The 72,089-nt window shown below is 35.2% G+C and overlaps 1 protein-coding gene and 3 pseudogenes across 2 annotated transcripts; 1 reads left to right on the top strand and 3 right to left on the bottom strand.

The window, feature by feature from the left end:
* Positions 1 to 15,844: 15,844 nt before the first annotated feature.
* LOC149171499 (uncharacterized) lies at positions 15,845 to 17,102 on the bottom strand. Its single transcript, XM_089426006.1, has 4 exons — positions 16,861 to 17,102; positions 16,578 to 16,746; positions 16,045 to 16,315; positions 15,845 to 15,915 (listed from the first exon to the last, which is right to left on the bottom strand). Exons 1-4 carry the CDS (start codon positions 17,100 to 17,102, stop codon positions 15,845 to 15,847), a joined length of 753 nt encoding a protein of 250 aa, XP_089282132.1.
* Positions 17,103 to 31,097: 13,995 nt separating this feature from the next.
* LOC149171500 (alpha terpineol synthase, chloroplastic-like) lies at positions 31,098 to 41,584 on the top strand (annotated as a pseudogene).
* Positions 41,585 to 48,948: 7,364 nt separating this feature from the next.
* On the bottom strand, positions 48,949 to 50,485 carry LOC149171501 (uncharacterized; annotated as a pseudogene). The gene is made up of 5 exons (XR_016259558.1): positions 50,232 to 50,485; positions 49,837 to 50,102; positions 49,514 to 49,729; positions 49,206 to 49,314; positions 48,949 to 49,031 (listed from the first exon to the last, which is right to left on the bottom strand). The product of XR_016259558.1 is annotated as an uncharacterized LOC149171501 (transcript).
* Positions 50,486 to 59,694: 9,209 nt separating this feature from the next.
* LOC149171502 (uncharacterized) overlaps positions 59,695 to 72,089 on the bottom strand; it is a 15,059-nt pseudogene continuing 2,664 nt past the window's right edge.

Raw genomic sequence — 72,089 nt, forward strand, 5'->3', positions numbered from 1 at the left:
TATTGCATTCTAACAATGGATGTTCCAAATTCAAAATGGATGTGACCTGATCAAACCAAAACAAATCTCGTTCATTGTGTTCACAATGAATAGTGACCAAATCAATACTTAACTGAGACCAAATCGATGTGCATTAAGGTGATCCACTCCTTCAACTATATCAACTCGTTCATGGTTTTTTGAACCAAATTGACCACATCAAATCTTCATTAAGTTATTAATGCATTCACACTCCAACATACACATTGAGAACCTTCTTTAACAAAACCATATGCAATTCCATAGTTTAATCTCATTGATTTCCTTTTGAATCCTATAGCATAGTGTCACTAGCACTAAATTTCCACCATGCATCAAACTCTATGGTCAAAACACTATCATCCTAATGCACGTAATCAATGCCACACTCTGAAGCTTACAATGCCACATCACTCTAGTAAACCATAGAAAATTCAAATCCCTTTGACACATAATTACTTATAGCTTCACAACATATTCCTCAAGCACCTCTAGGACATGTATAACCTTTACAAACATCAACATTAGTCATCACATCATGCAACTACTCCATCAGTGGATGACGTCAATGTTAACATTACTGACTGATTCCATGGGTGACATCAATGCCAATGTCATGCTACCAACAATTACATGCGGTGAAAAATCAATTCGATTTCCCATGGTATTTGGAGAACAAAATCTATAAAAGCGATAGAATTGTGGAGAAAAGGTTGGTTTTTCTCTTGAAGATTAGAGGGTAAGATAGAGCACTACCAAAATGAGAAAATAAAAATAAATATAGGTCTCTAGGAGATTAAAGGTGAGGATATGAAAAAAAATATATGCAATTCCAATGGAAAGTTGATTTTATGAAATGGTTGAGACTGATAATACCATACTAAGGAAATATAAAAACTAAAGCTAAGGAAGTTTGAAGACGGGGAGCCAGTGCTGTTAATTCACATTATCTCGTTGGAGAAACGAAGAGACCAATGACTTTTAAACGATGTTAACTTGAAAAGATTTTATTTCTAATGAATGTGAAGGAAAAAAGGCATAGTTGATTGAGATAGAAATTATGTAGAAGAAGAAAACGATATAAGCTTAAGTTCCTCATTTGAGGAGAAAAAAATAAAAAAATGTGGGAATAGATCTGAGTGTTGATATCAAATCTGGAATTGTAGAGGAGTGTTGTTGAAGTAGATTTTAAAAGTTGTGATTAGATCTAAGTGTGAGGAAAACTACAAGCGAAAAGAGATTTTCATTATGTTGGTTGTATAGTGAGATATCTAGCTGAGTAAGAGTTTACACAATGAAAATAACAAGTACAATTTTGAGGTTTAATGTAACAAATAACTTGTGGATATGAGTTTGAAAATGGATGAAACAATGATCTGCAATGTTTTGCAGGTTGTTGCTTACACATAAGGGATTTGGTGCTTATTTTAGGTGGGGGTCTAAACAATAACTTTAGTGTTGGTGCCTCTTGCAAATAGGTGCTTAAAAATCAGGGAGTTGGTGTTTCCTTCAATTGGGGGTTGGTGCCTCTTGAAACTGGGTGCTTGCAAATTAGGAAGTGGTTTCTTTCTTTTTCTTATTGTTATTAAATACAATGTAACAACAAGTTGGAGCTTGCATTTGCATAAAGAACTAAAAAGAAGATTGATGATTTTATCCCTTTATGGGTTTCCACGTACATACAATGTCTTTATATGTTTTATATGTGTATGTTGATTATAGTGTTGTGTGATTCATGAGTTAGTTTACGATGTTTCATATAGGTTGGTATCTATATAAATTATAATTATAATTAGCAATAATTATTAAAATTGATGATAATATGGATTTTCCCTCCTTACTATTATTATAGTTTCCAACATAATTCCCTTAATATTCAACGTGTATTAAGATTCCTAGACTAAAAATAAATCTAAATATAACCCAAGTGAATGGGGCGCTCTTCCTCACAATCTTGCTTTTTTCCTTGGAGGACAAGTTTGGTGGAAACTGTGAAGACACCAAGTAATTTTCTATGTTAGCAAACGATGGAGAGAGAACTGAAATGAGGAATAAGTGTTCATCTGATAATTGATCATCAACCATTCCTTCCTCCCCTACAAGAAAATTTAATCTGGATAAAAAATCTGCAACAACATTCTCCTTTCTAGGATTATCAATAATGGTTAGGTCAAACCATTGCAATAAAAGCAACCATCTAATAATTTTGGCATTTACATCAGGGTTATTCATAAAGTATTTAATTGCAGCATGGTCCATATGTACAAATGTTTGGTAACCTGTAATGTAATGCCTAAATTTTTTCAATGAATGCACACCAGCTAGGAGCTCCTTTTCAGTCACTGTGTAGTTCAATTCGGCTTTTGACAAATTCTTACTAATGAATTAAAAGGCATAAGGTAACTTGTGATGAATTAAAAGGCATGAGGTAACTTGTCATCTATTTTGCGTAGAGTTGCTCTTATGGCTTTGTGAGAGGCATCAACATGTATATGGAAAGGAAGGGCCCAATTTGGTCCTCGGAGAAGAGGTGCAGTGGTCAACTTGTCCTTTAGGGTGTCCAAGGCCTCTTGACAGCTTTCTCACCATACAAATTCAAAGTCTTTGGCCAATAACCCAAATAAAGTAGAAGCTAACTTGCTGAAGTCTTTTATAAATCTCCTATAGTATCCAGCTAAACCTAAAAAATTTCTAACATCCCTCTTCTTTTGCGAAGGTGGGACCCTTTGGATGATGGCTATCTTATTTGGGTCCACCTGCAGTCCTTTCTGGGATATTGAATGACCTAGAGCAGTTTTTGCAGTTATCAAGAACTCACATTTTTCGGGACTAAGAGACAAGTTCATTTCAATGCATTTGTTCAACACCTTACCCAAGTTGGACATAGCCTCTTGGAAATCACACCCATAGGGTGTAAAATCATCCATATAAATGTCTACTACATCATGGACTAGCTCAGCAAAGATACTTAGGACTGCCCTTTGGAAAGTGGCAGGGGCATTACATAGGCTAAAAGGAAGGACCCTATAAGCAAAAGCACCCCAAGGACAAGTGAAGGTGGTTTTATCTTGGTCTTCTGGGCTAATCTAGATTTGATTGTACCCGTTGAACCCATGTAGTAAATAAAAAAATGTTTTTCATGCCAGGCCATCTAGCACTTGGTCAATGAAAGGTAGAGGAAAATGGTCCTTCTTTGTTGCTTGTTTAACTCTTAGTAATCGACACAAATCCTCCACTTCACATTTTTCTTTGGAACCAACACCAAAGGAGAAACCCACCCACTGACTGAGATAGGGTAAATAAATCATGCATCCAATAGCTTTTGTAGTTCTTCTTTGACTATATCCTTGAGAGCTAGATTCATTCTCCTTTAGGGTTGTCAGATTGGTTTGCAATATTCTTTGGTATAAATGTGGTGCGTAGACACCGAGGGGTGGACTCCCTTCATTTTCTTGTAACTTCAAGCAAAGGCATCCAGATGTTCCCTTAGCATGTTGCACAACTTTTCCTCTTGGTGTACAGAAAGAAAGGGGTTGATTTTCAAAGTTATTTCAGGGTCGAATTCTATTATTTTGGCACCGGTAGGGTTTGAATCAGCTAAGCATAGATCAATCTGATGGTTGTTATGGGTTTCCTTTACTACTTCCTTTGAGGACAAGGTGTTGGGAGTTGGACTTTGGAGTATGTGTTGAATCGAATCATCTTCATCCGACTATCCTCCTCCCATGGCAGTTTCTAAGGTATAGATTTGGGCTGAGTATATTTCATCTTCTTCCTCCTCTTCTAGCCATAAAGGTAAGTCATGTTCTAGAGATGGTTGAGCAGGAAGGTAGAAGACCAACTGCTTGGATAGATGCCCATTTTTTATAGTCATATTTCCAGCCCTGCAACTGATGTAGGCATCAGCAATGGCTAACCAAGGCCTCCCATGTATGAGAGGATAACCAGTAAGATTTGCCTTAGGCTGGAGAACTAGGAGTCTGTAGGGTACTCCCAAGAGTCAATGGAGACCATCACATCCTCAAAAATCCCCTCAGGGGTTACTGTAGAATGGTCTGCAAGTTGCAAGACTGTTGTGGTCTTTCTTAATGAGCCCTGGAGATTGATTTTGAGCATGGTGTCCTTAGTCATTACATTAATGGCAACCCCAAGATCAATCAAAGTGTGTGGGACAATGGTGCCATTGATGTGCACATCTACTACAAGGCTTCCAGGGTCCAAATAATTTGGGAAAATTACCTGCCCCAACATTAAGTCGGACAGTTTTCTAATGACATTAATGGTAGGGGTGTCTCTTTTTTGCCTCCCTATATGTTTGAAACAATTCTCTTTAATCAATTTGTTGTAAATAGACACATCCTTGATGGCTTGGAGAAGTGGAATTTTGACACATAGATTTTTCAATTCACCCAGAAGTTCATTCTCTTTTCGAGTAGGCTAGACTGGATGAGTTAATATTTTAAGAAAGGGTAGTGGATTCACTATAGGCATGCTTTCCTCTCTTTCCTCCTTGATCTCCCTAGGTGGAGGTGGACGTTGGTTGTCCGAAAGTACTCTCCCAAGTCTTAGGTTGATTTCATGAATCTACATAGCATAAGCAAGATATGATGTCTCTCCACTATACACTTGTTGTGCCTGTTTGTTGTTCAAGTTCGGATTTGGCTGGGTAGGAATCTGAGGTTGTCTAGGTGGAGTAGGGTGTAAAATTTGTGGTTGAGTAGGAGGTGAAGGCAATAATGCTGGAGCATTGTTTTATGGGGGCTTCCACCCATGGGATGGTGCATTCCACTGAGGTTGTGGTGGAGTATATGGCTGAAATGACTGGTTGGTTTGCTGGGAATGGTACTGAGGTGAAAAAGATCAAGGAGGAGGTGTAGACTAGGAGGGATGAGCAGGGGGGCCCCAAAACAGAATGGATGTGTTCTGGTTAGGGTTGTAATATGCATGGGATGACCCTTGCATGCCCTACTGGTATGGTCGAGGTCCATGAGGTCTCCTTTGATTTATGTAACAGAGTTGTTCAGTCACCCCTTCAGTTCCCTGATACATAGCTTTTAGTCCAGGTAGAGAAGGGCACTTGTCTGTGGAGTGGTTTTCTTCACAGACCGAGCAGATTTCAATCAGGTTTAATGGACATTCATTCCTAGGGTACCTCCTTGTGCATCTAGGGCAGAAGATGGCTAATGCTCTTTCTGCTTCCTCTTGCTTCCTCTTGATGTGCATAGTGTCCATTTGTAGGGCAAGGGTTTGCAGCATTTCACTCTTGAAATCTTCTAGCATATTTCCAATTTCACCTTTTATGGATGTGTTGGAAGAGGATGAGCTGGCCATTGGTTGACTACCCCTACCCATTTTCCCAGCTTCCCTAGAATGATTCCTAAAGACAATCTTGATATCTTCATAGGGTAGCTGGTAGATGTCCCCTCTTGTTAGGAGGTTTAGGTTATCCAGAAGATCTTACCTTACTCCTTAGAATAGGACTAGCTTCAGTGACTCATGATTAAGTGTGCACCTGGCCCTTTTGTAGCTAAGCTAGAATCTTTCTTCATAATCCTCTAGGGATTCATCATGCCCCAAGGTCATCCTAAAAATTTCCTCTTTAGTGTCTTTGGAACTGCAGTAGTCTTGGTACTTGTTGTTGAAGGCTTGTTTCATCTAAGTCCAGGTTGTGATGCTCCCCCAGGTAAACCCATGAAGCAGCGCATAACTGCATCTTTGAGAGTAGATAGGAATAATTTCAACTTCTGCTCATCAGTTGTGTAATCATAAGTTCTGCATATGACAAAAAACTCAAACAAGAAAGTATCTGGATCTTGTGAGCTCAGGCCATGGAAATGAAGGAGAGCAGAGGGGCTTATGGTTTTCATCTTGGTATCCCCATTAGTTTCTCTTATGGGAAAAGCACCCTCAATTTTTTCTCTATCTCCTCTGTCATTTCTATTTTTAGCCATTAGGTTAGCTGGAATGGGTTCTCCTTCTTCTTCTCCCCCTGTAGGCTCTTCAAAAATCTATGGTTGTTTGCCTCAGGGGTCCTCCAATTCCTATGAGGCATGAAAGAATTGTTTTTTTTTTGTTTTGTGGTTTTTTTCAAGCTTTGAGACTAATTGCGTAATTGAAATAACAAACTAAATGGAAACTAACTGTTGAATGAAATCTTACTTACAGAATGGAAAAGAAAGCAAACCAACTTACAATTACTTTTGCAGAAATGAAGCTAATAGTAGAATGTTAGAGATAAGAAATAGAAGAAAGAAATCAGAAATCAAATCTTACTCAGACACCTCCCCGACAACAGCGCCAAAAAGTAATGAGCACAAGTATTGCAACAAGAATGCTGCAACTCTTGGGGCTACCAAATTTACTTTATCAACCCGAGGTTCGTACAAACTTGGAGGTGACAGTGTTTTATACACAAGCAAATGCGATGGGTCCACTCTTTGTCACTACTAAGCTAGTGATAGACCACTATGGTTTCTCAAACAGCCTTCTATTGATTCAGAAGAAGCTTGATTACCAATGAGGAAAGGGGAAATTTGCAGTAACTGAAATCTTGTCTACTGTAGTAAGGAAAGACTGAAGTCAAATGCTCAAACATACCATTCATCTAACTAACTACTAAGATGTTTTGCTTCAAAATAATGTTAAGCTAACATGTGTGTAATCCTATTGTACTAGGCATGCAATCTGAAATAACCAAACATTTTACTGTTGTGCATGTAAATGAACACAATAACTCTTTTTCCTCTTTGTCTTTTTTTGTGTGAAAATGTGAATGCTATATTCTCTTGGTGATGTGGCAGGTGGGTTAGAGATGGTGGTGGAAGCTCAGATGGATTAGGAGGCAAGTAGGAGTCTTCTCCTATCTTCCTAGATGTTTTTTCCACAATTCGGCCTCAAAACAGGCTATTACAGGTCATCCTACAAGATGTCCTAATGCTCCTATAGGAGCCCCTGTATTCCTACAAGATCCGACCGAGAGAAATAGGAGTGATTTGGAAGGTGGTGTAGGGCTTAGGGAAGGTGAATGGTGGGAGAAATAAGGCAAGAGAGTGACTAGGACTTCTTTAGAGCTCAAAACAGAGTTTGTAAGATGGTTGGATTTGCTCAACAACCCTAGAAAGTTGTTCTTATGGAATGATGAATTGGGTGAGGTACTTAGTGGCTTTTGATGATCATGGATGGATGAAGTTAGGATGGGGTTTTTGGTCATGAGATATCCCTGCACTATTGAAACTCCTGCTCTACTTCAATCAATGGCATTTATCCATGAATCATGTCAAATGAGAAAGGCTTTCAATCATCTAAGAAAACAAAATTTCATTATCTAATTGCCTATTTCATGCATGGAAAAACTTGCTAAATAATGTGAAACCCTTATGATATCTAATGCAAAAATGAAGATATCAGAAATGATAATTATATCATATTCTTGAAAACTAAAAAAATACTAGCCTAAGTAGCAGAAAACCCTACAGGGATGGGTACAGCATCGCCACCAATTAAATGAAGAATTTGGTCATGATAAACGTGCTCAAGCCCATCCCTTTGTAACCACACTTCATATCTACATTCATGGCCGTACGTGGTTTCTTGCCCAACTCTATTCTCGATACAAGCCTGAAGGTTGCTTCTGGGTTGATAGGTTGATAAGTTGTACATTTGAAACATTTATCTTTGCAAATTTAATTTCTCCAATCTGTCCATAAAAAATTCCTCATATACAAAGCTTATATTTGTGTATATCGAATTTTTTTGAATAGCATGACAAAGACCCTAGAGTTTTTAAAAGTGTTAAATACCGTTACACACATTTAAACCTCTTCAGAACACATGATGTCAAAAGAAATGAATACAATTCTCTTTCATATATATATATGTTGGTTTACTTAAAAAAAAAAATTAGTAATATTTCCAAAAATTATAAAAGGACAAGTAAAGGATTTTTAAATTAGATTTTTACTCAAAATTATGTATAGATTTTTGACAATAATAAATCATGTCAAAGTTTAGATATTCAACTCCATAAATTTCTAAATGGAATAACTTTATAAGCTTGGCACAACTTGCAAGTGTATAATCCTATATAATCTATCTCACTGTCTAACTGAACCTAGTTAACACTTAGCCAATTTTTTAGTCCTCAAAACTCCTATTTTCTTTCGGTATTCCTTGAGGAAATTAGCCCCTATTATCTAGGAAATTCCCTCAATAAAATTGTGCAATTCCTCTAGGATCTTTCTTTGACTGCATACACCACCTGTACACATTGCAATAGTCTACAACTGATAATACACTGCCTTGGAATCTCGATCTCAACACCATAACTCGAATTCTCTCCAAGCAACAATTATTATGGGTTTATTGTTTGGTTAACTTCTCTCCATGCAACAATTATTATGGGTTTATTGATCGGTTAACTAGATGATCACTGGGTGTGACTAAAGTCACATTGCACAACTTGACCCCCCATTAGTTCCTCCAATAATTAGAACTAGTTTAACTAATAATAAATCAATTTAACTGAAATAGATTGCTACAAATTAGCAATCAATCATACTGAATTGAACTCAAGCTTCCCAAATTGAATTAATTGAGTTCACTGAGTGACAAGTGTCATGTCACCTCAGTTAACTACCTCTAAGATTTCTATTGAAATGGAAATTTGAATTTTCTCTAGTTTGACCAAGGCAAGGTCAAACTGAGATTTTCTTGCTGCATTTTTAACACTCCCTCTGAATAAGGAAGGGATTATCAGCCACCCCTATTTTGAACCTATGGAACTTGAACTTCCCTCTTGACAAGACCTTTGGCAAAATGTCAGCATCTCGTTCCTCTATCAGAATATACTGCAACAACATTATCCACCTCTGCACACAATCCCATAAATGGTGATAGCAAATATCTATATGGATGGATCGATCATGAAAAAAAATATTTTCAGAGAGCTTGATGCAACTATGATTATCACAGTAGACCACAGTTGGATCCATCGTCTGACCAAACAATCCACCACGTATCTTTCTCATCAAGATCGCCTCACAAGCTACTTGACTTGCAGCCATGTATTTTTCTTCTTCCGAGATCAGTGCCATAGATATTTGCTTCCTACTATACCAATAAACTGTTGCGGACCCAACACTAAAAATTCCACCTGATGTACTCTTTTATTTTGATGGAATTCCCTCCCAATCTACATCTGTGAAGTCACACAATTTCACACCCTCCGTCCATCTGTACCAAATTCCAAAATAGGTAATGCCTCTGAGGCACCGCAAAACATGCTTTGCTTCCCTCCAAAATAATTTGGTTGGCCTAGTTGGTTGACTGCATAATACATATATGGTTGTGTGTTCACAAGATACATTAGTGAACCCACCAACTTTTAGTAACTAGTTGCATCCACTTCCTCACCTGAAGTGTCATCCTCTTTCCTCTGGTTTGTCGCTAGAGGTGTCTGCATGGGTTTGCAACTATCCATGTGGAACCTCTGAGGTATCTCGTTGACACACTTGCCCTGAGAGACAAACAATTCCCCATTGTCTTTCCATACTTCAAATTCGAGGAAGTAATGCATGAGACCCATGTCCCAAACACTGTTCTTTACAATGTATTTATACTCCTCCACCATTGCATCAACCCTCATAGGTTTCTCTATTGCTTCCTCAAAAGAGGATTCCTTAGTCTCTACAAGCTCATTCATTATAGCCATGTAGCCAGTGTACCGATATGGTGATCTTCTCAGACTACGCTGATTTGATGGAGCACCCACATTCTCCCTCGCATCCTACACAAGTCTCTTAGGTTTTGTGGTCCTTTTTCTTCCTTCTCTGGATGGCTCTAATTGAGTGGTTGTCTCCACTCACTACTCCTCAAAATTTTCAAGCTCCACAACTTCCTTAGGTTCCTCCTTTGGAGTTAAAATATCCTCTTGTAGTGGGATCTGAAACTCCCTCTCAAGAGAGCACCGCATGGCTTTATCTTTGTCAAATTTTACATTCCTTTGCACAACTGTCATTCTGATGGATGACAAGTACACACAGTAGGTGTGGGAAGTTTATGTGTAATCAAAAAATACCCCCAATTCCATTGTCATTTCTACATTATTCCTTGATTATTTAGGACATGACAGTAAATAGAGGCTCCAAAAATCCTGAATTTCGACACATCTAGCTTCCTCCTTGAGAAAGAATCCTCCGGTGTAATCATGCCTAAAATCTGATGAGGACTCATGTTATGTAAATAGATTGATGTGTTGCATGCCTCAATTCAAAAGGGCATAGGTAGGCCTTGGTCATGCAACATTGCCCTCGTTTCTCCCATAATGCTACAACTCTTTCTCTCAGCCACCCCATTCTGTTGTCGGTTGTGAGGTGCTGTCAATTCTCATCAAATGCCTTCTTTTGCACAAAAAAAATTAAATTCATTCGACACAAACTCACTTCCATTATCATTCCTGAGATCCTTCACTTTTTTACCCATTTATTTCTCAACCAGTGCCTTGAATTCTACGAACTTGGAGAATGTCTCATCTTTCTTTAGCATGAAAAAGATCCAACACTTCCATGAGAATTCATCAATAAAAATGACAAAATATTTGTTCTTGGAAGTGGAGGTTGTTGAGAAAGGTCCACAGACATTAGAATGGATCTTTTCAAAGACTGCATGTGCTTTGTTGTCCTGATCATGGAAAGTGGATTTTGTGTACTTGCCCAAAGTACATATTTTGCATACATCATGTTGTTCAAGTGCTCCTTTGGGAATTATTGTGGTTATCTACTGCATAATCTTTAAAGTGCAATGATGCAAATGGCTAAGTTTTTATGCCAAATTTTACCGACATCACAAATTTGCACCTTCTCTGCCTTTGTGCTCAATGCAACACAATCCTCCACATCTAGCTTGTACAGGTTCTTCACACAAACCTTAATCTGCTTCACGTGTCCCATGGTTATGTGTCTCAGGAATGCCTTTCCTCCAAGTCATTGAAAAAGTCTTTATTGTTAGAATTTAAGCTTCTGTGGTTGTTTTTTGGTGTAGTATGATCCGGAGTATCCACAGTATTATATTCATCATGTCGACGTTTCGAACCCCAAAGGGGGTCAATCATCAAGACCAAAACATGGTAGATTATGAATGATTGTTCTTTGAGAGAAGAATCCTCCGACCAGTGTATATATAAACCTGATTAATCCTAAACAGTGAAAGCCGACTTAACCTACATATATTAATTTAATTTTTATTATTATTTTATTTATTTCAGTTTTAATTTATTTTTGGTTTAATTATTTATTTTAATTTAATTATTCTAATTATAATTATTTTAAATTAATTAATTATTAATTCATAATAGATACTAATGAGATAAGTAAACTATTCAATTGATTTAGCTAATTAATTTAATTAATTAAATCAATTAATTTCATTAATTAGGTTTATATATATTAATTTAATTAATTAATTAATTAGGTTTATATATATTAAATTAATTAATTAAGTTTATATATATTAATTTAGTTTTTATTATTATTTTATTTATTTCAGTTTTAATTTATTTTTGTTTTAATTATTTATTTTAATTTAATTATTCTAATTCTAATTATTTTTATATAAATTAATTTATAAAACTAATGTTACTATAATCTATAGTCATTAGAATAAACTTTATTTTGTTATATTGGTTATTATTACTTAATTTATTTTATATTATTTTGGGGAGAAACCTAGTGATACTAAGCTACAAAAGATTTGGAGGGATTTATTTGTTTAATCAGGGGAAGCTAATTTCCACTAATCTCGCTCCCATTGTCCCTGTTGAGGTTCTGAGGAAATTTCATGATTTCGATGGCCTCTCTGATTTTCCTCTTTTGATAATGATCCTCTCTTGCAATGATTTTGGTGTCTTCTAAACATACATGATGTTTGGTTTTGGATGAGTGTTCCACAAGGGCTGATGTATGGGATCTCCCATTCTTAATATCAGCTCCGTGCTCTTTAAGTCTTGTTTTCAGAGATCGTCCTGTTTCCCCGATATAACTCTTGCCACATGAGCAATCAATCTTGTACACACCCTTGAGTTGTTGATGATCTATGTTATCCTTGACTGATCTCATCATTTGCCTAATTGTTCTACATGTTGTAAATTGAGTGTTTATGTCCTTCTTTTTTAGAATTTTTGCAATCTTATCCGTAATCCCCTGAATGAATGGGAGGTAAACTTTCCCACAATTTTCTTTTCTGTTTTCCCCAGGATCCCTAGAGAGGACCTTATCCTGAGCTCTTTTTATAGCTTTCTTAATACTAAACTCCTTGTATCCTATGTTTTTGAAAACAGAGGTTAAGTGTTTAATTTCTTCATTTAGGTGATCAGGGTCAGAAATTCTAAGAGCCCTAACAGCCAGAGTGTTTAAGACACCAAATTTTTGTGATGGATGATGGTATGAGTCAGCATGTAGATAGCTATCTGTATGTGTTTTCTTCCTATAGACCTGGTGTCCCAAAGTACCATCCTCTTTTCTACTGATCAAGACATCTAGAAAGGGGATTTTTCCATTTTCTTCAAGCTCCATAGTAAACTTGATTTCAGAAGAAATAGAGTTAAGATGATTGAAAAACTTCTCCAGCTCAGCCTTGCCATGAGTCCATTTTAAGTTGGTGTCATCAACAAATCTTTTCCACCAAGTTGGTTTCAAAGGGTATGAGTCAAGGGCTTTTCTTTTAAAGTACTCCATGTATAAGTTGGCAACAATAGGTGAGAATGGGGATCCCATGGCGACTCCTAATATTTGTTCATATTAGTGGTCTTGAAAACTGAAAAAGGTGGATTGTAAACAAATTTCTGCAAGTTTCGTTGTTTCAGGATCTGTGGCTATCTTTATAACATGAACAACTTCATCTAGAGGGATATTTGTAAACAAGGAAACCACGTCAAAACTAACCAGAATATCATCCTTATCCACCCTTTCATTCTGAATGAGTTTTACAAAATCATTTGAGTCTTTTATAAAAGAGTCTGTGTTACCAACTAGAGGTTTCAGAAACTTAGCCACATACTTAGCTAATTCATAGGTAGGAGAACCAATGGTGTTGACTATTGGTCTAAGAGGGACCCCCTCCTTATGGATTTTTGATAATCCATAGATTCGAGGTATAACCTCACAAGATGGAATCATCTTCTTTTTCATTTTATAAAAGACCTTGTGTTACCAACTAGAGGTTTCAGAATCTTAGCCACATACTTAGCTAATTCATAGGTAGGAGAACCAATGGTGTTGACTATTGGTCTAAGACGAACCCCCTCCTTATGGATTTTTGGTAATCCATAGATTTAAGGTATAACCTCACAGGATGGAATCAACTTCCTTTTAATTTTATAAAAGAGTCTATGTTACCAACTAGAGGTTTCAGAATCTTAGCCACATACTTAACTAATTCATAGGTAGGAGAACCAATGGTGTTGACTATTGGTCTAAGAGGGACCCCCTCCTTATGGATTTTTGGTCATCCATAGATTCGAGGTATAACCTCAGAGGATGGAATCAGCTTCTTTTTCATTTTATAAAAGAGTCTGTGTTACCAACTAGAGGTTTCAGAATCTTAGCCACATACTTAGCTAATTCATAGGAAGGAGAACAAATGGTGTTAACTATTGGTCTAAGAGGGACCCCCTCCTTATGGATTTTTGGTAATCCATAGATTCGAGGTATAACCTCACAGGATGAAATTAGCTTCTTTTTCATTTTATAAAAGAGTTTGTGTTACCAACTAGAGGTTTCAGAATCTTTGCCACATACTTAGCTAATTCATAGGTAGGAGAACCAATGGTGTTGACTATTGGTCTAAGAGGGACCCCCTCCTTATGTATTTTTGGTAATCCATAGATTCGAGGTATAACCTCACAGGATGGAATCAGATTCTTTTTCATTTTATAAAAGAGTCTGTGTTACCAACTAGAGGTTTCAGAATCTTAGCCACATACTTAGCTAATTCATAGGTAAGAGAACCAATGGTGTTGACTATTTTCCACTAGACTGATGAAACTTCCAAGTTCAAAGTTCCAAGAAAGTGTCTCATTTATGTCATTAAGCATGGAACATGGAATTCATCCACACAATATTGATAATTTTCATGAAAGTCAAGCCTAAAACACCAACCAACATTTGCTATTCCAATATTGCTAGCGTTTATGAGTCCCCAATATTTAAAAGTGCAAGAAATAAGAAAATCCAAGTACTAAAAATAAACAAGTAATTCAAATGTGCAATACACTAACAGAACTTTTCACACACATAGTGGACTGTGGTGAGTTAATTAATAAATCGTTGGAGTTACAAACACAGCTCTTGGCTCTACACCAAGCTGCTGAGCAAAAAGGAGCATGTAGATAATTTACCTTACCTAGATAACAATTGGTTGAAATAAAGCCTAGTTAGTATACCACTAGTCCTCTAACCAGCTAAGGTTCAGGACTATTGAAAAATAAAATTCCACAAAAGAGTTACACCTTATAATAATTGTCTACTGAGGGATCTTAATCAGTTAGACAAAAAACATTAATATCTCCAACTGAAGTTCTACAATGAATAAGTTCTTTACCTTCTCCAATAGATGAATAAAATTGCCTATTATTTTATGTGACAAAATGATTTAATAGAAACAGTTCATGGGCCAGCCCAAGAATACAATTTTTGCAAGGGAATTGTCGATGACTCTTTTCACAACCCATGCAAATATTTCAAGTTACCTTCTCCAAAACTTCTTCATTTCAGAGATTGAGGGGCTCTGCCTCTGTATCCCGCTCCTTGGTTACACCCCAAGTATCTAGAGATTCTGCAAATAAGAAGGGAACTGTATGAACACGTTGATAAAAAACCTAGAAAGAAGCTCAAAATCATAGAAAAATAAAAAGCCAACACTTTCCACAGACCTAACATCAGTTACATGACAAAGAAATGTGTGCATATTACTTGACTTGTGACTCAGCTTAAAATCAATTACTTGACAGAAGTTTGTAAGACTTACTTGTCTTGTGACTCTCTGCAACAACCATGAGCTGCCTTTGGAGAACTGATGGCATGAAGAGGAAGATGGCGCACATACCAAACATGACTGATTGGGAAGGCATTGACCTTTCATAAAGAAGAAAAGAAATAAAAGTTTGAGTGATTTCAAAACTTTTAAATGGTTTCCAAAAAATTCCATAAAACATTCCAAAATAAAAAATTCCTTAGTAAATAAGACTTGTTAATCCTTGTTTATATACAATACAATGCTCCTGCTCATGACATCCATATTATAAAATGAGATTAGAAGGTCTTGTGGCCTTCCATTGTAAAGCACAACACAGACAAATATGTTCAAAGGTATCCGAAAGAAGTTCATAATTGTGCTCCTAGACTCCTCAGGAATGTATTGTGATCACATTTTCATAATCGAGGGCCAGAAAATTCCCACACAGGCCTCAAACACATAGAAACCAAGAAGCTGGAGATGCCCTCCTGGTGTAATGCTTCCACCTTTTTCTGTGTTGGGCTCTAAAAGGAATTTCTCATAGCAAGCACACAAAATGTCCTCAGATCCACAGTATGTTGATGTTTCATATAAATAAATTCTATTAGAAGACACAAAGGAATAGTAAAGCTAAGACATACAGTAGTTATGAGAGGAAGGAGGAAGGATCCTGCAGCAACAAGGAATACAATCTGCATGTAGCTCTCCGCCTTGACTGCTTGGTGGGCCAGGAGTCTAGAGGCAAGGGAACTTCCCAGCATTGAAGACAACATAAATGTTGCAAATATGAACCCATGAGGAATATCCTGTTCATTTGGGCTCAGAGCAGGTGTCCAAACATTGAACCTTCAAATAAGGACTGTATAGCTCCTAGCAATGCAATCTTCTCATCTACTCGCCAAAATGAGAAACATAGTTGTCAAGACTAAACATAAGGAAAAGCTCTACTATCATCTATCTATCTGATGTATAGTTCAAAGAAGGCAAGATATTTGGAGATGACAGAGTTTAAACACTTACCTGAAGCAATAGTTGTGGCAGCACCCTTGAATTGAGTAAGTAGATCCTTATTCTCTGAAGGATCTCCATAGTTCTCTGTCCAGGTGGAGAAGATAATGGCCATCCCTATAGCTAAGAAGCATGTTGCAGCATCAAACGAAGAAACTGGACCAAAGCCTAGAGTGTCAGCAAGGGTATTGGCAAACAACCCAGAGAGAATGGCTACAAGACCATTGCCAAGGAATATTGCCTTTGAAAAGGTGAATGATAACCATTGTGGATCAAAAATCCTCTGCAAGAAACAAAAAAAACCTCAAGTGACCAGAATATCTTAGCATATGCCTTGCTAATTTTTCTTATATTTCTTTCTACAAAAGGTAAAAATTGTCTTCAGATTTCAGGCCAACTCCAACAACACATTAATGAGAGAGAGAAACTACATGCTATGAAAAATAATTCTAAATACACCAGGTCTTTCAGTATTGCTGCATGCACATGATGTAAACATGTAGAAACTACCCCAACTTTCTGTGCAAGATGGATATATTCATTACCTTGAAATGTTCAGCAACAAGCCATGATTCAAAAGCTGAAAATAGAAGAGATGTGGCAATGCCTCCAAGAATACGGCCAATCATCAATATTTTGTACTCAGGAGAATGCTTTGTAATACAACTCAATATATACGTTATGCAGTATGTTATACAAGCCCTCTTCCGACCCCTGCAGATAGAACAACATATTAGAATAGATCTATTTTATTAGTTATTTTTGTTCTCAGTAATTGCCACAATACAAGTGCACAACTACAAACCATACAGAGTGTTAATATCTTACTGTTTATCAACTAAAGATCCCACAATCGTGCCAAATAACATAGATGACCTGAAGCCTGCAATGAAGAGTCTTCCAATATCTCCTTTGCCGAAACCATACGTGCTGTAAAGATAGTAAATGTAGAGTCCTTGTAACCAATCTCCAGCTACGTTACAATGAAAAGAGAAACCATTAGGCGGAGGAAAGTGCTGGGTTAGTATTATCATAATGAGTACGCCAATAACGTCACAAACCCAAAACATCTAGAATTACGAAGTTAAATAACTAATGATTCAATTTGTACAATATCAATCCTATAGGCGTATTGATCTATAAACAGGTCAAATTGCAACAATAACCCCTACTAATAAAAAACACATGGATAGTCAACAATATTTCCTTTCAACCTAGAGTTGGTTCACGAGTAAGGTTGAAAATATGTTAAGCCAAAGAAAGACTACCTTTTGTGGTGTCAGGGTATGCTTTTCTTAATACTTTGAGTGAAAATGAAAAAAAGTGAACTTTCCTGGCTGAATATTGATAGGAATTTGACAGATATTGGAGCCACGACTTCAAAACTTGGTTGAAATTGGAAAAGAGAGTGGAAACAGAACAACCACTGAACTCTGATCACTAAACAAACAACTTCTGAACAGAACAACCGAGCTGTAAATAGGGTATAGCAAAATAGAACAGGTATAGCAGAATAGTGAATGAGTACTGAACAACCGAGAGCTAAATTTATTGTTATAGCAACAAGGCAGGCTGTGCATAGCAGAAACCGCTGCCATTGTTATGGCAGTAGGTTGTGGAAGAGCAAAAAGTGGAAAGCAAGTCGTTGTGGAAGAGCAGAAATTGGAAAGCGGTTTTGGTGAAGGAGAAATAGTCTAAGATATTTAGCTAGATGTCAGAGAAAAGATGTCAATCAGACCAAGACCATATTCCAGACCAAGACCAGATGCCAGATGTCAATCAGACCATATGCCAGATTGATGCGAGATGTCAATCAAAGAATCAAAGTGTAGACTACTAAACTGATTCAAAAAAAGGCCTATCGGCCTAATTATATTAATAAATGTGTTTTATAAATGTAAATAAGTTTATATGAATCACATTCATAACTATAATTTAAAATGTGGTTAATATACTCTTATATTTGTTATTAGATATAGATTTAATAATATCAATATCTATATTAATAATATTAATATTAATCGATATAAAAATAATATAATAATAATAATTTTATTTAAAATAATATTATCATTGTAACTCAAGGGATTATAACTCCAAGGGAATAATAAAAAACTTAAAGAAATAATACGAAACCCTATGAATATAAATCCTCTGATTAATAAATCTAATGCACTAATAACATTATGAATATGAACCCTCCAAATAATAAATCAAATGCACGAATATTATAAATCCAATGAAATAATAACTGCATGGGAATACTATTAAACCCCTTGAATATGAACCCTTAGATTAATAAACTCAAGGGATAGATATTATAAACCCAAGGCAAAAATTCCATAATCCCAAGGGACTATGAACCCGAAGGAACAATATTAAATGGAAGGGATCAACATTATATAAAAAAGGTATATAAAACCCAAGATAGATATTATAAACCGTAAAACAAACAAGTTTGATATTATAAGCTGAAGGGAATAATAAAAACAAGGGATTTATACTATAAAATGAAGGGATTATTAACCCAAAGGAATAATATGAAACATAAGGGAATAATATTAAACCCTAGGAATATGAACCCTCACACTATTAAACCCATGGAATTGATATTATAAACTCAACAAACCAATTTTAAACCTTAGGAATATGGGTCCTTATGCTAATAAACATAAGGAATTGATATTATAAACCCAAGGGAACAAAAACAAATTGATATTACAAACCTAAGGGAATAATAAACCCAAGGGATCAATACTAAACCTGAAGGGATCATCAACCCAAAGGAACAATATTAAACCCAATGGATTAATATTATGAATCCAACATATATAAGCCCAAAGAAAAATATTTCTAACCCTAAAATAAACATTGTTGATGACCCTTGACCATGGTTGTCTTCTGTAAAGAGACAATCATTATCACAATGCGACATTGGATAATTGTTGCCTCTACTTGACCATATTTGTCATAATGCAACATTGAACGAGGGTTGAGCATGATTAACTTTGATATTGAAGAAATATTTATCACAATGCGACATTCAACTATTGTCAGACACGTTTGAATGTCACATTGTGAAAAATATTGTCTCAATATGAAAGTGAATCATTGTGAGGCATGGTCAAGCATGTGTATTGAATAGTTTATAATATTTTTCTTTGGGTTTAAATACCCTACAATGCATCTTGGTTGCCCATGCTCAATCATCGTCAAAGATGGGCTACCATTGACAACCATGGTCACCCATATTATGTGAAACTAATGATGGTCAACCATGGTCAATATTGGTTGAACCCTTTGAATAATAAACCCAAGGGATTGATACTACTAAGGCAACAAAATAGTAAACTGAAGGGATTAATACAATAACCCCAAAGGATAATGTACCCAAGGCAATAATATTAAACCCAAGGGATGGATATTATAAACCCAATTTGTAAATACCTAAAGATAAATATTATTAATCTTAAAATAAACATGGTTGACCATGCATGCAGATGATTTATTTACATATTGATACAACCATTAACAATTTGACATATGACAATCGTTGATGATGTTTGAGCATGATTTATTACCATATCGACACAATTTTTTTCACAATATGATGTTGGGTTGTCGTTGACCAAAGTTGATTTATGATATCATTGCCACCATGCGACGTTAGAGCATGGTTGACCATGATTGATTTTACATAGCACGAGTAGCCATGGTTGACCAAGTGATCCAAATTGGATCCTTAAAAACTCTTAAAGTTTATTGAACTCTGTAAAACTCATACCGAAGTTTCAAAGTATTATGGATGTCAAAGCTTATAAAAAATTACCTCTAACCAATGGAAATTTGTGGTCAGCATGGAACAACGAGGACCCTCAGTCGAAGCGCGCAGACCGTTGGCCCATGGTGACCGTGCACTGGCACGAATTGACAAACGGGAGGTCAAAACCAAAAATAGAGGCAGTTTCTAATATGTGATTAGTGCTAATCGCGTATTGCATGGTGTCCCCCTCAATGAAGGAAAGCCCCGAGCGCTCAGTCATGAGGAAAATCATAAAACCGTATGGAAATCGCCGATTCCATCAGAAGGCAGGTCCCACGCTAAAACCGGCAGGATATCGAAAGGGCTTCAAGCGGTAAGTGGGTTCAACTGAGTCCCGTATGATGCCATACACTGGGTGACATGCATCTAGTGGATGAGAGAGAAAACCTCTCACATCGCGCAGGTAAAGGTCATGCTACTTACCCGCGCAATATGGATGGAGACCATAGGATCTGGAGGCTCCATATCATAGCGGAGAAATGATACGATGGATGACTGGATTTGACGCAGAAATAGGATGAGTCATATAAATATTTGAGGTGCGACATGATCAATGAGTTGGCAGGGGAATCAGTTTCGCGGGCAATCTTGGAGCAACGGAATTAACAACCATTCAAAGAGAACTGACACTCAGTTCATGAGAAAACAAGTGGCCACCTCTCTGTGAAGTGTTACATAGTGATGATGACGCGGAGCAAGGGAATTCAAGTGGACAGAGGCAGGAGATCCAGAAAGTCAAGAAGTGGAAACGAACAGTCAGGGAGCAGATTGGCTTTAAGCCATGAACAGACAGAGAGAAAGAAAAAAAGAAGCAGAGAAAGAAAAGCAGAAAGCCAAAAGGAAAGAAAGAAGTAAACTGTAGAGAACAGAGAAGCCGAGTTAACCTACATAGCAAAGGCAACATCGAGCAGACAGAGACAGAGAGAGTCCGAGAGTCTGTGAACTCTAGAGAAGGCTTGAGAGGTTCAAGCAACTCTTCTGTGTATACCTGTCAGGTATTGAGTACCAAATTGGACTCATACCACTGAAACCAATTGAGGTCGAGATTTAGTAAGGGGAGTTTGTGTACTCTGGAGACTTGGGGAATCCAAGTACAATCCTACTGATCATCATCTGTTAAGTGAGATTCAAATTGAGCTCCTTATTGTAAAAATTTTTCTTTAAGACACAATAGAAAGGCCACCACTGAACGCTGGACCGGGAGACATAGCCCAGGAGGATTCGGTGAAATCCTTATTAAATTTGTTGTGTTTATGTGTTTTCTTACTGTGTTCTCTTACTGTTTCAGTGTCTGTATATTTCGCAATCTTATCGATCCATTGCATAAAATAACATAGGCACACCCCAACACTTGAGTCTGTAATACCTTCATTATTTCTCTGAGGTCATTTACGGGTGATTTCAGATCAAGTGGTATCAGAGCATGGTTCTTAAGGTTAGACAAGCTTGTGCTAGATTTGGTTGTTGAAAGTTAACTAGATCAAAGGTTAAATTAGGAGAAGGAGAGTTGGTTGAAACTAACCCAAAAATTGGAAGAGTCTATCCTCAGAAGAAAATGTGAGAAGAAAGTCCCTTGGGACCAGACCCCTAATTTATAGATAGTTTCGTGGCCATGAGGGCCATGGTAGAGGAAATTTATAGGGACTTTAGGAAACATAAGGATGAAGATTCATTAGGCTCCAAACAAGACAAAGGAGAAGAAGAATCTCTCCTCCATGACCACTCGAAAGGCAAAGGGAAAGAAGAAAACTTTCTCACACCTCCTAATACCCTTGAACATAAAAAGAAGACATCTTTGATTAAATTAGATGTTAAATTTGATTTACCAATATATGATGGAGAGTTGAACGCAGAGACACTCGATAATTGGATCAGATAGATTGATTTTTATTGTAGAGTACAGAGTATCGACTCAGACAAGAGTAAGATTTAGCTGGCCAGCCTACGCCTCGGAGGCACTGCCTTGGTATGGTGGGAAGGAAGGACACGAGCTGACATGAAGAAACATGGCAAGATTCTTTCCATCTAGAGTTGTTTCTGCAATCAAAAAGCAGTTCTATCCACTAGCTTACATGTAGCAAGCCATGATGAGCTGGAAAACTCTTCGCCAATTGAAAGGGCAAAGTGTACAAGGTTACACCCAAGAATTTAGGAAAAGAGCTTTGATTCTAGGAATTTCATTAGACTCACCTGAGACTCTGTTGAAGTACATAGGTGGTCTACATAGCTACATGAGGCACACTATCCTCATGTTTAATCCCACTAGTATAGATGAGGTATCTGTTCAAGCTACACATCTAGAAGCTAGAGGAAAGAATGGGAACCCAGAAGTTGGGGGATCATCCAAGCCCATTGCAAGCAAGAATAAGGAGAAAAGAAAACAGAAATGGAAAGAGAGGAAGGCCAACACTGCACAGAAAAACAAGTCTTCATGCACTCACTGTAAGAAGGATGGGCATGATGATGAGCACTATTGGATTCTGCATCCGGAGCTGAGACCTAAGAAGTTCAAGGGCAAGAAGAAGAAGATTGTTGTAGTTATTCAGAAAGATTTGGGGTCAGACTCAGGAGATGAAACAACAATAGCAGCCACAGGTATAAAATGTTGTTCGCTTTAGAGAATGTAGAAATCAAGAAGCAGGTGCAGGAGTTTCTCGAGAAGGGGTTCATCAGACCTAGCAGATCACCATGTGGGTCTCCAATTGTCTTGGTGAGAAAGAAAGATGGCTCGTGGAGAATGTGCATTGATTATTGAGCACTGATTAAGATAACAATAAAAAATCGTTATCCCCTTCATCGCATAGATGATCTATTAGATCAGTTAAAGGAAGCTATTTATTTTTCCAAGTTAGACTTGCATAGTGGATATCATCAGGTCAGAGTTGTAGAACAAGATGCATGGAAGACTGCTTTCAAAACAAAGCATGGATTGTATGAGTGGTTGGTTATGCCTTTTCGCTTAACTAATGCTCCTGCTACTTTCATGAGAATAATGAATGATGTACTCAGACCTTTTCTTGATGATTTTGTTATTGTATATCTGGATGACATTCTTATATTTAGCAAAACATGGGAAGAACATTTAAAGCATGTTAAGCAGACACTAGATGTTTTGAAAAGAGAAAAACTTTATGTTAAACTCTCAAAATGTGAATTTGACAAAACATCTTTGAATTATTTGGGACATATAGTAGGGGGTGGTGAATTGAAGATAGATCCCTCTAAGGTGGCAGTCATTGTAAACTGGCCTAAACCCAAATTTGCTACAGAAGTTAGAAGCTTCTTAGCAACAGCACAATATTGGAAAAAGTTCATTTATAACTTTTCCTTAATTGCAGCTCCCTTACATGCTTTAACAGGATTGAACAAGGTGTTTTAGTGGGGAGGCAAGCAGCAGAAAGCCTTCAACACCTTGAAAGAAATAATTAGTACAACACCAGTACTAGCACTGCTCGATCTTCAAAGATCATTTGAGATCCAAATGGATGCCAGTGACTATGCCATGGGAGCAGTATTGATACAGCATGGTAAACCCATATGTTATCATTCTGAGACATTTAATTCTACAGTAGTTAACTATCCCACATATGAAAAAGAATTGTATGCATTAGTACGGAGTGTGAAAAAGTGAAAACATTACTTAATGGGCAAAGAGATAGTTATACATATGGATCATCAACCACTTCAATATCTACACTCCCAAACTAAGTTGCATCAATCAAGACACTATAGATGGATGGGTTTTCTACAACAGTTTCATTTAGTCATCAGATATAAAAAGGGAATACACAATAAAGTTACAGATATGTTATCTAGACCAATTATAAATGCATCTACTATACTTAAGCATAATTCGATATTGCATGAGAGCTACATTGAACAATATGCTCAAGATATAGATTTTAAAGATGTATATTCAACTTTAAGTCAAGGCAAATGAGTAGAAGAATTGGATTATTATATTAAGGACCAACTTTTGTATCATTGTGGGAAGGTATGCATTCCACAAACTGAAAGAGTAAAGATAATTCAAGAAGCACACACTTCTCTAATATTAGGTCACTTTGGTGTAAGTAAAATGGTTGCACAGCTGCAAAGATTTTGTTATTGGCCAAAAATGAATGAGACAGTTTCTAGATATGTAAGAGGGTGTACCATGTGTGCTAAAAGCAAGCCCAACAATAGAAAACTAGGCTTGTACACTCCACTACCAGTTCCTTCTCATCCTTGGGAAAGTATTTCCATGGACTTTGTTGGAGGACTGCCTAAATCTAGGAAAGGTCATGACTATTTATATGTTGTTGTGGATAGGTTCAGCAAAATGTGTATTTTGATACCTTGTAATAAAAATATTACAACTGAACAAACTGCAAAATTGTTCTTTTAGCATGTATGGGTTCATTTTGGATTACCCACTTCCATTATATCTGATCGAGACACCCGATTTGTTGGGAAGTTTTGGTCGAGTCTGTGGGAACTGATGGACACCAAACTGAAGAAAAGCACAGCCTTTCATCCATAGATAGATGGCTAGACAGAAGTGGTCAATAGGACAGTGATCTAGTTGCTCAGAGGCTATTGCAGCAAGCATCCCAAACTTTGGGATGAACATTTATGTTATGTGCAACATGCTTACAACCAAGCAAAAAATTCTTATACACAAAGATCTCCTTTTGAGACCTGTTTTGGTTTCACACCAAGGTCTCCCTTGGATTTTGTCTTTGGTAAAGACATAGCAGTTGAGGGGCATAGTGATGTGGACAAGGCAACCAAGTTCATTGAACAAATCCAAGAGATTCACCAGGCAATATAGGAACAACTGGAAAAGAGCCAAGCCAAATATAAGGCAAGGCATGACAAGCATCGGATGGAGCATAGTTTCCAAGTTGGTGATCAAGTCTGGCTGTATATCAACAAAGACATAATGCAAGGTGAAGGTAAAAGGCTAAAGCCAATAAGATATGGACCTTTGAAGATACTTGAGAAAATTGGTGACAATGCTTTTCGCATTGATTTACCACCTTAATGCACATCTACTTAGTCATTAATGCAGACAGCTTGAGACTATTTGAACCTTCATTAATTGAAGATCCTGAAGAGAAGAATCAATTTCCTTCTGTTGATGATCTGTTACTTGAATATTTCAATGAATTGCAGGAAGATATAGTTCTGGACAGAAAGGTAAGGACGCCGCACAGGGGAGATGTTGAGTACCCCAGGATTGGACTCCAGGGTTCAAAGCCAAGCAGTGTAAAGTGGATAGAGATGGGACAAGTGAGACAACTATACCCTCACTTAGTCGATGCTTGAAAACCAACTTTTGGTGGTCCAAAAGCTTTTTCAGTGGGAAGGCCATGATCCGAATTGGATCCTTAAACACTCTTAAAGTTCCCTGAACTCTGTAAAACTCATACCGAAGTTTCAAAGTATTATGGATGTCAAAGCTTATCAGAAATTACCTCTGAACAATGGCAATTTGTGGTCAGCATGGAACAACGAGGACCCTCGGTCGAAGCACGCAGATCGTTGGCCCATGGTGACCGCACACTGGCACAAATTGACAAATGGGAGGTCAAAACCAAAAATAGAGGCAATTTTTGATACGTGATTAGGCACTAATCACGTATCGCAGGGCATCCCCCTTAGTGAAGGAAAGCCCCGAGCGCTCGGTCATGAGGAAAAGCATAAAACCATACAGAAATCGCCGATTTCGTCAGAATGTGGGTCCCGCGCTAAAACCAGTAGGATATTGGAAGGGCTTCAAGCAGTAAGCGAGTTCGACTGAGTCCTGCCCGATGCCATAAATTGGGTGACACATGTCCAGCAGATGAGAGAGAAAACCACTCACATCGCGCAGGTAAAGGTCATGCTACTTACTCGCACGATATGGACAGAGACCGTAGGATCTAGAGGCTATAGATCAATGGCGGAGAAATGATCTGATGGATGACTAGATTCGTTGGGGAAATAGGCTGAGTCATATAAAGATTTGAGGTCTGACATGACCGATGAGTTAGCAGGGGAATCAGTTTAACGAGTAACCTTGGAGCAATGGAATTAATGACCGTTCAAAGAGAACTAACACTCAGTTCATGAGAAAACAAGTGGCCACCTCTCTATGGAGCGTTACACAGTGATGATGACGTGGAGCAGGGGAATTCAAGCGGACAACGGTAGGAGATATAGAGAGCCGGGAAGCGGAACGAACAATCAGGGAGCAGGAAAAAAAAGAGGCAGAGAAAGAGAAGCAGAAAGTCGAAAGGCAAGAAAGAAGTAAACTACAGAGAACAGAGAAGCCGAGCTAACCTGCGGAGCAAAGGCAGCATCGAGCAGAAAGAGACAGAGAGAGTCTGAGAGTCTGTGAACTCTAGAGAAGGCTTGAGAGGTTCAAGCAACTCTTCTGTGTATACCTGTCATGTATTGAGTACCAAATTGGACTCATACCACTGAGACCAGTTGAGGTCGAGATTCAGTAAGGGGAGTCTGTGTACTCTAGGGACTTAGGGAATCTAAGTACAATCCTACTGATCATCATTTGTTAATTGAGACTCAAATTGAGCTCCTTATTGTAAAAACTCTACTTTAAGACACAATAGAAAGGCCACCACTGAAGGCTGGACCAGGAGACGTAACCCAAGAGGATTAGGTGAACTCCTTATTAAATTTGTTGTGTTTATGTGTTTGCTTACCATGTTCTCTTACTATTTCAGTTTCTGTGTATTTTGCAATCTTATTGATCCATTACATAAAATAACATAGGCACACCCCATCACTTGAGTCTGTAATAACTTCATTATTTCTCTGAGGTCATTTACGGGTGATTTCAGATCACCAAGGTAAACCAATATTGATTCTGGCTGACGAAGATTGACCTTCGTTGACAATGATCGACCATGACTGAGCGTGATTGATATTTTAAAGGAAAACGAATAATTAACCATGTCCCAATAATATTAAAAACAAACAAATTATAAACCATAAAGAACAACATTAAACCAAATACAACAGTGTAAACCCAAGGTATACAAACCATAACATAAATATTATAAACCCTTAAATAAACATAGTTGGCTATGATTGACTATCATCAATTTTTATAATAAAACGATCTTCAATTAAACTATCCAGAAAATACTTAACCATAAAAAACTCTCTCCATTAAAATACTTAAAAAAAAAACAAATAAAAAACACATACATATATTGGATTCCCATGGTCGGAAAAATAAGTTCTCCATTAAAATACTTAGAAAAGAACAAATAAAAAACACACACGGATTTTGGATTCCCATGGTCGGAAATACTTCCCAGCCATAAAGATTGGAACCGATAAAACAACGACCCTTTGAGTGCGCTAAATATGGAACCCAACTTTTCCTGATCGAGAGCAACATTTGGTGGGGTATTGTAGAGAGTAATTGTTTAACGTCTTTTCTGTTGGTCAGATATTTTGGAAAGTTGCAATTAGATAAATTTGAAAGAAATTCAGTACACAGCTACAACTGATAACTAATTGTAAAACGACACATGAATTAACTGAACATGAAGCAGCTACGATTGCGTACAAATTCAGATTGTGCGTCCTAACTCTGAATCACCACAACAAACTACTACTGCTACAAGAAATGCAGCTACAACTGCATTACAACTCAAACTGTGAGTTCAGACACTCTGCATACCTCTTGTATCACAGATCAATTGAATTTATACATAAATTAAGTCGGTTAATTGTCCCTTCAATTCGAAAGCGTTATGGTAGTGATGATTCTTGGAACGTTGAACAGATCATGGTGGCACCTCTTCAGTGCAAGACAAGCCATGGCAGTGAGGCGGTGTTCGGTGCAGTGGTGGTAGTGTGTTGTAAGGAGTAATTATTTCCAACACTCCCCCTTAATTACAACTAACAACTTAACCATGACTTAATAAAACTTAAACATGCTTGCTAGTCTAAGTCTTAGCTAGGCTTACAGTGATTCAAAAACTTTGACATCGACACTTTTGCTAGATTTTATTTTCCTTTTCTTCCAGATTCTGTATCCTCTGAACTACTTCATGTTTGTCTTTTTGGCGTAGGTTCCAAATTTCAATTTCTCCATTTGTTGTTGCAACTCTACCAAAACATAGAAAATCATTTCAGGGTGTCCATGGATGTCTTTTACCTCTTCAAATATATGTTCGTATGTGGACCGCTGCCACATGTCATATTCTATAGTTTGTTCTTCATCATCAATCTTCTAATTATCATTTTGCTGCAACATAAGTTCATAATAAAATTTAATGTTTTTTGGGCAACAATACATGAAAATTTCATTTTCATTTTCAATATCATCCATACTATCTTCAATATTCATAGCTGCAATTTCTACGCAGGCATCATCAATACATGGTTTTTCAAGCCATGCTTCAAGAAACTTTAATTCTTCTTCATGTTTTGTTGCTTCATCTCGGTTGCTTCTAGCATCTGCACACACAAAATCATTTTTCAGTTTATATAAAAAAACATTTTGAGAACCATATTAGTTCAGTTCATTTTGGTCTCAACTAAGAACTTTCTCCCCTTCTTCCTTCTTTAACTTTGTGGATGCCTCATAATCTTGAGTCTCCACCTTTGCTTCTGCAAATAGGTTTTCTTCCACTTGATTTTCAGACACAAGTGGGTTTCTCTCACCAAATAACAATCTATCAATAAGATGTTTATGTTGCATCATCTGCAACCACTCGTCATGAGTTAATTGTTCTTCATCAAATATAACATCAGCAATTTCAATTGTTGGATCCATTAAACCAAATGCTTCTCCATTGACAACATTATGTATGCCAAAATCAACATTTGCTAATAACATACCATCAACATTGTGATCCACTTTCAAGTGAGATTCACCAAACCCTTCATCTCTCTGTAGATTCGCTGCTACAGATCCATCTTCTTTCTCATCTTCAAGCACTGCTACAATAGGCTGAACGACAATAGTGTCTTCAACTTGATTACTCCCCCTTGCATCAAATTCTGCTTGGAGGATCTTCCATGCTTCATTGGAAGTTGTAGACCTTGCACAAAAAATTCTCATACCATCCTTGTTTTATAAATTCTAAATCATCACATACTTCATCATATGGGTTATAAGACCAACGTTCAATTAAGTCTTTAGCTCGAAGAAAAGTAAGCATTCTAATAACCCATAAATCAAAATATTTACGAGTAAACATAGGTGGTGGTAGCAGATCAAAGCTACACCAATGACCTTCGATTTCTTCTTTTTCTTCGGCTAGACTTCTTAGTTCCTTGGCTTTAGCTTGAACTTCTTTAAACATGGCAATGATCTTTTCCTTTTCTTTTCGATTCATTTTCTTAATCTACTTCAATCGTGCTTTGCGACCCATGATGGTTACCTTTCCTCTATCTTATCGCTGCTTTTGTGATTGCATGAATATATCTTCCATATCTCCCCGGGAAAAAATATGATGTTTAATATAAACCCATAAAGCACAATCTTCAAAAAGAGTGACAAACTTGACAAAACACCAAAATATTTTGAAAACTAACACATTTTTACACAGCCCAGAATGTTCTTCAAATACACTATTTAATAAACCTTTTCTTTTTCCAAAACTTGTAATCCAAAACACCAATGATAATGGACTTAACCGCTAAGCAACCTTTCAAATAAATATTTGAAAATCTTTTGAAGCTTTCCCCATGCTTCAACTTCATACAAGTGCCTTACTTTTAAAAGGAATCAACTTTGAAAACCTTTTACAAGACCAAATATGTCTACCAATAAGTATATCTGTGCCGTGGGCTTTAACCTCACATAAAAAGCTTTTGTTTAAATCCTTTTTCAATTTATGACTTATGGTTTAACGTACGTATCCATACATAAAGCATAATTAAAAACACTTGCCATCCAATTAAAATCTTTGAACTCTATAACTTTGTCCGCCAATAAACTTACACACAATTTTTTACTTTGCGTTGATATTTGCTGCGTTGGATTTCTAGTGCTCCTTCGGAAAAACTTTATAACCTCTTCCTCATTTTGAAATGAGGCTTTGACTCTCCTTCGAAAGGAGACACTTCTCAAACTAGTGGAGCATTGTTCACACGCTGATTGGGACTGGTACTGCATAGAATTTGAAACTTTCTCTGCACTCTTCCACGAACACGCTGCAACTCGCCACGCTACGATGGCTACTCTACTTCACGCTCTCAGATGTTTTTCACATGCTTCATGGCCGGTTCTCGGCTTTACATGACACTTCTGCACTCTCGATTGGCCAACAACACCATCCAGGCTGCGGCTCACAACAAACCGACTCCAAACAATAAAGTTGCTTCCGTCACCATAGACTAAGAGCGAACTCAGCAACTGAACAGATTCACACTCAACCTTCACGATTCTCCACGTTCAATTCCAGAACTGGATCTTGCTAGTCTGGTTCATTATCTGGCTCTGGATCTATTCGACCAGCAGCTCTGTAACTCGATTCGACCACGCATAGCGATGGAGTCTCACCCAATAAGTTCTCTTTGGCTTACCTATTCGACCAGCAGCTCTTAACTCGATTCGACCACGCATAGCGATGGAGTCTCACGCATAGCAATGGAGTCTCACCCAATAAGTTCTCTTGGCTTACTAACTGGCTCTGATACCAATTGAAAGAAACAGAGCACCGGGCAGCGCTCTGATACCAATTGAAAGAAATTCAGTAAACTACACATGAATTAACAGAACATGAAGCAGCTACGGCTGCTTACAATTCGGTCTGTGCATCCTAATTCTGCATCACCACAACAAACTACTACTGCTACAAGAAATACAGCTACAGCTGCGTTACAACTCTGACTGTGAGTCCGGACACTCTGCATACCTCTTCTATCACACAGATCAATTGAATTTATACATAAATTAAGTCGGTTAATTGTCCCTTCAATTCAAAAGGGTTATGGCGGTGATGATTCTTGGAACGTTGAACAGATCATGGCAGTGGCGCCTCTTCAATGCAGAACAAGCCATGGCGGTGAGGCGGTGTTCGGTGAAATGGTGGCGGTGTGTTGTCAGGAGTAATTATGTCCAACAAAATTTAGGGAATTAGATGAACTGTTTCATTTGATAACAATTGTGATTATATTTTTATTTTTTAATTTTAAATAAATACACGATTAGTACGGTGGAGTTGTACCCTATAAATTTTAGTTTGTTCATTCCAATTGCTCCATATACCAAACCTATTCGTTCATTCCAATGGCTCTACTTTCTGTCGCGCCCTTGTCTTCCAAATCGCGCATTCAGAAATCGTTGATCAGTTTTACTCATCACCTGAACTCTCACCCTACAACAATCCCAACTCTTAGTGTACGCACGCGACGGAAAAATGTGACACCTTCCATCACCATGTGTTCGACAAACCCTCTATCGGATGATGGTCTTAAGAGACGCGTAGTGAATCATCATTCCAACCTCTGGGACGATGAGCTCATACACTCCCTCTCCACGCCTTATCAGGTATTTTTCATCTTTCAACTTATTCTTAAATGTATATTTTTTTTAAACCAATGATAGGGATAATGATGGTGCATGGAGTATTTTTATTTTAATGGTGGAGTTTCAAGGATGCGGTTTAATGATAGGCGGGGAGTTTTGGTCTGGACAGTCTTTGTAATTCATTTCTAAATAAGACTATATATGCATGAGAACTTGCTCGAAGCATTATTTCTTGATTTAAAAGAAATCATAATGCAAATTTTGAATTTATTTGGATAAAAAGATAATGTTAAAAATAACCTTATGAGAATTACAGATTTTGAAAATATCTCAAACATTTTGATTAATTGCTTGATATTGCTGCTCCATGGATACTTTTTCCCTTAAATACTCGCTGTGTTGAATATTGTATATAGGTCAGGCGCCTTCATACCATGAACGTGCAGAGAGACTTATTAAGGAAGTGAAAAAGATGTTCACTCAAATCGAAGATGCACTATCAATCACTCCCCTCAATGATCTGCTTTCACGCCTTTTCATTGTCGATAGCATCGAATGTTTGGGAATCGATAGGCATTTCAAAATGGAGATAAAATCAGCGCTGGATTATGTTCACAGGTCGGTCATCGCAGGCTTATCATCATTATTTATTTCTGCTTTATATATTATGGGATTACTAATAGGAGAAATTAATTAATTAATTTGACGTACAGTTACTGGAGCGAGAAAGGCATCGGATGTGGCAACTAAACTCAACTCAACTGCATTGGGGCTTCGAACCCTTCGACTACACGGGTACCCGGTGTCTTCAAGTAGAATGTTAAGCTCCATTGATTTTTCCATTAATTGCTGCCTTGATTTATGGAATTGCAGCTTTTCTTAACTTATGGAAACAAACTACAGTGGTTTCCTTAAGTTAAGAAAATCAACTGCAATTACTAAATTTATAATTGGGAGCTACTAAAGTGGTCCATCACTTTGATCTGATCTCTACCTTGATTTGTGGTTTTTTTTAACACAGCTTTTAGAAGCTTGATGGAAGCTTAGCTATATATTCATCTGTTTGGTCCCCAAGCTCATATCTCAATCCCCTTCAGTTCTACACCATCTAGCTGAGATAGCAGAGCTTGGAAGTGCCTTCAGATTAGTTGTCTTCTTTCCTTTTTGCTTGTGCAGCTGGAGCGTGGTGTTTCAGAAGGAAATTGCATCAACAGTTTCACCAATGGCTGGAGGTAATTCGTATCCCTGGGCATTAAATTTCAGTGATTCTTTTCAGTTCTTTCCGCATGCAGAATGGCTGTTTAAGTTTATTAGTTTTCTAACAGTTGGTATCGGAGCCATTTTATCTCTGCCTTGGATTCGAATACTTTGAAATAGGTTGTTCTTCAGCTCGCAGCTTAGAATCGTATAAAAATTTTCCCAACACGGGAACTTCAAATTTTTTTAATTAATGGTGCAAATCAGGATTCCGTCTTTATTCATGCATGCATGCATTTATCATTGAAAACAGTAGGACCGTTAAGTCATGTCGCCGAATTTTCAAAGGATAAACATGCGTGCATGCGGATGTGTTTGTGCGTCTGCTGTTAAAGTCAGTAGTAGGCTGAAGAATAATGCTGAAGAATAATAATAATAACAACAACGATATATTAATAAATTAGATGGATGCTCAGAAATCAAATCAAAGGGTGTGTTTCAAGGTCAGCCAGTCAAATTGGCATTTAAATTTTTTCATCATCATGATGATCATCAAGAGCCGAACCGAAAGCACAATGTCTCTTATGTTTATACCACCGGACCGGACAGGTTTAGTGTGTACATGATTTTCAAATAAAGCGTAATATAAATATTTGAAAATCTGGGTTGCCGTTATTAAAGGTTTTGAGTTGAAATCTCTGCATAGTGGGTGATATGTATTTGATTCTTTTTACTGCCTTAAACCTTGTTCTGTCTCGTAAAATGCTGGAGGTTGGATCCGTAATTTTGACTCTGCCGTACACATTATCTCAAATGGGCTACGGCTTAGGGATCGGATTTCAGATTCTGTATGGCGCTGTTTAATTGGGACTGCCTTTGGTGGTATTGACATTCGGAGCATTATTAAACTGAATCTGCGGAATTTTGGAGCCTTACCCATTTTGGTTATCAGGGTTTTGGAAGGCTTTTCCGTATTGGGTGATTCTATTTGGGTGCTAGCGTTCATTAATATTTTGAATTTGTTCACCAAATTGTTTGCCAAATACGTGTTCAATTTGATAATCCCTCCAATTCGGGAAATAACCCCTCAATTTTAATTCCTCTACTAGTATCTCCATATTTAACTTAGTTTAGCACAATAGAAGGCATGACTGTCGTGATCAATTTTCTGGAAGTCCGGAAATCGTCTTCCTTTTCTGTTTTGTGGTTCGGAGGCAGGCCATCTCACTCTATTTCAGTTTTTTTTTTTAATCACAATAATGTTAATATATTGTGTTTGTGAAGATTGTGTTTTGTTAACATGGTAATAAATATTTTAAGATGTTAGTTTGACCATAATATTAGTTATGGAAAATAGTAATTGAATTACTAAGATGTAATTTTCTATCGATGTATGCTTAATTAAATATCGAGGGTATAAGAAAATGGTATATGCAGAGACTAGAATTTAATAATACATGAATTACAACATACATATGGTATGAGTATGAATTCAAATCGAATGTGTCTGGTATGTGGAGACACTATATATTTGGAGATAAAAGAAGTGGGTTGTAATTCGAAAGGAGTAATTGAAGCAGAGGGTTTACGGTTGAAGACTGCCTGTAGAGTATGTTTATATAAAACATTGTGGTAACGAAAGTTTTACCTCACATCTCTACAAAATATTTTGCATGCAAAGTAGACGGGAATTAAAATAACTTCTACTTCTTTTCCCTTATCCTGAGGGAAAAGGGCTGCCAAATCACTGCGGTTGACTAATCACTTTCAACAACCGAAAATCTGTCTACAACATGTGGTGGGGTCGTCATGAGCATATAATTGACATATTTTTAATATATCAGACACATGATGGTATAGTCTAGTACTTCTTTTACTGGTTTTGAAACATGTTATATGCGTGTTTGCAAATTAAAATAAATAGTTATACACTCTTATATATTTGAATATTTCACTATTTGAATATTTGAAATAATTTAGTTTTTGAATATTTCAAATTTGTAGTTTTATTTCCAAATTGTTTAGAGCCCATTTTGTAATTAATTTAAGAATTAGTCTTAAATAAATTATGGGACAATTAGACTAAGGAATGTAAATTTGATTTTGTTGGAAAAATATTACAGTTATATGGAGTTTATTAAAATGTCATTTTGACTTACTCCTTTCAGTAAACATTATTTTTTTTTTCTCTGGTTAAGTTTTGGTTATACAGCAAAATAATGTCTAGTGATCCATATAATTTTAATTAATTAGAGAATAGCCACATCATCTTTAATTAAATAAAATTATATATTTTGTTTGATAAGATCACATAAAGTTTATTTAGACATTAAATTGTAATTAATTACAATGAATATAATAAATTTTATCCCACAGGAATCTTTATTATATTTATGTAATTAATTAGGATAAAATTTCATAACCTACCCACAGGAGTTACGAATTAATAAGTTTTATCATAAAGTTTTATTGAATCTATTTGAAATGAAAATTTAGCCCACAGGCAATTTTTATGACATTAGATTCAATTTTTGAGCATGATTTATATTGGTAAAGCATGAAAGTTTATTAAGCCTCAATTTTGACATAAGCATGTGATTTTTAATGCAGTAGTACAACCTGCAAATTTCTCTGAAATTCGTTGTGACATTCCTGAACTTAAGGGAGATAACTACAAGATTTGGAAGGAGAGGATTCTCCTTCATTTAGGGTGGATGGACATAGATTATGCTATCAGGAAAGATGAACCATCGGCACTCACTAATACTAGCACTGCAGCGGACATCGCGCTTTATGAACGATGGGAGCGATCCAATCGTCTAAGCATGATGTTCATTAAGACTAAAATTTCAGCTGGTATTCAAGGTTCCGTTGATCAGCATGAAAAGGTCCGAGACTTGTTGAAGGCCATTGATGAACAATTCGTCTCTTCAGACAAGGCACTGGCAAGCACCCTAATCATGAAATTCTCATCCCTAAGGCTCACCAGTATGAAAGGTGTGCGCGAGCACATCATGCAGATGAGGGACACTGTGGCTCAATTGAAGAAACTCGAGGTTGAAATATCGGAGTCCTTCCTAGTGCATTACATCCTGAACACCCTTCCGCACCAATATGGACCTTTCAAAATCTCATACAACACACATAAGGATAAATGGTCAATTAATGAACTCATGACTATGTGTGTTCAAGAGGAAGAGAGACTGGTGATGGAACTGGGAGAGAGTGCAATGCTGGCAACGTGTGGAAAGGGCAAATCTCAAGCCAATCGGAAAGGGAAAGGTAAAAAACCTCCCCAAGCTGATATCAAGAAGGTTTCCAAGTGTTTTTTCTGTAAGAAGAAGGGACACATGAAGAAGGAATGCACCAAATATCAGAAATGGCTTGTAGACAAAGGGTTTGCAGAACCTAAGGAAGCCAGTGGGAAGTGAGCAAAGCATCTTATTAAGAAACAAGATGGGCTCGCATGTGGAAGCTATAGGAACATGTTATTTAGCTTTAAGTAGTGGTTTTGTTTTGGAGTTAGAAAAGACCTTTTATGTTCCAAGTTTTTCTAGAAACTTGATCTCAGTTTCAAGGCTTGTACCTTTTGGATATTCCTTAAACTTTTCAGAAAATAATCTTTCAGTCTATTCTATAAATCTGATTATGTTGGGAATGGTATTTTGTCTAATGGTCTTTACTGCATTAATTTACAAAACAATGTCACATATGATTCAATGCATGTTCACACTGGCACTAAAAGACGATGGTTATTAACACTTCTTCATTAATAACACTTCGTCATTAATGATTGACAACACTTCTTCATTAATAACACATCTTCATTGATTCCCCTCTAGTCATGGTGAGCAATTGGTTTGCAAGCTCAAGAAGTCATTATATGGTTTAAAACAAGCATCCTGCCAATGGTATTTGAAATTCCATAATGTAATTTCTTCTTTTGGTTTTGTAGAAAACATTATGGATCAATGTATATACCTGAAGGTTAGTGGGAGTAAAATTTGTTTTCTTGTTTTATATGTGGATGACCTTTTTGCTAGCAACCAATGATAAGGGTTTGCTACATGAGGTGAGACAATTCCTCTCTAAAAGTTTTGATATGAAGGATATGGGTGAGGCATCTTATGTCATTGGCATTAAGATCCATAGAGACAGATTTCGAGGCATCTTGGGTCTGTCACAGGAAACCTATATTAATAAAATTTTAGAGAGATTGCGGATGAAGGATTGTTCACCAAGTGTAGCTCCCATTGGGAATGTTGGGACGATGTCAGAGTGATCCAGGTTTAGACCACTGGAGAGCTGCAAAGAAAGTAATGAGGTACCTTCAAGGGACCAAAGACTACATGCTTATGTATAGACGGACAAACAACTTGGAAGTAATTGGCTACTCAGATTCTGACTTTGCTGGATGTGTTGATTCACGTAAGTCAACATCAGGTTACATTTTTATGATGGCCGGTGGAGCTGTATCATGGAGAAGCGCCAAGCAGACATTGATTACCACTTCCACTATGGAAGCCGAGTTCGTCTCTTGTTTTGAGGCTACTTTACATGGTGTATGGCTTAGGAATTTCATTTCTGGGCTTAGAATTATGGATTCTATCTCTAAGCCATTAAGAATATATTGTGATAATTCAGCTGCTGTTTTTATAGCTAAAAAAGTGGGAGTCGAAATAAACACATCAACATTAAGTATTTAGCTATAAGGGAACGTGTTAAAGAAAAGAAAGTGGTCATTGAGCACGTTAGCACTGAGTTAATGATCGCCGATCCTTTGACTAAGGGCATGCCACCGTTTAAATTCAAGGATCATGTATTGAATATGGGACTTGGTTCCATTATGTAGTTTTTCATTGTATGGACAATGTTATTTATTGAAATTCTTAATTATTGTGATGTTTTTTCTCATATTTATGTGCACCTTAAGTTGATTTGAGAAAATTCATTTAAGAAGGACCAAGAATAAACATAAGGTTTATTCATTAAGATATTGTTGCCACATAAATTAGAATAAGAATAAATGCATAGTAATACATGGAAGATAATACTCGTCATTAGAGAACTTATCGCCATGATTCATGTATCTATTACTTAATACAGATTATCAATGGTTTGCAAGTTGAGACAATAAGTTTGGAAGTATGGACCAAGTGGGAGAATGTTAAGCTCCATTGATTTTTCCATTAATTGCTGCCTTGATTTATGGAATTGCAGCTTTTCTTAACTTATGGAAACCAACTGCAGTAGTTTCCTTAAGTTGAGAAAATCAACTGCAATTACTAAATTTATAATTGGGAGCTACTAAAGTGGTCCATCACTTTGATTTGATCTCTACCTTGATTTGTGGTTTTTTTTAACGCATAGCTTTTAGAAGCTTGATGGAAGTTTAGCTATATATTCATCTGTTTGGTCCCCAAGCTCATATCTCAATCCCCTTCAGTTCTACACCATCTCGCTGAGATAGCAGAGCTTGAAAGTGCCTTCAGATTAGTTGTCTTCTTTCCTTTTTGCTTGTGCAGCTGGAGCGTGGTGTTTCAGAAGGAAATTGCATCAACAGTTTCACTAATGGCTGGAGGTAATTCGTATCCCTGAGCATTAAATTTCAGTGATTCTTTTCAGTTCTTTCCGCATGCAGAATCGTTGTTTAAGTTTATTAGTTTTCTAACAGGTAGATCCACATTTTATTAGGAAATCCTTCGTTTTTCTTTTATGGTTCCATCAACATCATGCATAGATTTGATAATACATCGTGCATTAATATCAGGTGTGTTGGAACAATTTAAAGATGAGAAGGGGCAGCTTGCCGCTTCTTGCATTCAGACAGAAGGGGAGATGAGAAGTATTCTCAATTTATTTCGGGCCTCGCTGGTCGCCTTTCCCAATGAGAAAGTTATGGAAGACGCAGAAGCCTTCTGTAGAAGATATTTAAAAGAATCTCTGCAAAAGATTCCGATATCAAGTCTTTCACGAGAGGTGAGGCACGGAGTTTGACAAGGAGCACTTCGAAACGGATAAACAAAATTTCACAGCAAATTTCTCGTAGATCCAAATTTGAAATTTTTTTATACGGAGTTTCCAAAAATAGTCAAATAATAGTTTCTGCTAGTCATTACATCAGCGTCTTGAAGGTTTTTATAATGATTTGAATTTTGTTTGTGGTTGCAGATAGAATACGTTATGGAATATGGTTGGCACACAAATCTCCCACGATTGGAAGCAAGGAATTACATCGACGTCTTTCCACAGGCCAATAACAATGAGTATGATATTAATGAGTAGGCCATTTATTTTAGCGACCATTTATTTCCATGTGTTAAATTCTACGATGAAAATTTATTATTTTATAAATATGGTGTAAAGAGTTATCAGTAATTTTGGTAGATATTAAAAATATATTATAATTAATTGTAAATTGATAATGTTAAATCATATATATAGATATATATTTGTTAATATTTATTTAATAAAATAGGGGTATTTGTTAATATTTATTTAATAAAATAGGGAGTTGTTTTGTGTAGAAATTTGGTGGAAAATTTTGAAGTGAAATCTTGATTTGTGTTATTTAAACATAGCACTTTCAAAAACTCTAGGGCACTCCAACTTGTAGGCGACCCATCAAACTTGTGATTTCAATAAATTTTTGTGAAAATTCAGAAAAATTAGACTAGAAAAACTCACTTGAAAAATTTCCAAAAAAATTAGACTAGAAAAACCCACTTGAAAAACTTCCAAAAAATCTAACTAAAACAACTCTATAAAATAGTGTTGTAATTTAGTGATTAGTTAATTAATTTTTTTTATTATTAATTTTTTTTTTATCAAATTAGTATAAGTTTATTTTAACTTTGGATTTACTAAGAGTCCATCTAAACACAAAATTTAATAAATCTAGAATGAAGATGAATTTAAACTGGTCTTAATAATTTTTCAATTTAACTTTTATATAATTATAAAAATAATTATGTAAAACATAATTCCTCAAGATACTTCTATAAAATAATAACTATTTTATTACATTTATTAAAATATTCATTTTAACTCATAAAATATTATTATGTCTATCAAAAAAATAATTTTAAATGTTTAAAAATTTAGAGACATTTATTATACATATATAATCTCTTTCAAATTCACCAAGGCAATGTATATTTGCATAACTGTGGTTCCCCTTATTCGTTCTTGAATATGTCTAAAACGGGAGAAATGCATAAAAGCACTCAATTCGGGCAGAAAGTTTATTTAGAATCCAACAACATATTTATAGAACTCTTTTCTTGTGAGAAAAGAACTCCACGTTATTTTGATCAATTTGTGGGACGTATTCAAGAATGAATGAATAAGGGGAATAGTTGCACAGCACTTCAACAATTTGTCCGGTTGTTGCCGGGCAACTGATTTTGATTATTTCATATACATATAATTAAACTTTTAAACAATTCGAGACTGTGATTTCGTTAGATAAGTGGGATATTGTTATTTGGCCTTTTATTTTCCAAACAATCAAATCTGTTTTGGATATTTCAGTTTCCGTATGGTATTTCAGTTGCCATAAGTTAGATTTTATATGGCATTTATTGACGCCGAGAAACTCTTAGAACTTGCAAAATTGGAGTTCAATATATTTCACTCCATACAACAAAGAGAGTTAAAACATATCTCCAGGTGATGAGCTTTCTTACTGGATTATATTTTTTTCTCATGCAATTAATTTGGAGGTGAAGAGTCTAATGATTTCCTATATTCTATGAATTTGTGATTAGATGGTGGAAGGATTCGGGTTTCTCTCAAATGACTTTTGTTCGGCATCGTCACGTGGAATACTACACTTTGGCCTCTTGCTTTGCGATTGATCCTGAACATTCTGCATTCCGAGTCAGTTTTGCCAAAATGTGTCATCTTGTCACTGTTCTGGACGATATCTATGACACCTTTGGAACGATGGACGAGCTCCAACTCTTCACAGCGGCAGTTAAGAGGTGCTACCAGTTTCTTGTTTCTTGTAATGCCTCTGCATCAATGAATATTTTCTTGTTTCTTGTAATGCCTCTGCATCAAAGAACCGACTTGACCGAAATTTGTGGTTATAATTGCATGTGATCAGATGGGATCCGTCCGCTACAGAGTGGCTTCCACAATATCTGAAAGGAGTGTACATGGTGCTTTACGAAACCGTACTTGAAATGGTGCAACAGGGAGAGAAATCCCAAGGCCAAGACACAATCAACTATGCTCGACAGGCTGTATGAACAATAAGGATTCATAGTTATATTTGTGAAACCAAATATTTTTCTTTGGCAAGATTGCCTTGCCCGTGGATTTCACTCGACCAGTTGATGATGACTTAATTTTATTTGCTTGTGTATCTGCAGTTGGAGGCCTTTATTGATTCGTTTCTGAAAGAAGCAGACTGGATCTCCACTGGTTATCTGCCAACGTTCCAGGAGTACTGCAAGAACGGAAAAGTTAGCTTTGGTTATACTATAATCCAATTGCAACTCACTCTCACCTTGGACATTCCCCTTCCTCACCACAACCTGCAGGAAATTGACTTTCCATTGAGGTTCAGTAGCTTGGCATCTGGTATTCTTCGATTGAAAAGTGACACTCGTGGTTACAAGGTACGACCTATATCGATGTCAATGCAAATGGAATAATGTTTGCATTGCATTCTGTGATTGATTTTTTTACTAGTTTTGGTTAAAATACAGTTCATGATTCTAAAATTGCCAAGGGGAATGCAGGCAGAACAAGCCCGTGGAGAAGCAGCTTCGTCTATATCATGTTATATGAAAGAGAATCCTGGATTAACAGAGGAAGAGGCTGTCAATCATATTAATGCAATGGTCAATGACTTAATTAAAAAATTGAATTGGGAGTTTCTTAAACCAGACAGCAATGTTCCCATCTCTTCCAAGAAATATGCATTTGACATCACCAGAGCTCTCCTTCATGGCTACAAATACCGGGATGGGTACAGCATCGCCACCAATGAAATGAAGAATTTGGTCATGATAACCGTGCTCCAGGCCATCCCTTTGTAATCACACTTCATATCTAAATCCATGACCGTACGTGGTTTCTTGCCCGACTCTATTCTCGATACAAACCTGAAGGTTGCTTCTGGGTTGACATGTTGATAAGTTGTACCTTTGAAACATTTATCTTGGCAAATTTAATTTCTCCAGTCTGTCCATAAAAAATTCCTCATATACGAAGCTTATATTTGAGTACATCGAATTTTTTGAATAGCATGACAAAGACCCTAGAGTTTGAAAAAGTGTTAAATGCCGTTACACACATTTAAATCTCTTCGGAACACATGATGTCAAAAGAAATGAGTACAATTCTCTCTCATATATATATATATATGTTGGGTTTATTTAAAAAAATAAATTAGTAATTTTTCCAAAAAGTATAAAGGGACAAATAAAGGATTTTTAAATTGGGTTTTTACTCAAAATTATGTATAGATTTTTGACAATAATAAATTAGGTCAAAGTTTAGATATTCAACTCTATAAATTTCTAATTGAAATAATTCTCTAAGTTTGGCACAACTTGTAAGTGTATAATCCTATATAATTTATCTCACTCTCTAACTAAACCTAGTTAACACTTAGCCAATTTTTGAGTCCTCAAAACTCCTATTTTCTTTCGGTGTTCCTTGAGGAAATTAGCCCCTATTATTTAAGAAATTCACTCAATTAAATTGCACAATTCCTCTAGGATAATTCTTTGACTGCATACACCACCTATACACATTGCAATAGTCTACAACTGAAAATACATTGCCTTGGAATCTCCATCTCAATAACGTAACTCGAATTCTCTCCATGCAACAATTATTATGGGTTTATTGATTGGTTAACTTCTCTCCATCCAACAATTATTATGGGTTTATTGATCGGTTAACTAGATGATCACTGGGTGTGACTAAAGTCACATTGCACAACTTGACCTCCCATTAGTTCCTCCAATAATTAGAACTAGTTTAACTGATAATAAATCAATTTAACTGAAATAGATTGCTACAAATTAGCAATCAATCATACTGAATTAAACTCAAGCTTCCCAAATTGAATTACTTGAGTTAACTGAGTGACAAGTGTCATGTTACCTCAGTTAACTACCTCTAATATTTCTGTTGAAATGGAAATTTTAATTCTCTCTAGTTTGACCAAGGCAAGGTCAAACTGAGATTTTCTTGTTGCATTTTTAACACTCCCTCTGAATAAGGAATGGATTATCAGCCACCCCTATCTTGAACCTATGGAACTCGAACTTCCCTCTTGACAGGACCTTTGTCAAAATGCCAGCATCTCGTTCCTCTATCAAAATGTACTACAACAACATTATTCGCCTCTGCACACAATCCCATAAATGGTGATACCAAATATCTATATGGATGGATCGATCATGAAAAACATTATTTTTAGAGAGCTTGATGCAACTATGATTATTACAGTAGATCACAGTTGGATCCATCGTCTAACCAAACAATCCACCACATATCTTTCTCATCAAGATCACCTCACAAACTACTTGACTTGCGGTCATATATTTTTCTTCTACCGAGCTCAATGCCATAGATATTTGCTTCCTACTATACCAATAAACTATTGCGGACCCAACATTAAAAATTCCACCCGATGTACTCTTTCGTTTTGATGAAATCCCCTCCCATTCTGCATCTATGAAGTCACACAATTTCACACCCTCTGTCCATCTGTACCAAATTCCAAAATAGGTAATGCCTCTAAGGTATTGCAGAACATGCTTTGTTGCCCTCCAAAATAATTTGGTTGGCCTAACCATAGCTTGGCTTAGTTGGTTGACTGCATAATACATATATGGTCATGTGTTCACAAGATACATTAGTGAACCCACCAACTTTTAGTAAACAGTCGCATCCACTTCCTCACTTAAAGTGTCATCCTCTTTCCTCTAGTTTGTCGCTAGAGGTGTCTCCATTGGTTTGCAACTATCCATGTGGAACCTCTGAAGTATCTTGTTGACACACTTGCCTTGAGAGACAAAAAATTCCCCATTTTCTTTCCATACTTCCAATTCGAAGAAGTAATGCATGATACACATGTCCCAAACACTATCCTTTACAATGGATTTATACCCCTCTACCATTGCATCAACCCTTACAGGTTTCTCTATTCCTTCCTCAAAAGAGGATTCCTTAGTCTCTATAATCTCAGTCATTAGAGCCATGTAGCTAGTGTACTGATATAGTGATCTTCTCTGATTGCGCTGATTTGAAGGAGGACCCACATTCTCCCTCGCATCCTACACAAGTCTCTCAACTTTTGTGGTCCTTTTTCTTCCTTCTCTGGATGGTTCTAATTGAGTGGTTGTCTCCACTCTCTACTCCTCGAATTTTTCATGCTTCACAACTTCCTTAGGTTCCTCCTTTGGAGTTAAAATATCCTCTTTTAGTGGGATCTGAAACTCCCTCTCAAGAGAGCACCACATGGCTTTATCTTTGTCAAATTTTACATTCCTTCGCACAACTGTCATTCTGATGGATGACAAGTACACACGGTAGGTGTGGGAAGTTTATGTGTAATAAAAAAATACCCCCAATTCTATTTTCAGTTCTACGTTCTTCCTTGATTATTTAGAGACATGACAGTAAATAGAGGCTCCAAAAATCCTAAATTTCGACACATCTAGCTTCCTCCCCGAGAAAGACTCCTTCGGTGTAATCATGCCTAAAATTTGTTGAGGACTCATGTTATGTAAATATATTGATATGTTGCATGCCTCAACTCACAAGTGCATAGGTAGGCCTTGGTCATGCAACATCGCCCTTGTTTCTCCCACAATGCTACAACTCTTTCTCTTTGCCACCCCATTCTGTTGTCGGTTGTGAGGTGCTATCAATTCCCATTAAATGCCTTCTTTTGCACAAAAAAATTAAATTCATTCGACACAAACTCACTTCCATTATCATTCCTAAGATCCTTCACTTTCTTACCCATTTATTTCTCAACCAGTGCCTTGAATTCTATGAACTTGGAGAACATCTCATATTTCTTTTGCATGAAAAAGATCCAACACTTCCATGAGAAGTCATCAATAAAAATGACAAAATATTTGTTCCTGGAAGTGGAGGTTGTTGAGAAAGGTCCAGAGACATCATAATGGATCTTTTCGAAGACTACATGTGCTTTGTTGTCCTGATAATGGAAAGTGGATTTTGTGTACTTGCATAAAGTACATTTTTTTCATACATCACATTGTTCAAGTGCTCCTTTGGGAAGGCTTGTGGTTATCTATTGAATAATATTCAAAGCTCCATGATGCAAATGGCCAAGTTCTCTATGCCAAAGTTTACCAACATCATAACTTTGCACCTTCTCTTCCTTTGTGCTCAATGTAACACAATCCTCCACATCTAACTTGTACAGTTTCTTCACACGAACCTTAATCTACTTCACCTATCCCATGTTTATGTGTCTCAGGAATGCCTTTCCTTAGCTGAAGATCACATAATAACCATGGTCTTCCGAAACCAGAACATAGATGATATTTTTCTTTAGGACCAGAACAAACATGACATCCTTGAGCCTGAGGGGGGAGCTTGACTCCCTCCAAAAGGTGACTGTACTGATCTTGGTTGTGTTGTACCTTCCATTGTCCCCCATCTCAATGTGCATATGCATGTCTTTTTCCTCCAGGTCATTGAAAAAGTCTTTATTTTTAGACTTTAAGCTTCGGTGGTTGTTTTTTGGTGTAGTATGATCCGGATTATCCACAATATTATATTCATCATGTCAACGTTTCAAACCCCAAAGGGGGTCCATCATCATGACCAAAACATGGTAGATTATGAATGATTGTTCTTTGAGAGAAGAATCCTCCGACGAGTGTATAGATAAACCTAATTAATCCTAAATAGTGAAAGCTGACTTAACCTACATATGTTAATTTAATTTTTATTATTATTTTATTTATTTCAATTTTAATTTATTTTTGTTTTAATTATTTATTTTAATTTAATTATTCTAATTATAATTATTTTAAATAAATTAATAATTAATTCATAATAGATAATAATGAGATAAGTAAACTATTCAATTGATTTAGCTAATTAATTAATTAATTAACTTAATTGATTAATTTAATTAATTAATTAATTAGGTTTATATATATTAATTTAGTTTTTATTATTATTTTATTTATTTCAGTTTCAATTTACTTTTGTTTTAATTATTTATTTTATTTTAATTATTTTAATTATAATTATTTTTATATAAATTATTTATAAAACTAATGTTACTATAATCTATAGTGATTAGAATAAATTTTATTTTGTTATATTGGTTATTATTAATTAATTAATTATTTTATTTTATTTTATTTTGGGGGGAACCTAGTGATACTAAGCTACAAATGATTTGGAGGGATATTTGTTTAATCAGGGGAAGCCAATTTCCACTAATCTCCCTCCCATTGTCCCTGTTTAGGTTCTGAGGTAATTTCATGATTTCTATGGCCTCTCTAATTTTCCTCTTTTGATAATGATCCTCTCTTGCAATGATTTTGGCGTCTTCTAAACATACATGATCTTTGGTTTTGGATGAGTGTTCCGCAAGGGCTTATGTACGGGATCTCCCATTCTTAATATCAACTCCATGCTCTTTAGGTCTTATTTTCAGAGATTGTCTTGTTTCCCCGATATAACTCTTGCCACATGAGCAATAAATCTTGTACACACCCTTGAGTTGTTGATAATCTATGTTATCCTTGATTGATCTCATCATTTGCCTAATTGTTCTACATGTTGTAAACTAAGTGTTTATGTCCCTCTTTTTTAGAATTTTTGCAATCTTATTCGTAATCCCCTGAATGAATGGGAGGTAAACTTTCCCACAATTTTATTTTCTGTTTTCCCCAGGATTTCTAGAGAGGACCTTATCCTGATCTCTTTTTATAGCTTTTTTAATACTAAACTCGTATCCTATGTTTTTGAAAACAGAGGTTAAGTGTTTAATTTCTTCATTTAGGTGATCAAGGTGAGAAATTCTGAGAGCCCTAATAGCCAGAGTGTTTAAGACACCAAATTTTTGTGATGGATGACGGTATGAGTCAGCATGTAGATAGCTATCCGTATGTTTTTTCTTCCTATAGACCTGCAGTCCCAAAGTACCATCCTCTTTTCTACTGACCAAGACATCTAGAAAGGGGATTTTTCCGTTTTCTTCAAGCTCCATAGTAAACTTGATTTAAGAAGAAATAGAGTTAAGATGATTGAAAAACTTCTCGAGCTCAGCCTTGCCATGAGTCCATTTTAAGTTGGTGTCATCAACAAATATTTTACACCAAGTTGGTTTCAAAGGGTATGAGTCAAGGGCTTTTCTTTCAAAGTACTCCATGTATAAGTTGGTGACAATAGGTGAGAGTGGGGATCCCATGGCGACTCCTGATATTTGTTCATAATAGTGGTCTTGAAAACTGAAAAAGGTGGACCGTAAACAAATTTCTGCAAGTTTCGTTGTTTCAGGATCTATGGCTATCTTTATAAAATGAACAATTTCGTCTAGAGGGATCTTTGTAAACAAAGAAACCACGTCAAAACTAACCAAAATATCATCCTTATCCACCCTTTCATTCTCAATGAGTTTTACAAAATCATTTGGGTCTTTTAGAAAAGAGTCTGTGTTACCAACTAGAGGTTTCAGAATCTTTGCCACATACTTAGCTAATTCATAGGTAGGAGAACCAATGGTGTTGAATATTGGTCTAAGAGGGACCCCCTCCTTATGGATTTTTGGTAATCCATAGATTCGAGGTATAACCCTACAGGATGGAATCAACTTCTTTTTCATTTTATAAAAGAGTCTGTGTTTCCAACTAGAGGTTTCAGAATCTTAGCCACATACTTAGCTAATTCATAAGTAGGAGAACCAATGGTGTTGACTATTGGTCTAAGAGGGACCGCCTCCTTATGGATTTTTGGTAATCCATAGATTCGAGGTATAACCTCACAGGATGGAATCATCTTCTTTTTCATTTTATAAAAGAGTCTATGTTGCCAACTAGAGGTTTCAGAATATTAGCCACATACTTAGCTAATTCATAGGTAGGAGAACTAATGGTGTTGAATATTGGTCTAAGAGGGACCCCTCCTTATGGATTTTTGGTAATCCATAGATTCAAGGTATAACCTCACAGGATGGAATCATTTTATAAAAGAGTCTGTGTTGCCAACTAGAGATTTCAGAATCTTAGCCACATACTTAGCTAATTTGTAGGTAGGAGAACCAATGGTGTTGATTATTGGTCTAAGAGGGACCCCATCCTTATGGATTTTTGGTAATCCATAGATTCAAGGTATAACCTCACAGGATGGAATTAGCTTCTTTTCATTTTATAAAAAAGTTTGTGTTACCAACTACAGGTTTCATAATCTTAGCCACATACTTAGCTAATTCATAGCTAGGAGAATGAATGTTGTTGACTATTGGTCTAAGAGGGACCCCTTTCTTATTTATTTTTGGTAATCCATAGATTTGAGGTATAACGTCACATGATAGAATCAACATCCTTTTCATTTTATAAAGAGTCTGCATTACCAACTAGAGGTTTCAGAATCTTAGCCACATACTTAGCTAATTCATAGGTAAGAGAACCAATGGTGTTGACTATTTTCCACTAGATTGATGAAACTTCCAAGTTCAAAAGTTCCAAGAAAGTGTCTCATTTATGTCATTAAGCATGGAACATGGAATTCCTCCACAAAATATTGCTAATTTGCATGAAAGTCAAGCCTAAAACTCCAGCCAACATTTGCTATTCTAATCTTGCTAGCATTTATCAGTCCCCAATATTTAAAAGTGCAAGAAATAACAAAAGCCAAGTACTAAAAATAAACTAGTAATTCAAATGTGCAATACACTAACAAAACATTTCACACACCTAGTGGACCATGGTGAGTTAATTAATAAATCGTCGGAGTTACAAACAGAGCTCTTGGCTCTACATCAAACTACTGAGCAAAATGGAGCGTACAATTAATCTACCTTACCTAGATAACAATTGGTTGAAATAAAGCCTAGTTAGTATACCACTTGTCCTCTGACCAGCTAGGGTTCAGGACTGTTGAAAAATAAAATTCCACAACAAAATTACACCTTATAATAATTGTCTACCGAGGGATCTTAATCGGTTAGACAAAAAACATTAATATCTCCATTTGAAGTTCTACAATGAATAAGTTATTTACCTTCTCCAATAGATGAATAAAACTACCTATTATTTTATGTGACAAAACGATTTAGCATAAACAGTTCATGGGCCAGCCCAAGAATACAATTTTTGCAAGGAAATTGTCGATGACTCTTTTCACAACCTGTGCAAATATTTCAAGTTACTTTCTCCAAAACTTCTTCATTTCAGAGATTGAGGGACTCTGCCTTTGTATCCCACTCCTTGGTTACACCCCAAGTATCTAGAGATTTTGCAAATAAGAAGGGAACTGTATGAACACGTTGATAAGAAACATAGAAAGAAGCCCAAAATCATAGAAAAATAAAAGGCCAACACTTTCCAAAGACCTAACATCAGTTACATGACAAAGAAGTGTGTGCATCTTACTTGACTTGTGACTCAACTCAAAATCTGTTACTTGAAATAAGCTTGTAAGACTTACTTGTCTTGTGACTCTCTGTAACAACCATGAGCTGCCTTTGGAGAACTGATGGCATGAAGAGGAAGATGGCACACATACCAAACATGACTGTGATTGGGAAGGCATTGACCTTTCATAAAGAAGAAAAGAAAGAAAAGTTTGAGTGATTTCAAAACTTTTAAATGGTTTCCAAAAAATTCCATAAAGCATTCCAAAACAAAAAGTTCCTTAGTTAATAAGACTTGTTAATCCTCATTTAAATACAATACAATGCTCTTGCTCATGACATCTGTATTATAGAATGAGATTAGAAGGTCTTGTGGCCTTACATTGTAAATCACAACACAGAAAAATATGTTCAAAGGTATCTGGAAGAAGTTCATAATTGTGCTCCTAGACTCCTCAGGAGTGTATTGTGATCACATTTTCATAATCAAGTGCCAGAAAATTCCCACACAGGCCTCAAACACATAGAAACCAAGAAGTTGGAGACACCCTCTTGGTGTAATGCTTCCACCTTTTTCTGTGCTGCGCTCTAAAACGAACTGCTCATAGCAAGCACACAAAATGTCGTTAGATCCATAGTATGTTGAAGTTTCGTATAAATAAATTCTATCAGAAGACACAAAGGAGTAGTAAAGCTAAGACATACAATAGTTACGAGAGGAAGGAGGAAGGATCCTGTAGCAACAAGGAATACAATTTGCATGTAGCTCTCTGCCTTGACTACTTCACAGGCGAGGAGTCTAGAGGCAAGGGAACTTCCCAGCATTGAAGACAACATAAATGTTTCAAATATGAACCCATGAGGAATATCCTGTTCATTTGGGCTCAGAGCAGGTGTCCAAAGAAATACAAATGTGTACATTGAACCTTCAAATAAGGACTGTATAGCTCCCAACAATGCAATCTTCTCATCTACTCGTCAAAATGAGCAACATAGTTGTCAAGACTAAACATAAGGAAAAGCTCTACCATCATCTGTCTATCTGACGTATAGTTCAAAGAAGGCAAGATATTTGGAGATGACAGAGTTTAAACACTTACCTGAAGCAATAGTTGTGGCAGCACCCTTGAACTGAGTAAGTAGATCCTTATTCTCTGAAGGATCTCCATAGTTCTCTGTCCAGGTGGAGAAGATAATGGCCATCCCTATAGCTAAGAAGCATGCTGCAGCATCAAATGGAGAAACTAGACCAAAGCCTAGAGTGTCAACAAGGGTATTGGCAAACAACCCAGAGAGAATGGCTACAAGACCATTGCCAAGCAATATTGCCTTTCAAAAGGTGAATGATAACCATCGTGGATCAAAACTCCTCTGCAAGAAACAAAAAAAACCTCAAGTGACCAGAATATCGCATATGCCTTGCTAATTTTTCTTATATTTCTTTCTACAAAAGGTAAAAATTGTCTTTAGATTTCAGGACAACTCCAACAACACATTAATGAGAGAGAGAAACTACATGCTACGCAAAATAATTCTAAATACACCAGGTCTTCCAGTATTGCTGCATGCACATGATGTAAACATGCAGAAAATACCCCAACTTTCTGTGCAAGATGGATATATTCATTACCTTGAAATGTTCAGCAACAAGCCATGATTCAAAAGTTGAAAACAGAAGAGATGTGGCAATGCCTCCAAGAATACGGCCAATCATCAATATTTTATACTCAGGAGAATTCTTTGTAATACAACTCAATATATACGTTATGCAGTATGTTATACAAGCCCTCTTCCGACCCTTGTAGATAGAACAACATATTAGAATAGATCTATTTTATTAGTTATTTTTTTTCTCAGTAATTGCCACAATACAAGTGCATAGCTACAAACCATATGGAGTGTTAATATCTTACTGTTTATCAGCTAAATATCCCACAATCATGCCAAATAACATAGATGACCCGAAGCCTACAATGAAGAGTCTTCCAATATCTCCTTTGTCGAAACCATACATGCTGTAAAGATAGTAAATGTAGGGTCCTTGTAACCAATCTCCAGCTACGTTACAATGAAAAGAGAAACCATTAGGCGGAGGAAAGTGCCGGGTTAGTATTATCATAATGAGTAAGCCAATAACGTCCAATTCTGTAGAGTATCTCTATTTTGTGAATGCCTTGTCAATAGATGAACCGAGATATCAACCAACCACTTAATAACTTATTGGGAAATACCAAAGAAGATTTACATCACAAACCCAAAACATCTAGAATTACAAAGTTAAATAACTATTGATTCAATTTGTACGATATCAATCCTATAAGCGTACTAATCTATAAACAGGTCAAATTACAACAATGACCCCTACTGGTAAAACACGCATGGATAGTAAACAATATTTCCTTTCAACTTGGAGTTAGTTCACCAGTAAGGTTGAAAATATGTCAAGCCAAAGAAAGACTACCTTTTGTGGTGTCGGGGTATGCTTTTCTTAATACTTTGAGTGAAAATGAAAACAAAATGAACTTTCCTGGCTGGATATTGACAAGAATTTGACAGCTATTGGAGCCACGACTTCAAAACTTGGTTGAAATTGGAAAAGCGAGTGGAAACAGAACAACCAATGAACTCTGATCGCTGAAGGAACAACTTCCGAACAGAACAACCGAGCTATAAGTACGGTATAGCAAAATAGAACAGGTATAGCAGAATAGTGAATGAACACTGAACAACCGAGAGCTAAATTCATTATTATGGCAGCAAGGCAGGTCATGCACAGCAGAAACCGCTGCCATTGTTATGGCAGCAGGTCGTGGAAGAGCAGAAAGTGGAAAGCAGGTCATCATGGAAGAGCAGAAATTGGAAAGCAGTTTTGGTGAGGGAGAAATAGTCCGAGATATTTAGCCAGATGTCAGAGAACAGATGTCAATCATACCAAGACCATATGCCAGACCAAGACCAGATGCCAGATGTCAATCAGACCATATGCCAGATTGATGCCAGATGTCAATCAGAGAATCAAAGTGTAGACTACTAAACTGATTCAAAAGAAGGCCTATCGGCCTAATTATATTAATAAATGTGTTTTATAAATGCAAATAAGTTTATATGAATCACAGTCATAACTATAATTTAAAATGTGGTTAATATACTCTTATATTTGTTACTAGATATAGATTTAATAATATCAATATCTATATTAATAATATTAATATTAATAAATATAAAAATAATATAATAATAATAATAATGATTTTATTTAAAATAATATTATCATTGTAACTCAAGGGATTATAACTCCAAGGGAATAAAAAAAAAACTTAAAGAAATAATATGAAACCCTACGAATATAAATCCTCTGATTAATAAATCTAACGCACTAATAACATTATGAATATGAACCCTCTAAATAATAATTCTAACACACGAATATTATAAATCCAATGAGATAATAACTGCGCGGGAATAATATTAAACCCCTCGAATAAGAACCCTTTGATTAATAAACTCAAGGGGTAGATATTATAAACACAAGGCAAAAATTCTATAATCCCAAGGGACTATGAACCCGAAGGAACAATATCAAATGCAAGTGATCAACATTATAAAAAAAAGGTATATAAACCCCAAGATAGATATTATAAACCATAAAACAAACAAGTTTGATATTATAAGCTGAAGGGAATAATAAAAACAAGGGATTTATACTATAAAATGAAGGGATTATTAACCCAAAGGAATAATATGAAACATAAGGGAATAATATTAAACCCTAGGAATATGAACGCTGACACTATTAAACCCATGGAATTGATATTATAAACTCAAGGAACCAATTTTAAACCTTAGGAATATGGGTCCTTACATTAATAAATAGAAGGAATTGATATTATAAACCCAAGGGAACAAAAACGAATTGATATTATAAACCTAAGGGAATAATAAACCCGAGGGATCAATACTAAACCTGAAGGGATCATCAACCCAAAGGAAAAATATTAAACCTAATGGATTAACATTATAAATCCAACATATATAAACCCAACGTATATAAATATTTCTAACCCTAAAATAAACATTGTTGATGAAACTTGACCATGATTGACTTCTGTAAAGAGACAATCATTGTCGCAATGCGACATTGGATAATTGTTGCCTCTACTTGACCATATTTGTCATAATGCAACATTGAACGAGGGTCGAGCATGATTAACTTTGATATTGAAGAAATATTTTCCGCAATGCAACATTCAACTATTGTCAAACATGGTTGAGTGTCACATTGTCACAAATATTGTCTCAATATGAAAGTGAACCATCGTGAGGCATGGTCAAACATGTGTAGTGAATAGTTTATAATATTTTTCTTTGGGTTTAAATACCCTACAATACATCTTGGCTACCCATGCTCAATCATGGTCAAAGATGGGCTACCATTGACAACCATGGTAACGCATATTATGTGAAACTAATGATGGTCAACCATGGTCAATCTTGGTTGAACCCTTTGATTAATAAACCCAAGGGATTGATACTACAAAGGAAACAAAATAATAAATTGAACGGATTAATACTATAACCCCAAAGGATAATGTACCCAAGGCAATAATATTAGACCTAAGGGATGGATATTATAAACCAAATTTGTAAATACCTAAAGATAAATATTATTAACCTTAAAATAAACATGGTTGACCATGCATGCAGATGGTTTATTTACATATGGAGACAACCATTGACAATGTGACATATGACGATCATTGATCATGTTTGAGCATGATTGATTACCATATTGACACAATTTTTTTCACAATATGATGTTGGGTCGTCGTTGACCAAACTTGATTTACGATATCATTGCCACCATGCAACGCCAGAGCCTAATTGACCATGATTGATTTTACATAGCACGGGTAGCCATGGTTGACCAAGGTAAACCAATATTGAGCCTGACTGATGAAGATTGACCTTCATTGACAATGATCGACCGTGACTGAGTGTGATTGATATTTTAAAGGAAAACGAATAATTAACCATGTTCCAATAATATTAAAAACAAACAGATTATAAACCATAAAGAAGAACATTAAACCAAATGCAACAGTGCAAACCCAAGGTATACAAACCATAACATAAATATTATAAACCCATAAATAAACATAGTTGGCTATGATTGACTTTCATCAATTAAATATTAAAACGATCTTCAATTAAACTATCCAGAAAATTCTTAACCATAATAAAAGCTCTCCATTAAAATACTTGAAAAAAAAAAACAAATAAAAAACACATACGTATATTGGATTCCCGTGGTCGGAAAAATAAGCTCTCCATTAAAATACTTAAAAAAAAACAAATAAAAAACACACACTGATTTTGGATTCCCATGGTCAGAAATACTTCCTAGCGATAAAGATTGGAACCAGTAAAACAACGACCCTTTGAGTGCGCTAAATATGGAACGCAACATTTCTTGATCCAGAGCAACGTTTGGTGGGGTATTTTAGAGAGTAATTGTTTAAGGTCTTTTCTGTTGGTCAGATAATTTGGAAAATTGCAATTAGATAAATTTGAAAGAAATTCAGTACACAGCTACAGCTGGTAACTAATCATAAAACTACACATGGATTAACATAACATGAAGCAGCGACGGCTGCATACAATTTGGACTGTGCGTCCTAACTTTGCATCACCACAACAAAATACTACTGCTACAAGAAATATAGCTACAGCTGCACTGTGAGTTCAGACACTCTGCATACCTCTTCTATCACAGATCAATTGAATTTTTACATAAATTAAGTCGGTTAATTGCCCCTTCAATTTGAAAGGGTTATGGCGGTGATGATTCTTGGAACGTTGAACAGATCATGGTAGTGGCGCCTTTTCAATGCAAGACAAGCCATGGCGGTGAGGCAGTGTCCGATGCAGTGGTGGCGGTGTGTTGTCAAGGGTAATTATTTCCAACACTCCCCCTTAATTACGACTAACAACTTAACCATGAGTTAATAAAACTTAAACATGCCTGTTGTTCTAAGCCTCAGCTAGGCTTACAATGATTCAAAAACTTTGACATGGACACTTTTGCTAGATTTTATTTTCCTTTTCTTCTAGATTCTGTATCCTCTGAACTGCGTCATCTTTGTCTTTTTGGCATAGGTTCCAAATTTCAATTTCTTCATTTGTTGTTGCAGCTCTACCAAAACATAGAAAATCATTTCAGGGTGTCCATGGACGTCTTTTACCTCTTCAAAAATATGTTTGTATGTGGACCACTGCCACATGTCATCTTCTATAGTTTGTTCTTCATCATCAATCTTCTGATTATCATTTTGCTGCAACATAAGTTCATAATAAAATTTAATCTCTTTCAAGAAACAATACATGAAAATTTCATTTTCATTTTCAATATCATCCATATTGTCTTCAATATTCATAGCTGCAATTTCTATGCAGGCATCATCAATACATGGTTTTTCAAGCCATGCTTCAAGAAACTTTAATTCTTCTTCATGTTTTGTTGCTTCATCTCGGTTGCTTCTAGCATCTGCACACACAAAATCATTTTTGAGTTTATATAAAAAAACATTTTGAGAACCATATTGGTTCAATTCATTCTGGTCTCGAATAAGAGCTTTCTCCTCTTCTTCCTTCTTTAACTTTGTGGATGTCTCGTAATCTTGAGTCTCCACCTTTGCTTCTACAAATAGGTTTTCTTCCACTTGATTTTTAGACACAAGTGGATCTTCCATGCTTCATTGGATGTTGTAGCTTGTGCTACCTTGCACAAATAATTCTCATCCAATCCTTGTTTTATAAATATTAATGCTAACTCATCACATACTTCATCATATGGGTTATAAGACCAACGTTCAATTAAGTCTTTAGCTCGAAGAAAAGTAAGAATTCTAATAACCCATAAATAAAAATTCCAGTAAACGTAGGTGGTGGTAGCAAATCAAAGCTACATCAATGACCTTCGATTTCTTCTTTGTCTTCGGCTAGACTTCTCAGTTCCTTGGCTTTAGCCTGAACTTCTTTAAACATGAAAACGATCTTTTCCTTTTCTTTTCGATTCATTTTCTTAATATGCTTCAATTGTGCTTTGCGACCCATGATGGTTACCTTTCCTCTGTCTTATAGCTACTTTCGTGATTGCATGAATATATCTTCCATATCTCCTCGGAAAAAATATGATGTTTAATATGCGCCCCCATAAGGCACAATCTTCAAAAAGAGTGTCAAGCTTGACAAAACACCAAAATATTTTGAATCTTATAGCTACTTTTGTAATTGCATGAATATATCTTCCATATCTCCCAGTGAAAAAAATATGATGTTTAATATGTGCCCCATAAAGCACAATCTTCAAAAAAAGTGTCAAGCTTGAAAAAACACCAAAATATTTTGAAAACTAATACATTTTTATAAAGCCCAAAATGTTCTTCAAATACACTATTTAATAAACCTTTTCTTTTTCCAAAACTTGTAATCCAAATGGACTTAACCGCTAAGAAACCTTTCAAATAAATATTTTTCAAATCTTTTGAAGCTTGCCCACATGCTTCAACTTCATACAAGTGCCTTCCTTTTAAAAGAAATCAATTTTGAAAACCTTTTATCGAAAGACCAAATATGTCTACCAATAAGTATATCTGTGCCGTGGGCTTTAGCCTCACATAAAAAACTTCTGTTTAAATCCTTTTTCGATTTATGACTTATGGTTTAACGTATCCATACATAAAGCATAATAAAAAACACTTTCCATCCAATTAAAATCTTTGAACTCTTTAACTTTGTCCGCGAATAAACTTACACAATTTTTAACTTTGTGTTGGTATTTGCTACCTTGGATTTCTGGTGCTCCTTCGAAAAAACTTTATGAAGAAACCTCTTCTTCTTTTTGAAATGAGGCTTTGACTCTCCTTCGAAACGAGCCACTTCTCAAACCAGTGGAGCGTTGCTCACACGCTGATTGGGACTGGTACTACATAAAATTTGAAACTTTCTCTGCACTCTTCCACGAACAGGTTGCAACTCGCCAGGCTACGATGTCTACTCTACTTCACGCTCTCAGATGTTTTTCACATGCTTATGGCCGGTTCTCGGCATTACATGACTCTTCTGCACTCTCAATTGGCCAGCAACACCATTCAGGCCGTGGCTCACAGCAAACTGACTCCAAACAATAACGTTTCTTCCATCACCATAGACTAAGAGCGAACTCAGCAACTGAATAGATTCACACTCAACCTTCACGATTCTCCACATTCAATTCCACAACTGGATATTGCTAGTCTGGTTCATTATCTGGCTCTAATGGACCAGCAGTTCTATAACTCGATTCGACCACGCATAGCGATGGAGTCTCACCCAATAAGTTCTCTTTGGTTTACCTATTTGACCAGCAGCTCTGTAACTCGATTCGACAATGCATAGCGATGGAGTCTCACGCATAGCAATGGAGTCTCACCCAATAAGTTCTCTTTGGCTTACTAACTGGCTTTGATACCACTTGAAAGAAACAGAACACCGGGCAACGCTCTGATACCAATTGAAAGAAATTCAGTAAACAGCTACAGCTGGTAACTAATCGTAAAACTACAAATGAATTAACACAACATGAAGCAGCTACGGCTGTGTACAATTCGGACTGTGCGTCCTAACTCTGCATCACGAGAGGTGAGGCACGGAGTTTGACAAGGAGCACTAAAAAACGGATAAACAAAATTTCACAGCAAATTTCTCGTTGATCCAAATTTGAAAATTTTTTTATACGGAGTTTCCAAAAATACTAAAATAATAGTTTTTGCTAGTCATTACATCAACGTCTTGAAGGTTTTTATAATGATTTGAATTTTGTTTGTGGTTGCAGATAGAATACGTTATGGAATATGGTTGGCACACGAATCTCCCATGATTGGAAGCAAGGAATTACATCGACGTCTTTCCACATGCCAATAACAATAAATATAATACTAATGAGTAGGCCATTTATTTTAGCGACCAATTAGAGGTTTCAGAATCTTACTCAGATACTGAGCTAATTCATAGGTAGGAGAACCAATGGTGTTGACTATTGGTCTAAGAGGGACGCCCTCCTTATGGATTTTTGGTAATCCATAGATTCGAGGTATAACCTCACACGATGGAATCAACTTCATTTTCATTTTATAAAAGGGTCTGTGTTACCAACTAGAGGTTTCAGAATATTAGCCACATACTTAGCTAATTCATAGGTAGGAGAATCAATGGTGTTGACTATTGGTCTAAGAGGGACCCCCTCCTTCTGGATTTTTGGTAATCCATAGATTCGAGGTATAACCTCATAGGATGGAATCAACTTCTTTTTCATTTTATAAAAGAGTCTGTGTTGCCAACTAGAGGTTTCAAAATCTTAGCCACCTACTTAGCTAATTTGTAGGTAGGAGAACCAATGGTGTTGACTATTGGTCTAAGAGGGACCCCATCCTTATGGATTTTTGGTAATCCATAGATTCGAGGTATAACCTCACAGGATGGAATTAGCTTCTTTTTCATTTTATAAAAGAGTTTGTGTTACCAACTAGAGGTTTCATAATCTTAGCCACATACTTAGCTAATTCATAGGTAGGAGAACCAATGGTGTTGACTATTGGTCTAAGAGGGACCCCCTCCTTATGGATTTTTGGTAATCCATAGATTCGAGGTATAACGTCACATGATGGAATCAACGTATTTTTCATTTTATAAAAGAGTTTGCGTTACCAACTAGAGGTTTTCGAATCTTAGCCACATACTTAGCTAATTCATAGGTAAGAGAACCAATGGTGTTGACTATTTTCCACTAGATTGATGAAACTTCCAAGTTCAAAAGTTCCAAGAAAGTGTCTCATTTACGTCATTAAGCATGGAACATGGAATTCCTCCACACAATATTGATAATTTGCATGAAAGTCAAGCCTAAAACACCAGCCAACATTTGCTATTCTAATCTTGCTAGCATTTATCAGTCGCCAATATATAAAAGTGCAAGAAATAACAAAAGCCAAGTACTAAAAATAAACAAGTAATTCAATTGTGCAATACACTAACAAAACTTTTCACACACCTAGTGGACCATGGTGAGTTAATTAATAAATCATTAGAGTTACAAACAAAGCTCTTGGCTCTACATCAAACTTCTGAGCAAAAAGGAGCGTGCAGATAATTTACCTTACCTAGATAACAATTGGTTGAAATAAAGCCTAACTAGTATACCACTTGTCGTCTGACCAGCTAAGGTTTAGGACTTTTGAAAAATAAAATTCCACAACAAAATTACACCTTATAATAATTGTCTACCGAGGGATCTTAGTCGGTTAGACAAAAAACATTAATATCTCCAACTGAAGTTCTACAATGAATAAGTTCTTTACCTTCTCCAATAGATGAATAAAACTACCTGTTATTTTATGTGACAAAATGATTTAGCAGAAACAGTTCATTGGCCAGCCCAAGAATACAATTTTTGCAAGGAAATTGTCGATGACTCTTTTCACAATCCATGCAAATATTTCAAGTTACCTTCTCCAAAACATCTTCATTTCAGAGATTGAGGGGCTCTGCCTTTGTATCCCACTCCTTGGTTATACCCCAAGTATCTAGAGATTTTGCAAATAAGAAGGGAACTGTATGAACACATTGATAAGAAACCTAGAAAGAAGCACAAAATCATAGGAAAATAAAAGGCCAACACTTTCCAAATACCTAACATCAGTTACATGACAAAGAAGTGTGTGCATCTTACTTGACTTGTGAGTCAACTTAAAATTAGTTACTTGACAGAAGCTTGTAAGACTTACTTGTATTGTGACTCTTTGTAACAACCATGAGCTGCCTTTGGAGAACTGATGGCATGAAGAGGAATATGGCACATATAACAAACATGAATGTGATTGGGAATGCATTGACCTTTCATAAAGAAGAAAAGAAAGAAAAGTTTGAGTGATTTCAAAACTTTTAAATGGTTTCTAAAAAATTCCATAAAACATTCCAAAACAAAAAGTTCCTTAGTTAATAAGACTTGTTAATCCTCATTTAAATACAATACAATTCTCCTGCTCATGACATTTGTATTATAAAATGAGATTAGAAGGCCTTGTGGCCTTACATTGTAAAGCACAACATAGACAAATATGTTCAAAGGTATCCAGAAGAAGTTCATAATTGTGCTCCTAGACTCCTCAGGAATGTATTGTGATCACATTTTCATAATCGAGTGCCAGAAAATTCCCACACAGGCCTCAAACACATAGAAACCAAGAAGTTGGAGATGCCCTCTTGGTGTAATGCTTCCACCTTTTTCTGTGCTAGGCTCTAAAAGGAACTGCTCATAGCAAGCACACAAAATGTCCTCAGATCCACAATATGCTGATGTTTCATATAAATAAATTCTATCAGAAGACACAAAGGAATAGTAAAGCTAAGACATACAGTAGTTATGAGAGGAAGGAGGAAGGATCCTGTAGCAACAAGGAATACAATCTGCATGTAGCTCTCCGCCTTGACTACTTGGCAGGCTAGGAGTCTAGAGGCAAGGGAACTTCCCAGCATTGAAGACAACATAAATGTTGCAAATATGAACCCATGAGGAATATCTTGTTCACTTGGGCTCAGAGCAGGTGTCCAAAGAAATACAAATGTGTACATTGAACCTTCAAATAAGGACTGTATAGCTCCCAACAATGCAATCTTCTCATCTACTCGTCAAAATGAACAACATAGTTGTCAAGACTAAACATAAGGAAAAGCTTTACCATCATCTGTCTATCTGATGTATAGTTCAAAGAAGGAAAGATATTTGGACATGACAGAGTTTAAAAACTTACCCGAAGTAATAGTTGTGGCAGCACCATTGAACTGAGTAAGTAGATCCTTATTCTCTGAAGGATATCCATAGTTCTCTGTCCAGGTGGAGAAGATAATGTCCATCCTTATGGCTAAGAAGCATGCTGCGGCATCAAACAGATAAACTAGACCAAAGCCTAAAGTGTCAAGAAGAGTATTGGCAAACAACCCAAAGAGAATAGCTACAAGACCATTGCCAAGGAATATTGCCTTTCAAAAGGTGAATGATAACCATTGTGGATCAAAACTCCTCTGCAAGAAACAATAAAAACCTCAAGTGACCAAAATATCTTAGAATATGCCTTGCTAATTTTTCTTATATTTCTTTCTACAAAAGGTAAAAAATTTCTTTAGATTTCAGGCCAACTCCAACGACACATTAATGAGAGAGAGAAACTACATGCTATGCAAAATAATTCTAAATACACCAGGTCTTTCAGTATTGCTGCGTGCACATGATGTAAACATGCAGAAACTACCCCAACTTTCTATGCAAGATGGATATATTCATTACCTTGAAATGTTCAACAACAAGCCATGATTCAAAAGTTGAAAACAGAAGAGATGTGGCAATGCCTCCAAGAATACGGCCAATCATAAATATTTTGTACTCAGGAGAATTCTTTGTAATACAACTCAATATATACGTTATGCAGTATGTTATAGAAGCCCTCTTCCAACCCCTGTAGATAGAACAACATATTAGAATAGATCTATTTTATTAGTTATTTTTGTTCTCAGTAATTGCCACAATACAAGTGCACAACTACAAACCATATGGAGTGTTAATATCTTACTGTTTATCAGCTAAATATCCCACAATCGTGCCAAATAACATAGATGACCCGAAGCCTACAATGAAGAGTCTTCCAATATCTCCTTTGCCAAAACCATACGTGTTGTAAAGATAGTAAACGTAGGGTCCTTGTAACCAATCTTCAGCTACGTTACAATGAAAAGAGAAACCATTAGGCAGAGGAAAGTGCCGAGTTAGTATTGTCATAATGAGTAAGTCAATAATGTCCAATTCTGTAGAGTATCTCTATTTCATGAATGCCTTGTCAAAAGATGAACCGGGATATCAACCAACCACTTAATAACTTATTGGGAAAAACCAAAGAAGATTTACATCACAAACCCAAAACATCTAGAATTACGAAGTTAAATAACTACTGATTCAATTTGTACAATATCAATCCTATAAGCGTACTGATCTATAAACAGGTCAAATTACAACAATAACCCCTACTGATAAAACACGCATGGACAGTCAACAATATTTCCTTTAAACCTGGATTTGGTTCACCAGTAAAGCTAAAAATATGTTAAGCCAAAGAAAGACTACCTTTTGTGGCGTTGGGGTATGCTTTTCTTAATACTTTGAGTGAAAATGAAAAAAATAAGTGAACTTTCCTGGCTGGATATTGACAAGAATTTGACAGCTATTGGAGCCACGACTTCAAAACTTGGTTGAAATTGGAAAAGAGAGTGGAAACAAAACAACTACTAAACTCTGATCACTAAAGGAACAACTTCTGAACAGAACAACCGAGCTGTAAACATGGTATAGCAAAATAGAATAGGTATAGTAGAATAGTGAATGAGCACTGAACAACCGTGAGCTAAATCCATTGTTATGGCAGTAAGGTAGGTCGTGCACAATAGAAACCGCTGCCATTGTTATGGCAGCTAGTCGTGGAAGAGCAGAAATTGGAAAGTGGTTTTGGTGAGGGAGAAATAGTCTGAGATATTTAGCCAGAAGTCAATCAGACCATATGCCAGATTGATGCCAGATGTCAATCAGAGAATCAAAGTGTACACTACTAAATTAATTCAAAAGAAGGCCTATCGGCCTAATTATATTAATAAATGTGTTTTATAAATGTAAATAAGTTTATATGAATCACATTCATAACTATAATTTAAAATGTGGTTAATATACTCTTATATTTGTTATTAGATATAGATTTAATAATATCAATATCTATATTAATAATATTAATATTAATCAATATAATAATAATAATTTAATTTAAAATAATATTATCATTGTAACTCAAGGGATTATAACTCCAAGGGAATAATAAAAAACTTAAAGAAATAATATGAAACCCTATGAACATAAATCCTCTGATTAATAAATCTAATGCACTAATAACATTATGAATATGAACCCTCCAAATAATAATTCTAACACACGAATATTATAAATCCAATGAAATAATTACTGCACGGGAATAATATTAAACCTCTCGAATATGAACCCTTTAATTAATAAACTCAAGGGATAGATATTATAAACCCAAGGCAAAAATTCTATAATCCCAATGGACTATGAACCCTAAGGAACAATATTAAATACAAGTGACCAAAATTATAAGAAAAAGGTATATAAACCCCAAGATAGATATTATAAACTGTAAAACAAACAAGTTTGATATTATAAGCTGAAGGGAATAATAAAAACAAGGGATTTATACTATAAAATGAAGGGATTATTAACCACAAGGAATAATATGAAACATAAGGGAATAATATTAGACCCTAGGAATATGAACCCTCACACTATTAAACCCATGGAATTGATATTATAAACTCAATGAACCAATTTTAAACATTAGGAATATGGGTCCTTACATTAATAATCAGAAGGAATTGATATTATAAACCTAATGGAATAATAAACCCGAGGGATCAATACTAAACCTAAAGGGATCATCAACCCAAAGGAACAATATTAAACCCAATGGATTAATATTATAAATCCAACATATACAAACCCAACGTATATAAATATTTCTAACCCTAAAATAAACATTGTTGATGACCCTTGACCATGGTTGACTTCCGTAAAGAGACAATCGTTGTCACAATGCGACGTTGGATAATTTTTGCCTCTGCTTGACCATATTTGTCATAATGCAACATTGAACGAGGGTTGAGCATGAATAACTTTGATATTGAAGAAATCTTTGTCGCAATGTGACATTCAACTATTGTCAAACACGGTTGAATGTCATATTGTGACAAATATTGTCTCAATATGAAAGTGAACCATCGTGAGGCATGGTCAAACATGTGTAGTGAATAGTTTATAATATTTTTCTTTGGGTTTAAATACCCTACAATGCATCTTGGATGCCCATGCTCAATCATGGTCAAAGATGGGCTACCATTGACAACCATGGTCACCCACACTATGTGAAAGTAATGATGGTCAACAATGGTCAATCTTAGTTGAACCCTTTGATTAATAAACCCAAGGGATTGATACTACAAACGCAACAAAATAATAAACTAAAGGGATTAATACTATAACCCCAAAGGATAATGTACCCAAGGCAATAATATTAAACCCAAGGGATGGATATTATAAACCCAAATTGTATATACCTAAAGATAAATATTATTAACCTTAAAATAAACATGGTTGACCATGCATGCAGATGGTTTATTTACATATTGAGACAACCATTGACAATGTGACATATGACGATCATTGATGATGTTTGAGCATGATTGATTACCATATCGAGACAATTTTTTTCACAATATGATGTTGGGTCATCATTGACCAAACTTGATTTAAGATATCATTGCCACCATGCGACGTCAAAGCATGGTTGACCATGATTGATTTTACATAGCACGAGTAGCCATGGTTGACCAAGGTAAACCAATATTGAGCCTGGCTGATGAAGATTGACCTTCGTTGACAATGATCATCCGTGAGTGAGCGTGATTGTTATTTTAAAGGAAAACGAATAATTAACCATGTTCCTATAATATTAAAAACAAACAGATTATAAACCATAAAAAACAACAATAAACCAAATACAAAAGTGTAAACCCAAAGTATACAAACCATAACATAAATATTATAAACCGGTAAATAAACATAATTGGCTATTATGGACTATCATCAATTTTTATAATAAAAAGATCTTCAATTAAACTATCCACAAAATTCTTAACCATAATAGAAGCTCTCCATTAAAATACTTAAAAAAAAAAAAAAACAAATAAAAAACACATACGTATATTGGATTCTCATGGTCGGAAAATAAGCTCTCCATTAAAATATTTCAAAAAAAACAAATAAGAAACACACACGGATTTTGGATTCCCATGGTCGGAAATACTTCCCAGCCATAAAGATTGGAACCGGTAAAACAACGACCCTTTGGGTGCGCTAAATATGGAACACAACTTTTCCTGATCCAGAGCAGCGTTTGGTGGGGTATTGTAGAGAGGAATTGTTTAACGTCTTTTCTGTTGGTCAGATATTTTGGAAAATTGCAATTAGATAAATTTGAAAGAAATTCAGTACACAGCTACAGCTGGTAACTAATCGTAAAACTACACATGAATTAACAGAACATGAAGCAGCTACGGCTGCGTACAATTTGGACTGTGCGTCCTAACTCTGCATTACAACTCGGACTGTGAGTTCGGACACTCTGCATACCTCTTCTATCACAGATCAATTGAAGTTATACGTAAATTAAGTCGGTTAATTGCCCTTTCAGTTCGAAAGAGTTATGGCGGTGATGATTCTTGGAACGTTGAACAGATCATGGTAGTGGCGCCTCTTCAATGCAAGACAAGCCATGGCGGTGAGGCGGTGTTTGGTGCAGTGGTGGCGGTGTGTTGTGAGAGTAATTATTTCCTAAATTTATTAGATAACTGTTTCATTTGATAACAATTGTGATTATATTTTTATTTTTTAATTTTAAATAAATATATAATGAGGAGGGTGGAGTTGTACCTTATGTTAATATTTATTTAATAAAATAGGGAGTTGTTTTGTGTAGAAATTTGATGGAAAAATTTGAAGTGAAATCTTGATTTCTGTTATTTAAACTTAGCACTCTCAAAAACTCTAGGGCATTTCCATCTTGCAGCCTACCCATCAAACTTGTGATTTCAATAAATTTTTGTAAAACTTTAAAGAAATTAGACTGGAAAAACCCACTTGAAAAACTTCCAAAAAATCTAACTAAAACAACTCTATAAAATAGTGTTGTAATTTAGTGGTTAGTTAATTAATTTTTTTTATTATTAATTTTATTTTTATCAAATTAGTATAGGTTTATTTTAACTTTGGATTTACTAAGAGTCCATCTAAACATAAAATTTAATAAATCTAGAGTTAAGATGAATCTAGACTGGTTTTAATAATTTTTCAATTTAACTCTTATATAATTATAAAAATAATAATGTAAAATATAATTCATCAAAATACTTTTATAAAACAATAACTATTTTGTTACATTTATTAAAATATTCATTTTAATTCATAATATTTTATTATATCTATGAAAAAAAACATTTTAAATGTTTAAAAATTTAAAGAAATTTATTATTTATATTTATATATATATAATCTCTTTCAAATTCACCAAGCCAATGTCATCCTATCCCATAAGGGGATATAAATTGTCAAGTGAAATGTATATTTGCATCACTGTGGTTCCCCTCATTCGTTCTTGAATATGTCAATACAATGCAGATCACCTAAAACGAAAGAAATGCATAAAAGCACTCAACTCGAGCAAATAGTTTATTTAGAATCCAACAACATATTTATAGAACTCTTTTCTTGTGAGAAATGAACTCGACGTTATTTTGATCAATTCGTTGAAAAGTAACTTCATGATCGAATCAGTGATGATATTGTAGGCCAACAAAAGATATTGATGTGGGACATATTCAAGAATGAATAAGGGAAATAGTTATGTGGGACAATTCAAGAATGAATAAGGGGAATAGTTGCACATCACTGTTATGCAAATATACATTGCACTTGGCAATTTATATTCCATAGGATGAGATTGAGATTGAGATTGAGATTGAGATTGAGTTGGTCAATTTGAAAGAGATTATATATATATATTATATTTCTCAAATAAAAGAATGTTTTTTAATTTTTAAAATTTAAAATGATTTTTTAATAGAAATGATAAAATATTATGAATTAAAATGAATATTTTAATATATAATAAAGTTTTATAAAATATTTAAGTATAGAGTTTATCTAGTGCATTATATTAGATATCCTGGTTACCACAGTTGTAAGTGATGATTGACGCTATGTGATTCATTTCATTAGTTTCAATTCCACTTCTTCACCCCTGTGAGCATCACCCGATGCAATGAGTACTAAGTGAACTATTCAAATATCATGAGAAATTAGTCAGTTACGACTACCTCTCATGGAAATGGTCATACTTAAATGACTTACTTAACGCAATTGAATCCCAAAATGATATCTAATATTATAAAATAGTTATTATTTTATTGAGGTATATTTACGAATGATATTTAATATTATTAGTTTTATAATTATTATTAATGTTAAATTGAAAAATTATCCGAACCAATTTAAATTTATCTTATTTTTTTTATAACTTTATTGAAAGGGATCAATCTCTTTTTACTCTAAAAAATTGTCTACATATCAATAGATTTGATCTCTCAAAGATTTAGTAAATCTAAATTAAAACAGATCTAAATTGGTCTCTAATCCAAAATTTTAATAATATTGATGAAAAAGTACTTTTCACATTATTATATAAATTTTGATTTTTTATTCCTTATCTTATTTATAAATACTTTTAAATAAGTTAAAAAGATTCCTATAAATAAAAGGTTATTTATAACAATTACTACTCTAGCTAAAATTTGACACACTTAAAAATAATTAAGAAAATATTATTACAATTAGTATTTATTAAATTAATTATAAAAATATTTAAATAATTTAGAAAATATTATTACAGATAATACTTATGAAAATATTAAAGCTTGATATCAATCTTAATTGTCTATAAAATTATATATATATATATATGATGATGATGATTCACGTCCGCTTAGACGTTTTGTGATTATTTAAGATTTTATTTCTATGATAAAAAATAAAGGAAAGAAGCGTTCCTAGGTTATTATAGTTTTAGTAATTCTGAAATTGGTAATGGGGCAAATGTTATGGAAATGAGAATGAATGTGAATAAGGGCCAGACAATCCAAGAGAAAGTGTTTTCATCTTCTACTTTCTTAGTATGCAAAAGAGGCATATTCTTTCGTCCCAAAGAATCTTGGGAATAGACCAACGTTCAAGTTTCACTCCTGAACTGATGAGAATTATATCTGATCCTTCCAACATTTATTAGCTTCTTAGAATTAGTTAATACAGAAAGATAATTTTGGTTAGCAAGCTTGGAATTAATTGACTCTTATAATACCTTAACTTTCTTTTCCCTTCTAACTCCTTATCACTCCACAAATTATCTTTAAATTTAAAAATAAGGTTTATATTATTGTCGTTTCTTAAAAATGTCTCTATTTAAAATTTTCATCCAAAGGTGAAATTCACCATCTTAATTATTAAATCACGAAGACTAGATCTGTTATATCGTCATGTTTTACTTAATAAATTTTCCCGTTGAGGGCACTTCAATAATTTATCTGTTAGTAGCCCGGCACTTAAAAAATCATTTACTAGAATAGGCGTTTGAAGTGGGTGAGTTAGTGCACAGTAAAGAAAGGTATCCAAACACGATGAAATCTCTCCAAGACTCGGGAGAAACGAGGAACGATGATGGGCATCATTCCCAAGAGTTTCTTCAAGAGAAATAACCTCGGTGATACTTTCATCATTGGGAAATGTCTCATTCAAGGGATCCAGAGAATCCCAAGAACCAAGCCAAGGGGATTGTGAATATGCATCTAAATGCATACTAAGAGTAGCATGACTTTCAGAAGTCACTGCTAAAGCCAAAATAATAGCTCGATAGGCTTGTTCTGTTGGGTTGAGCGAGATGACATCGCCAAAAGAATCAGCTTGATCGATCCAAGGATCATGAGAAGTGGAAATCATGTTGACAAAAGCGATATTTGGAGGTGGGAGGGAAAAAGTTCCCATAAGAGAAGAGTCTTTAAAAAGACCCTCCCCAACACTCTCACAAGGGATGTCAATATTTCCCATATATGGCACATTGCCATTCAAAGAGCTAGAAGAGAAAAAGATTAATTGATGAACGATGACTATTTTCCCCTCATGAGGAAAATGGAGCACACGGAACAAAGTATAGACTACGCAAAACATAGAATGAGTCCAACTCCGATGAAGTAGAAGGTTATAATTCAAATTCACATCAATGACTTCTACTTCTAAGTTAATGATTTTTCCTTCCAATGTTATGGGAAAGTTCATGAGAATATCATAAGGACGAAATCCTCTACCATCAGAGACTTCTAAGATGTTAGGAGACTGCTTGAGAGGTAGAGAGCCAATAAATTTCCAACATAAAGACTTCTAAGATGTTAGGAGACTACTTGAGAGGTAGAGAGCCAATAAATTTCCAACATGAGACAATCATGATGTAGGTTGAAGCACCTTCATCAACCATTGTCCAATGAGTCGTCTTCGATTTTATAATGACTTGGATTAAAGATGCAAGTTGATGTGGGAGACGTAGAACGTGATTTTATAGGTCAAAGGTAATCAGACTTGAATCAGTAGGGTCATTTCCTCCCATAGCGAATAGTAATGCTTTATAACATGCAATTATAACCACAGTAGGGTCATTTCCTCCTATAGCAAATAGTAATGCTTTATAACATGCAATTATAACCACAAATATTGGTCAAATCCGTTCTTCGATGCAGAGGCATTACAAAAACAAGAAAATATCGTTGTAAAGCTCGTTCACCATTGGTAGCATCTCTTAAATGCTACCGTGAAAATTTGGAGCTTGTCCATCGTTCCAAAGGTATCGTAGATATCATCGAGAACACATTTTGGCAAAGATGAGTTGGAAAAATGGACGATATAATATTTCTAGTCTTCATGATTTAATAATTAAGATGGTGAATTTCAGTTTTGGATGAAAATTTTAAACAGAAATTTTTTTACGAAATAAGATTAATAGAGACAATATTTTTAAATTCAAAGATAGGTTGCAGAGTGATAAGGAGTTAGAGGGGAAAAGAAAGTTAAGGTACTATACGGAGTTAATCAACCTCTCTTGCTAATCAGAATTATCTTTCTGTATTAATTAATTATAAGAAGCTACCGAATCTTACAAGGATCAAAACTAATTCCTAATTCTCCTGAGTTTAGCAGTTCAGCAGTGCAACTTGACGTTGGACTATTCCCAAGATTCCTTGGGACTAAATAATATGCCTCTTTTGCATACTAAGAAAGTCGAAGATGAAAATACTTTCTCTTGGATTGTCCAGCCTTTACTCACATTCATTCTTATTTCCATAACATTTTCCCCATTACCAACTTCCTTGTGCTTCTTTCTTAAGGTCCAATAGACCATATTGATCTCTCCACCTTAATTATCATCATCATCATATATATATTATTTTATAGACAATTTATACAAAATGGTATATGATATGATTGATATCATGCGTCAATTTTTTTATAATTAATTCAATAAATATTAATTGTAATAATATTTTGTAAATTATTTAAAACATATATACTTAATTTAATAAATATTAGATGTAATAATATTTTCTTAATTATTTTAATTATTTTAAGTGCGTCAAACTTTAGGCAGAGTAGTAATTGTTATAAATAACTTTTTATTTATATGATTTTTTTAAACTCATTTTAAAGTATTTATAAATAATAGAAAGGAAACAAAATAAAAAAATTATATAATAATGTGTAGAGCATCTTTTCATAAATATTATTAGAATTTTAGATATAGACTCAGATTTATTAAATTTATGAAAAATTAAATCTATTAATATGTAAACATTTTTTAGGATAAAAAGAGATTTAATCTTTTCTATAAAATTGTAAAAAGATTAAGGTAAATTTAAATTGATTTTAATAATTTTTCAATTTAATTTTAATAATAATTATAATACATTATTGATAAATAATTTTTAATAAAATAATAACAATTTTATAATATCTTATTATTTATTAAAATATTCATTTTAATTCATAATATTTTCTTATATCTATTAAAAATCATTTTGAATTTTAAAAGTCAAAAAAATTTCTTTTATTTGATATATATATATATATATATATATATATATATTTCAAATTGACCAACTCAATCTTATCAATCTCATCATGTGGGATATAAATTGTCAATGAAATGTATATTTGCTTAACAATGTTGTGCAACTATTATCCATATTCATTCTTGAATATGTTCACATCAATATCATTGGTTGGCTTACAATATCACCAGTGAGAAGTTACTTTTCAACAAATTAATCAAAATAACATGGAGTTCATTTCTCTTAAGAAAAGAGTTCTATAAATATGTTGTTGGATTCTTAATAAGTTTGTCGAAATTTAATTTCATAAAGGGTTTTAAATAGTAAAAAATTATTCATTATTTTATTTAAAATTTCTAGAAAGACATATTAGGAGCACCGTGCAACAACAAAATATATTTTAATAACAAAATTATTCAGAAAATCATACATGATTTAGTCAAAACTTTCGTAATAATAAATAGATAAAATTAATAAAATTATTTTTTATTTTATTAATAGAAAAATTAACAATTTTTGTTAAGGTTTAATTAAAGGATATATCATTTGCAAGAGAGATATTGTTGTTTATTTTACTAATAGAAAATTTTATAATTTTTGTAAGGGTTTAATTAAATGACATGTCATTTGCAAAAAAGACATACTTAGAGCATTGTGGAGCTACAAAATATTTGGAATCCACCAAAAGATCATAAATTGAAAGGTATGGTGATTCACTCAAAACCCTAGATAAGAAAAATCTTAAATTTTACTATTAAAATATTTTACAATTTCTGGTAGATTTATTCACAATTTAGAAAAAATAAAACAAAAACTCCCTATAATAAAAAATTTACTATAAATTTTACTTTTAGACATTTTTACTATCTCATTTCTTATTTAAATATAATTAAAATTAAAACAAAAAAAATCAATATTTACCTTAAACCCTTGCTTCTTCCTACAAAATTCCACCTTAAGGTTTAACTTCCTCTACCACTTCACATTTAGGGTTTTTCAATTTAGGAATTTTAGATTTAATGGGTTTGTGTACTTACTATATATAGGATGTTTGA

The sequence above is a fragment of the Pinus tabuliformis genome, chromosome 4_2 (genome assembly GCF_031772625.1).
Source record: "Pinus tabuliformis cultivar Carrire ecotype Pingquan chromosome 4_2, CPIR1, whole genome shotgun sequence".
NCBI classification, from domain to species: domain Eukaryota; kingdom Viridiplantae; phylum Streptophyta; class Pinopsida; order Pinales; family Pinaceae; genus Pinus; species Pinus tabuliformis.

Excerpts from the sequence above, each read along its gene's own strand:
- LOC149171499 (XM_089426006.1), bottom strand. The coding sequence starts at position 17,102 with ATGTTTTGGGTTTGTGACGTTATTGGCGTACTCATTATGATAATACTA. Across the intron at positions 16,747-16,860 it reads GGATCTTTAGTTGATAAACA|GGGTCGGAAGAGGGCTTGTA; the intron begins GTAAGATATTAA and ends TTCTATCTGCAG. Across the intron at positions 16,316-16,577 it reads TTGTTGCTGAACATTTCAAG|AGGATTTTTGATCCACAATG; the intron begins GTAATGAATATA and ends TGTTTCTTGCAG.